The following is a 72089-nucleotide window of genomic DNA, read 5'->3' on the forward strand; positions in this document are numbered from 1 at the left end:
CAACAGCCAGTCAAAAGGATCTATCAGAGCTTTGTCAATCATTATAATCCTTCAGAAGAGCTCTGTCTGTGAAAGAGGCAAATATGAACTGTCCTGGAGCAGGACAGGTACTACCAGCAGAGAGAATAAATGATAATAATGTCCAGTGCAGTGGCAAGGCTTCCTTAGGAGCCCCCTGAGCAATGTCACTACTGAATCCAGGTGTAAGGAAACAAACGGAAAGGTGCAGGCAAGGACTCCAAATCCCACCAAAAGTCTGGAAAGCACCCATGGAAAAACAAGCAGTTTAGCCTTACAGAACAAAGGCTGAGACTAAATATACAACCTTGGTCTATGCATACTGCAGGGGGCAAAGGAAAAAAAATGGAAAAAAGGAAAGATTCAACTTATCCTACAACTCTGCATAAACATCAGTGTTAGTAACATAGAGGAAAGGAATGTATCAATCAGTATGCTAACAAGGCATGTATTAATATGGCAGCAGAGTTAAGGTAGAAAGCAAAAGTAATTAATTTTCAGAGCTAAGGTATTTTCTTCTTTCAGACTAATTTACTTAAAAAAGTATTATGTGAGCACTTTTATAGTGTCCTAAGGTAGGCAAACAGACTTTCCCTACTGTTTATGTATCTAACATGTAAGCACCTGTGAACATTTTTTAAAGACACTAACCAGGTAAAGTTTATAGACATGACTCCAACCAGACACATGTGTAAAGACAAGTTCCCCAGTAAAACAATTAAAGGAAAATAAAATATGGCAACTCAGATTTTTGGCAAACATTTTATATTTTTATACAAAAATCTCAGTAAGAAACCTAGCAGAATATCTGACCGAAACATCTGCCTTACAACAAGTTCAAAAAAAAAAAAAAAAAACCTCACAAAAAAAAGAGAAATAAAGAAAAAAAAAGTAAAATTCCAACCCCCAAAATATTTTTAATTATAAACCAGAATATCAACAAAACACTTAAAATAATCTCAGATTGTTTGGCAATTCATCACATCATAACAAGAGACACATTTGATCATAAGAAAAGTTTAACTTTATATACAACTTCACTTGAACATTTGCTCTTACCAGAGTTAATATACATTAAAAAAAGATTCTGGCAATAATACCAGCTTCTATTTTTAATACCTGTGTATAAAATGTAACATAAAATGCTGAAGCTCTATAGTTAGGAGAAGTGACATTTGATTTCAATGGGTCCCTCTTTGTTGAAAAAGATAAATACTGAAAGAACACGTGTTTAGTTGCAAAATAAAACTTTCATTTTAGGGTGGTATTGGTTGACTGTGAATAAATCTAACCTAGTACTATTTATTTCTTGAAGTTGGTAGTAAATTTCCAAGTGAAAATATAATCTAGTAAGATTACATTTTAAATGCTGTACTTTGCCACAAATGTGAACAGAAAGGAGCCAAGTCCCTTTCACTATGCTTAACTACTTTAATGCATGCGAGAAAAATATTTTACCAACTGTCTGAGCATATTTTAGAGAACTTCAGATTTTAGACAGCCCTGGGGGAGCGGAGGGGAAGTTTCCTACTGACATCTGCATAGAATGTAAAATATATAATTAAAAAACCCTAAGATATATACTAAAGTTTACAGACCAATGCTTTCCGTATAATAAATAAAATGTCCATCATTGATCAGATTCATACACAGAGTAAAATACAACCTATTTTTACAAGTTTATGTACAAAATATTAGTAGGCACATGGGTGCCTTATGGGCTGGAAGCATCTGCATTAGCATGTCACATTGGGAAACTCCAACTTTCCAAGTCAGTGATAAAATATATAACTACTTTGTTTTTCATTCAGATACAAAGTAAACTTATTTTTCATCTGAAATAAATGTACATAATATTCTGTATAAACAATAGTTTATAAAGCTGTTTAAAATGTAACTTAAAAGTACTGCATTGTTTAACTTAGACCTCTGAAACAAGCACGTGCAAATCCCTTTGCTTTAAAAAAAATAGAAGCACAGATGTTTGCTTTCCTTTTGACTCTTCCAAGAACAGTACTGGCTGGTAAAGATTATCGCTTCGCTTTCTTTAGTGGTGTCTCCTCTGCCTTCTGCTGGCCTTTCCTCCGTACCACTGTTGGGCTGTCCTCCCTTTTACGCTTGGCAGACTGCATCTTTAACCTGAAAAACATAATCATTATTTCCACAATGAAGAGTGCTCAGGCATAATTCTATTCAGAGCTGAACTAAACTGTCCATCTCTGATATATTATTATATAAAAGCTTACTGCTAAAACCCACTTCTTAATAAGATATGGAGTACTAATTCTTTATGTTGGAAAGTGCTCCACATGTACAATTTGGGGCTAGGATTCTACTTCTTCCTTCTCTTTCTCTGGAAAGATTTGCGGATTTATAACAGGACATAATGGACTTGATTGCCCTGTCCCCTGTCTCACAAAGAATAGCAGCAGCAGTGTCTCAAGCCCAGCATACAAAAGAGGAAGTAAAGGGCAGACTTCACATACCCTGTGCATTCACACCCATCTATATGCTCACCATATTCCAGCTGTAACTAACTGTAAATGGGCTTAAACTCTTGGCCATTCATAACCACACAAAATAATGGAGCTGAGGTGTACTGTGACAGTCATCAGTGCACAGTGCACAAGTTCTCCAGGTTCAGCCTGAAGACACTGACACATTTCAGAAAGGATGACAGCTACACTTGTTTGGCATACAACACATTTTACAGGTAAACTACAAGATGCAGAGCAACTGTGCATCACATTTGTTACTTATTCCCCTGGGATTCTGCACTATGATCTCAGCTTTACAAATTAAAAAGTATTACAGGAAAGGAGGGAAATATATTCAAAACTTGGTATAAAGGCTCTCAGTTTCTCCTCTTTTTATCAGCTGATCTTAGATCTTTGAAGCATTAGAATCACATCATCATATTTAGCTTTAACCTGAACCACCGATGCTCTTACCCCCCATCCAGGAAAGAATCACAGCTGAAGTTAAAATACTACATAAACAGCATTTTCAGATTCTCCCAAGAGGTTTCCAAGGATATAAGAAAAAAATCTAGTCTTCCAAATGTCAAATAAAGGAAGAAAAAGAAAAAATGTAAACAGAAGAAAATCCTTTAAAAGCTTTTATAATTCACATGAGAACAGAACAAAACTAGTCTGCTGCTCAGAATTTGAAGCAGTATGTTACATATAAGGAAAGGATCACTGTACTGGCTTCCAGAACAAATCCTCAAAGTGAATTCAACTTTAATACTTACTGTGTCAATGGAGGAGATTTATTAATTTTTGTATCACTTGGATATCTTTTTTTAGCTGCTAGTTTCTGTCGTTTTCTAGGAGAAACTGAACTTGGACTGCTGCCTTTAGAAGTTGCACGTGTGGTTGGCTTGCTGGCCTTTTTTCTGTAACACATAAGAATGATGAATTTATATATAACAAAATACTTTTACCAAGTCAATTTCTTCTTGCATTCCAAGTGCAGATAATCATGACTGCACAGTATTTGCAACAAGTAAATCAAAGTTGCCAAAAGAAACAGTGAGAAGACCATATTTGCCTGCTTCAAGACACACTGCGAAGCCAAGCTTGGTATTTTTGTATCAAATGTAGAATCAAAGATTGCTTTACTGACAATATTTGGTATTTACAAAGAAAACCAAAACCAAACCAATCCATTCCAAATCTTGCAATAATTTTTGTACATAAGTGTCTATCTTTAAAAGAACATACTATAGTCTGAATTCACTCATGTAAGCCTTGGTATCCACGAGTTCAGAAACCTGAAAAACTGGTTATTGGTGATTAATTTCATAGCTTAGAAAACAGGTGACTTAAGTCAGAGAAATCCAGCAATGCTGAATATGAAGAAGCATCCTCTTCTACAGACTTATTCCCAGATGCTATTTATAAATTGCATACTGTACGCAGCACCTTAAGGTAGAAATACTTTGTTGCAATCAGAGTCAGAAAGGTAGCACTGGAAATCTGAGACACAACCCCAAATTTATAAAAAATATTGATGTTTCCACAAGCAAGCAGAATAAACCCACAAATACTTAAACCTTTATTACCATTTTAGAGTTAACAATTATGTGAGACTAAAGAAGTCCCTGTGGCTTTACCAAAACTGTTGTTTACTAAGTGGTAGTGGTAAACCTTCACAGTTTTTATGTAAATGAAGACTCACGTAACTACTTACAGATTCAGTTCTGAAATTATCAGTTCCAGAGCACTGTGGCAACTGTGCTTCAAGTACTGCCCATAGGCTAACACATAATATATACAATAAAACATAATATCCTTAAGAGGGAAGTAGATACAGTCAATTGAAAGTAATTCCACCACCAACATAAAAAAAAATGCCTGGACTCCAATTCTCTTCTAAAAGACAGCAACACACATCAAAACTTCCCAAAGCTGCTATGCTTCATTGTTTCCACAATAAGATCAAGAGGATGAGCTCTGCTAGAATTCAGTATGCCTGCAAAAAGGCAGACTGGTGTTAAGGCAGATGAAGAACAGCTTCCTGAAAACAGAACTCTTGCTACCCACACTTGTCTTGCACAGCAAGATTGCTTTCCAAGCTTGAAGATCACCATACTAGAAATAAAGTCCTCCAGTACTGCAGATTCATGTATTTAACTTGGAATGTACTTAAAGAAATAGACAGGGATTAATTATATTTTCACCTTGTTCCAACACCAAATACCAAAAGGTGAATTGTACAGTCAGCTCTGATGTCCCATTTTACCCATCAGAATCAAGTGTCCTTAGACTTAAATTCTGAGATATCACTAGGAAGAGTGGCAATAGGATCAATTCTTACCTTGTTACATATTCAAGTATGCCTTTTGAGACCCTAACAATTTCCCTTAACCTTACCTTTTGTCTCTTCATTCCTTGAAGAGTGGTACTAGAATTATAATGAAAAATATTTGGGAAGCTCTTATCAATTTAAAATAAACAAAGAGAAAAAGGCAAAAAGAGGAAGTCACAACTCTTCCCTGCAACAAACCCCACAACTACCAAAAACGAGGTAAAAAAAAGCTTGTTATTGGAGTGTCCACACAGTTACCTTTGAGCCTCTAATCTTGTGGCTGATCTAGTTGTGGCCCCAGAATGTGTGTCATCATCTTCCTCACCATCCTCTTCCTCACCTTCCTCTTGCTCTTTTAGCTCATCTTCAGAAGACGTCAATTTCCGACGTTTCTTCTCTGGCTCCAGTGTTTCTGTCCATTTAAAATTTAACACATATGCTATAATTTTCCAAAAGGCCTCCAAAAGGATATGAACACTTAATTTAGAAAAGGTATTCTAGTCACAAGTCCCATTTTCAGTAAGTAATTTTCCATTTCCTTCATATTTCAACATTTTTAATTCACACTTGTTTGACTTAATCTTGCTAACACATTCACCACAGTTTACTTACACAGCTCATAGCCAGAATTCATAGAAAATTCATGAGGCTTTATAGAAGCATCTGGGATGTAGCAATTCTGACATGAGATTACAGCAATTTACACATATTTACATAATATTTACACTAGCTGTAACTCAATGATTTTTCCTCAAGAAAGGAAAATTGAATAAAGCTTATCTTGTTGCTATTAGTAAACAGAAAGGCACAGCAGTATTTTCTTATCCTGTTAGGAGCAGCACAGCCTCTCATGCTTTTTTACCCGTTTCCTCTGATTGAACCAGAGAGCGCCTGGGCTTTCTTCCCCTTTTACGCACAACCAGTTCTGCTTTCTCAGCTTCATCTTCCTGAAAAGACAAAATGGAACCATGCAAGTCAAGAACTATTTACTTTACACAGAAGACAGACATTTCTCATCATATACTGCTTGTAAATTTACAAATCACACTTACATTTGTTGTTTCTTTCTTATTAGATATGTCTGTACCTAAAAAGAAAGGAAAGAACAAAACTTGATCCTGAACTTCAAATCTTTTACCAATCAATTTAAAGGGGAGTTCTTTCATACTCTCTCAACTTTGTATAAACATCACAGTTGCCCTAAAAACATTTCAAGTCTCTTTCTAATTTAGAAAATAGCTTTCTTGTACTTTTTTACATACAGAGATTGGGACAATGATTAAATTGTTAAATACTAAGGCTTAATATGACTGACCATATTTATTGCTTTGTTGCATATGCTGTTTTGTTTTAATGGAAAAGCAGAAGATACTTTCCCCTTTAACTACTGTCAACCAATCACAGAATCACAGAAAAATTTGGCTTAGAAGGAGCCTCTGGAGGTCACCTTGTCCAATCTCCTGTTCAAAGCATGGCTAAATTAATTAATCTAATCTTGCACAAGATCTTGTTCAGTCCAATTTTCAAAGTCTCCAAGAACATGGTTCCTTCAGGTGATTTGTTCTAGTGCTTAACTGTGCTCATACCAAGATGACTAAGATGAAGCTCAAAAAGACACTATTTAAAATTTTTCTAGTATGCGAATTACATGACTTCCTCTGTTGAAATACTTCTTACTTCCAACTCAGTAATTTTTACAGGCTAGCCTATACATATTAAAACAGATTTTTAACTCTACATCCCATGTCTCAACTTGGCTTCTCTCCATGGTTACTACTTTTACCCTAACTCTGTGATGAGAGTGATTATTTTACAAAGCTTTTGAACTCTGTCAAATGGAATTATCTCCAACACTGCAAGGATAAAAATCCTTAGCAATAAAAAAGAGAAACCTAAATAAAAGCAAGCTTTTATATATTTTACCCCCTGCCATAAAAACTGCTGTCTAATTTCTAAAAGCTAAATAACAGAGGACACAAACTCTAAACCCCTCACCAATTAGACTGAGAAAACAAACAAAAGAATGACAATGCCAAGGATCTAAAATAGATCTCAAAGAGCAGAAACATATTCTAAAACTCACAAGCTTTTTGGCACTCCTTTGTAAGGTTATGGGGAAAAACTTTTATACAAATGCAAATGAAGTAAACAGAAATATAGTTAAGTGTTTAAAAATAAGTGAAATAAAGCATTGGACTGTCCACTGTATTAAGCTTTACACACAACATAAGCACATACATAATACAATCAGCATGTATTAGTTCTATTGTGTTCAAAAGAGATACTTCATAATTCTGGTTCACTTTGGCAAATCTGTAGCAAAGGGGTTTTTGACTGAAAAATAATCCCATGTAGGTCCATGATATGCCTTTAACAGATAACCCTCTGTAAGATACCAAAATGTAGCATTTTGCCTGAAGATAAGTATAAAAATATTAAGACATAGTATCTAAAATCATACTAATTGTAGAGCAGCAACTGTTGATTAGTGCTAAGTAATTAGTTTCAAGTTCAGTGTTAGTGTTATGGGAGGATGATACTTTCAGAAAACATGTGTCTCTTAATTGCATGTGCTGTAGTGACCAAAAATAAAACTCTGCATCCCACTCCACATGTGCTTCTGTCCCTACTGCAAATCCTTATGCAGAACACCCAGAAAGTACCAGAGTAAGTGAACTGCACAGAGGGATTCAACTTGGCTTCCTTTTCACCACCAGGGGTTCTCAACCCCTTTATGCCCATGAATGCTAATACAGGATGAAAAATTTAACAGCACATTCCCCTTTATATACTCCTCTGAACATTGCTGTGATACCAACAGCCTGTTACCAGGAAAACAGAAATGTTACATAACACACAAACTTTAAGTACACAGTCAGGTGTCTGCTTTTGAATAAAAAGCAAAGCAGAATGCACTTTTATTTCATTTTCACATTCTTGTCTGTTCTCTTGGCAGTTCACAGAAGTCAAGTACCACACAATGAGCTAACCCTCCAGAGACAATTCTGAAGCATATGGATTAAAGCTGACATTTTAACAAATGTGGAGAAAAAAGGAAACAGCCCATATGTTCAGTGCAGCCAGATTAGTCTATCTGTAGAAACCTAAGCTTTTGGGAACTCCAGAAGACTTGTTTTGAAGGTTTGGTTTCTCAGATTTTCTGCATGTTTGTTTGCATTTGTTTGCAAACCATTTTAATCTACTTTTCAGTTCACCTGCTTCTTAAAATGGCTTTTTAAAGTTTTTTTATGAATGGCCTTTATCGCTGGCAAGGGGGGCTATTTACAGACACGAACGAGACGGTGCTGCTGCAGAAAGCACCTCGAGCTGTTTTATTTTTCAGCATCAGTCTCATTACATGATTATGACAATGGGAAGATGCCAGCAGCTCACATTCCAGGTAGCAAACTAAAAAACTTAATGTTACAAGTTACTTTATAAGCTTTTTGACCAATCACACAAAGCAAAAGCATATTGACAGTAGTTCTATCCAAACATCATTAGCACACGTACCTTTGGTTAAAACAATGCTTGCTTATTTCGAACACAAGACCTACTTGTAAGCCTTAAAACACAACACACAGAGCTCCATTATTAAGCTTTAACCTTCCTAATATCTTGCTAGATAAATTTTCTGTAGCTTAGAGATCTATTCAGACAAGCGTTAATACACAGGCCATAATTAAAAAAACACATTTAAACAACCAGTGCAGTTCAGACTCTATACACAAGAGAAATTAGAAAAGGGAAATAGAAAGGAATTTCACTTAATTGTATTTTAGTTTGAAGCACTTAAAATACATTTTTTGAGTTAAGCTAAACAACCGTGTTCCAAAGATCTTACAGCAGTTGTAAAAGAGAAAGAAATATCCCCTCAAGATACCCCTAAGATCTTTAGATACACATCCACAGATACAACAATTAACTGAATAAAATGTGAAATGTAATGTAGTAAGTGTGATGGGTAGTCACTGTATGAAAGAAAACATGCAGAAATGGAAAGCAATCACTAAGAGCCAGTCTGATGGGGCACCTACCTTCCTCTGAAGCTCTGCCATGTACCTAGCCTATTCAATCATTTGGTATATTCTGCAATGCATTATTCAGCACTGAGCAGTGCTGCTGCATCTTTGAACTAAGTTCTTATCAAGCTGCTCTTTTTTGGAACTAAAAACTTGGTAGCAGTTAGGGCCAAGTCTTCTCTTCATCTCTTTCTTCAGATGCTTTCATTCATGAATAACACTGACTGCCAGAGATGGTGTCAGGATGAAGAAGGACCCATGTGAGTTTTGTGAAAACCCTCTTCCATTTCTTCCATCTTTTGTTTTATATGTTGAGGCAGGTATAATTTGCTTACCTGTTTGAGGTGTTTTCCCTCTACTTGCAGAGGTAGGAGACTGCAGCTGAAATTAAAAAAGTGGGTTTTTTAATTTATAAAAAATCAGGAAAATTCAGCATTGCATTACATTATCACAGAAACTTGCTAACATTCAATGTAGAATGGATCTGTAAGTCTAGAAAACATGAACATTAATGAGCACACAAAGTTTGTACTGTAGTTTAAGAGTAGGATGCATTTTTCCATTTTGATAAATAACAAACAAATCAGCCCATAAACAAATCACAGCACTTTCACTAGCCTGACACTAAAGTCATTGCAATAAAAGACACAAAAGATAAAAGCAGTTTCAGTCAAACACATTTTCAAGTATTTAATTATCAACAAAGAAGTTAGTACAGTCACTTTAGAACTACAAGTCACCAGAAATTGTTCATTTACTCAGTATGCAGAAAAATCTATATATAATTACACAATGTCCCTATGACTGTCCAAAAACTTCAGTGCTTTCACCACTGAATGACCACACCAGGATGCCTATGGTTCCTCTAAAGTAGCAATGTGTTCCCACAGCAGCCCTGGGGAAACTGTCATGTCCCTCTGTCTCAGGTGGAGGGCAGGTATCACTCCTCCCTGAGCCAGCCTGCAGCTCACACCAACCCCTCACTCATCACTAGGAAGTACAAGACCTTTATACACTTGAACCAGAACAAGATGATTCTGTTCCAGCACTGAGGGTGCCAAGGTACACCTATTTCTGAGGGTGATTTAAAAATTAACTTTAACCCTTAATGGGACAAAAAAACCACCCCCCCAAAAAAAAAACCCAAACAAAAACCAAGCCACAACACCAAAACAGAAAAACCAAATACCAAAATCCACACCAGTTCAAATTACATTTCATTAAATTAACATTTAAAAAAAAAATCAGTCAGGAAAGACTAGGAATTCTCAAACAGAATTCCAGCCAACCTGTAAGAAGGGACAGGACTCAAAGGGCTGCCTGAAATATGAGGACAGAACAAGCAGAGACAATAATTCCTTTTGTCCATAAACTAGGTAAATTCCCAAGATTTCCAACAGCCATGCCAGCTGGTGCCTCACCAGGCAAGCAGGAAGAAAACCTGTGTTTCAAGACAACTTCATTTTTAAAATCCACCCTTTTCTATGCAATAATGTTGATTCTGAAATAAGAGGCATTCCCTAGACAGAAGCCTTTAACCAGAATAAATCCAACTGGCTGCACTCCACAAACATGCCTGACCCATCACTGCCCTGTGCTGTAATCCAACTGGATTGCAGAAACAATACCAACAGACCACCTTCCTAGTTGTGAATGTCCTTCACAGGGCTTAGGAAACAAAACTACTACTGAGCTTTAGAAAACAGACATGTTTCATGAGCCCCTAGGTTACTCACCAGTATGTCTCTATCTCTCACATGAGGTGTAATACAACTGCTTTACATAATTTTTTATTTTACAGCTATGGAAAGATTCTATGTGCTATTGTTATGATATATTCAGTAGAGGAGAAAACCCCTCATTTTTGAAATAAAGTCAGCCTTGCTCTTCAGGCCAAAATTACTCCCAGCATGAACTAGAAGTCACATATGCATACCACCAAAACTTCACCCTGCACACAGGTACATATTGCTAGCTAGAATAACACTTGAATAACACTTGAGTGAACTAAGTGTGAAGCTGGTAGGTCATTTGCTACATTCTGAAATAACACTGTATTTTGCTTAAAAAGTTCATCTACATTAAGAGACACTATTAATAAAGTTTTGTTTGCTTAGACTGAACTCAAGTATCAAGTTTTCCATAAGATGTTTCTGAAATGCTGTTAACTGTTAAGCAGATAAATGGCTCTTGAAATACTGTGTTTAAATGCACCCAAACAAAATAAAGGCACTTACATTCCCAGTGCTCATATCAGCTTTTGACTCCCCACCTGAGGGAAGAAATATGAGTTCAGAACTTGAATGTCACTATTATCCTTGTTTTCCCACACAGGTATTATAAGCTACTTACCACCAGGCTGTACTGCTTCAAGAGGGTATTTACGAGGCCGTCCCCTTTTGCGTTTCACTACTACAGGCTGATTTTCCTATTAAAAATAAAAGACAAAAATATTTTACTGTAACTGACTTTTGGCATTTGAGCAAAACAATACAAAGACTGCTAACTGAATTCATAATGTGACAGCGGCAGAAGTAGTACTTTTCAGTTAAAAAATAGATGAGGGAAAGTTTAATAGCAAGAGACACTGCCTGTTATGAAATCAACTAATATAAGTGAAAAGAAACAAGACAACTCCTAGTTATACAAAATTCTCAGTGGTTTGACTCAGGCACAAAGCATATCTGAGAATGCAGTGCCTTCTGCTCCCCTAGCCCCAAAATGTCTATCACTTGGTCTCACAAATGCTGCTGGCTTACCCCACACAAGAACCCCAGACTTTACATCCCATGAGCCCCTTTTCCCAGTGCCATATAGCACAGGCTACATCCTGTATGTTGAGCAAGTGCTTCAAACAATTAATATTCTAATTACCCCAATACATAGATTACTGATATTCTTTATACAAACCTTCAGCAAAGAAGGGCCCCTCCTTTTAAGCTTTGAAAGAGAACTTTTAAGTAACAAAGTCAGATGCTCAGATTGCAAAATCCCCAATAAGACTTTCTCTTATACACAAGGAAAGCTTAAATGCCTCATTCAGCATTTACTGAAGTTTAGCAGTATCTCCCCCAGAATGGTTCTTAGAGATTCAAGTCTTGAGTGAACAAATATAAAAACATATTCTTTAAATTTCCTTCTTCCAAATTTGAAGCAAAAAACCCACAAAATGATGAAATCCAACACCTTTCTGAGATCAGTGTCTATTTCTAGAGGCCAGCATTAATTTTAATCTCAAGGGATCAGACATTTGTTTGTAACCCATACTGTAGAGTATCTCAAGTACATGCCTAGGAGATAAAGACTTTAAAAACTGTTGACAGATAGTATTTTTTAAAAGCAAGTTTTATTTGTTAATGACTAAACTGTCCACATCAATTACCAAGTTTTCAGAAAATATGATTTCTATACAATACAACTCTATATAATTGCTTTCTAAACATTTTGTAAGCACTATTAAGCCTAGGAAGGGAGTCAGTCCTACTTCCATATTAAGACATAGATGTTTTATGGTCTGTAAGGTACTACTTTGTGACAGAGCTACATAAGTCCTTGGTACTTTTTGAAGACAATTTTAATATGACTGTCAACAAAACACAAAGTAGTTATGTACCACAGAGACAGTACTGTGAACCTGCACTATCTCAGTGAGTTAACATGCATAAGACCACTCACCTCTGGAGAATTTTCATTTGATTCTGGACTGTGCTTCTTCTTTTCAGACATTTCCTGTTCAAAGTTAAGTTCATCTTCACACATAAGAAAAAAAAGAAAGAAATTGTATATCTTTATTAGGCAAAAGAACTAATAAAAGCCACAACTTCCACACTGAAAACATTATTTCATTCTTTAGCCCAAAATTCCCTAAAAACACCCATCAGAAATCAACACTGTTTGCCTTGTAGCAACAGTGTATTGATCTGCCAAAATGCTTCCCACTAATGCCAGATGAATTAGGGAGGTCTTCTATTTTAAGGTAAGAGCAAAAGCTCACACTTGTGACACAGTATAAAATGGTAGGACAAATACAAGCCCCTATTCCATTTTCTCACATGTTCCATGAAACAGGAAGCTGAGGATACAAGCACCTTACAGAACAGATTCAGACTCGTCAACTTGCTCGCATGAGAAACAAAACTATTAACAGGCCAAACTAACATCAGGGAATATTCTCAGACTGTTCCCACAAAACCAGACTGAAGTAACAAAGCCACATACCACCTTTTATTATTTTTTTTAGTGCAATTAAGTCAATTACAACAGTGCAACTTGCACTCTTTTCTGGTCGTTTACTCTACAGAAACAAACAAAACTGATCTGTTGGTTATGTCATGGATTTTTAGTAGGACAGCCCTTTCTTGTAGTCAGAGGTAGATGTTCTTATCACATAATGCTGATTGTTCTATTTTCCTCACCTACCTGCTTATTTCCCATCAGCTTTCCTAGCCAAGATACATACTAAAGCAATAATGGAGCCAGTGGGTGGTAACAGCAAAAGCATCAAAACTTTTCTCATTGTTAAAGAAACTAAGATTAATGCATTATTTGCTAGCAGTAATAGAGCAGAAATCAACCAGAGAATATATGCAAGTATATTTGCTGGGATCAAGTTCCCACTTTCTCTCAAAAATCATTCAAATGAAAAGAAATGAGCATTCAATATGGGTTCAGAAAATCTGCCATAATGGGCAGTTTAATTACCTTTTTCTTCCACAGTACTTCTAGGAGGTGTTTGTGTTACATCAATTTCTTTGGACACTTCTGCTGCATCACCTGAAATAACTTCCTACATTATTTTGAAACAAGAGAGGAAAGATGCTTTACTACATATTAAAAATTGTGGTCAGTTACACTAAAAACAACACCCCATCCCGATACATGAGCAGTTATTTTACTCATCAAGGTTTTGTACTGTCTCTTAAAAATTTTCATGTTGAGAAGCTTCATCACAAATCAGTGGGTGAGGTAGTCCCAAATATACTGCATATACTCCTAAAAAGAACATCTATCTTGTCCTAATTCCTGTTTTGATTTAGCAGAACTCAGGTAAAGTGCAATATACCCTCTTGAAGAGCTCAGATCAGTACACCCATGCAGACATTGAACTGACTGGAGAGCTGGCATCCAACAATGCTCCATGAGATCCCAAGTTCCCAACTGTTTGCAACCCAGTCCTCTCAGACTTCCACACCTCAGAGTCCACACAGACACTTGCCTTTTTTGTTTTTTAATTGTCTCCCCCACTGAAAAGTATCATCTGATTGTCAGTTCTTTTGTATTCAAGACAATGCAAAAGTAGTTTAATTATGGAAACACCTCCTAAAATAAACTGCTGAAGAAATTATGATTAAGGTTTTAATCTTATTTACAATTGCAGAACATAAGAGTTCTTGAAAATACCTTGATGTTACCAGGTTTCATTTTGGAACACTGACTTTGTTCATCATCTTTTAGCACATCCTGAGCAATCTGCTGGTTGCCTGCAAAAGCAAGTGACAATTGAAGTGTTAAAAAAGTGTCGCCTGCATTTGTCATATTTTCGTGTCACTTTTATACCAGCTCACTATTACTGAGATTGAAAAGTCTGAAAAGCAGCCTCTTACTACCAAAAATATGAACAGAAAGTTATTCCAACCACTCTTTGAAATGGGAAGACAATAACAGAAGAGAATTACATGTTTCTTGTGTGTCACAGGTGTGGTTTGTTTTGTTTGCTTGTTTGTTTTTAAAGATAAGCTCAAAATTGAAATTTGGTAAGTAACACATCAAGAAATAGAGCACCAACCTCAGCTTCAACTCACCCAGAGGCAGGGAAAGCCGTTAATGCTATGTGAGACACTAATGAATACATGACTTCTAATCACTCACTTCATCAGATCACAATTCTTAGAGGAGGAATAAAAGGTCTTATGAAAAAATGCTATTATTAATGGTACTAACTTTTTTCTAAATTGTTCTGATGCTGAAAAGACATAAGAAGTTGAATCCAGAGCTTGAAGAGGTATTACATTGTCAGTCTTGTAATTACTGTATCAACAAAATGCCCAACTTATTTTGATGCTAACTGCATTTAAATGAAATTTAGAAATGATTATGCCATTCAATGGACTATATTCCTTCTCAGTTTTTGCTTCCAGACAAAGAAAAGGCTACACTAAAATTTATTTCTTTCCACCTAAGAAAAGGAAGCATCCATCCCCACAAAGTTTACATTTTCCTAATGATCAGCTTCCTTATCTTTTATTTTAGAAGGATAAAATTAGTAATTATTTTATAGACTGAACAAAAAAATGTTTCTTCACCCATGATTGAGAAAATGACTATAATGCTTTTCTGTGCAGTAATTAAATTTGTTGCAATATTTTTATCAAATATCTTAACTGAAATATTAGAAATTATTTTGGGAGTATAAATTGCTTTGAAGTTTGGAATTTCCCCATCTCTATTATTTTCTCAAAAATACCATTTTATGGTCTAGACACAGTAGAACATGGTTTTGCCACAGAAAAGCTTTGCACAAATTCCTGTACTTCCGTATCACTCACATTTTTTTTCATCCATTGTTTCTGGAGATTTACATTGATTTCCTCTAGATCTATGTTCTTCAGTTATCTGGGTAGCTGAGTTTTCCACCTACACACAAAACACAAAGAAGAATAAACTTAATGGAAAAAAAAAAGTTATCAACACAGAAGGGAGAAACTTTTCCCTACTGGCTTCTTCCATGCACAACGTACATTAAAATGGAAAGCAGCTGTTACAAAGCAATTTATTCCTAGAACTCAAGTAACAATTCCTACTACGAATGGCACGATCAAAAAACTTCAAACCTGCTGTATTTTCAAAATTTTTGACTGATACTTTTATTGAAAAAAGTCTCTACCAAAATCAGAATTAAGCACCCTAGTACATGTGTTAAAAGTACTCCATCACAGTAAATCACAAAGAATATTTCTGGGTTTAAAGAACATTCTTCCTATCACAGGAACAACAGAATCATCTCATTAGCATCAGAAATGTGGCCAACCAGCATTTCAATATAGTAATAAATATATTTACTACCCGAGTTAATTAACCACAAACACAATTTCAGCCTGCTATCTCTATTAAATGCCTTATTTTTGCTCCAAAAGATACACTTTACATTTGCAAGTTTACATTTGCAAGGCAAGAGTTATGCCTCTTATAAAATCTTGCAAAAGACAGCAGACTGCATTAAAATAGGTTTCTAATTGTGATCAAAACCTCCAAGAATAATCCCTATTTTTTTCCTCTAGTCTCATGGAGATCAGTCAAGCTTCTCTTTTCTGCCAGTTAACAGTCTTGAAACAGTCACAGACTATAGAATAACAATGCAAGATTTATTTACTGGCAGATTTGAAAGAATAATTAGATCTCAACCTACACAGCTGCAGAGTCTCAATAAACATAGGCTCTGCATATACAAAAATAATATTTTCCTTTAGAGAATATTTAATGTAAATAGAAGTAAATTCAAGTAAGAGAAAAGCAGCACAGACTTATAGAATAAATTTAAAAAACAAGTACTTACATGAGAAGTTTCTCTTTCCAAAGGAATATTCCTCTGCAGCGCATCTATTAAAAATAATTTTAACACAATTAGAAAAGCTAAGCAAATGCAAAGTATCACAGTATCCTCTACTTCACCTCCCTGAAAGGATTCCAGAGAACCTGAAACTACATAAAACTTACTTTCTATGTCAGAAGTAAAAGACATCCAATCTTCTCTTTAACAATATGCCCACAAAATAAAAGAAGAATATTAATTCCTCAGCACAGGATAACTGAGAATCACCTTATGGTTGAAATATAGGCAATGAAGGGGCTGTCACCTTTCAAATTTATGGTGACTTTGAAATTTCAAATATAGTTCTACCATCTGAATCAGAATTTCATCCATCACAATCTTAGATTCTGGATCATGGGATGAAGTAGAACATGATTAAGCTACATTATAATTCCAGAGAAATAAGTTTGCTTAATTGTACTACTAAAACCTGTAGCTGATAGAATGCACATAAGGAAATTGTCCAGTTGCTAAACTCCACTATACTCAGATTAAGTACAGCCTCAGCCTTCCATATCACAAAAACAGGGAAAATAACTATCAGAGTTGATGAGTGGTCTGGAGTTTTCAAAGAATTTCTTAACTTTCAATACACAGAGAATTACAAAGAAGCTGCTTTATCAAATGTTCTTAAAATCTGATTAATAAAAGCACCAAATTAATACCTTGATTAAAAAAAGCTGCTGAAACATTCCAAGCAACTTTCCCTTAAAAACATAAACCTAAAATCAAACAAAACCACATTTTTTATATAGAATTTTATGTATTTTGTAGCTTGTTTCTTACATCTCCATGTTTTAGCAACGATTCCTCCACAGCTATACTGCTGAGCTGCACATCTTTCAATTTTTAAAGCAGTGTCAAATTAAGAGCTAGTTCCTACCTACTCAAACAGCAATGATTTGTTTACATTCCAAAGAATCTTGGACTACTAAACTACTGTGTCTGCTGTTCATACTCATGACAGGACACACATTTGTCTTTTAAACAACTTCCTTTTACGTATGTTGAGCTGTATGTATATATGCATGCATATATACATATAAGAGAGATTATTGTGGGGGAGAAAAAACCTCTCTACTAATATCTACAAAGCATTAGTCTTCAGTATGTCACATCCAACATGATTTACACAACAAATGGACTTTTGTTAAACATTTTACAAGAAACAGGATTATCTCAGCTAGTTCAATCTGCACATTTAAAATTTTAAGTACTGTCTGTCTGGGTGACTGAGTGATGGGAAGTGGCAGAGTTCTAAAGGCACTTCAAAGAAACCTCACAGTACAGAAAAACCTGTTCAAATTTTAGATCTGCCATTCTGAAGTCTACATTCTTCTAACCAATTCTCAGGGTTTACATTTGCTTTCTTGTGAGCAGAGCATGTCTCTTATCACTCAGCTGCATATACACCACCCTATAACCAGGTATATGAAGAATAAAAAAAGAATTCCAAAGTTTTATACCAATGCTCATATCTCACCTTACTGCTGTTTTTGTTTTCTATGTCTAAAAATTTAGCAGTGAGCTTAACAGTGTGTCCCTTCATAGCATGTAGGCCTTCAGCTGCAACTTTCTGTTAGAGGAAATGCATCCTTAACCTCCCTAGACAATATAAGCAGCAGTAACACTGGCACCTCTTGGGATTCATTTTAGTTCTGCTTGCTAGTCCAACAACTGAGGATTAGCTCTCATCTGGTAGTGCTGTAAACATCTTTGTAACACATCTGGAGCACAAAATCCATCAAGATGGGCACAAAGCAGGCGTTTGTTTCTGCTTTAACAGGAAAGCCAAACAACTGCAATGCATAATCTGGGTTTGGGAAGCATGGATTCTTTTTCAGTTTTGGTCCTACTGAAGATTAGTTTAAGTACATGGAAAAGGAATCACTGAGCACAGATCCAAATTGACTAATTGAGGTTTATAACTAGATGATTACCTACTTATAACTGCTCTTCAAATTTGAATGAATGGCCACAATTATTTTAATCTTTTGGAGATTAAGAAGAAAAGAACAAACAGCAATTTTCTGTCAACTCTTTATGACTTATCCTGTAGTACCTACTATTTTCATATTCTCACAAGGCCTGTCCCAGCACCCTAAAACCAGGATGTTCTAAACCTATAAGGAAGAAAGTCATTCCTTGGGGAAGTTTCTCTATCTTTCCTGGACAAATGTTTTTCTTTTGTGATTTTAAGTAGAATATTAGCAGTCGACTGTTTTTTAAATCTCAAATTTTAAAATCCTTTCCTGTTTTCAGCATATCATGTTGGAAGAAAAGTCTGACCCTCCTTTCCCACAAACCAAATTCAAGGCCCCCTGAACTCCTAAATACAGTTAAAAATTTCTGAAGGCTTTCTTCAACTCCTTTATACACCATATATAACAAATCTGCAACCCTCCCATCATAAGGAACAGTCCCTTCAGCATGAAACTAAGTTGCTATCAAGCACAAAAATCACCTTTTTGCAATTCTTTAGACTGAAGATCCACACATCCTTCTTCACTTCTCGCACTTTCAGGCTGTTGTGATTAAGCACAAAATCAAAAGAAACAAATATTGCAGATATTCAGAACAAGTACGTCTCACTCCACTCCTGCGTGTCACGATGAACATTGTCTTATCATGAATTATAAAAGTCTTCTTCAAAAGCTTTCTAAGACATCAGTACATATATTAAGAAGGAACAGTCAGAGCTAAGTTCAACAGTACAGTATTTAGATTTGACCTTAGAGTCAACATTAGTATCAGAGATTAGCTTAAAATAGCAGATTTCAGGAATTCAAGGTGCAACACCTACTCTGAGCTCCAAATAAAAGCAATAGCCTAGAAATGTTCATCTGTACATGGAAAAAAAGATCTGCTATGTATAACAAGGTACAATGATCTCCCTTCAACTTGTGTTTCGGACAGATTTTTTTGTTTGTTAAAAAAAAAAAAAAAAAAAAGAAGTTGCAGATCAGCTCAAAGTTACCACAGCATAAATAATGCTATATGGAGTTAAGTGTATTAAGTCTGATCTGAACATTGCAAACTCAGCTACAGTTCTACATTATGGCTATACTGACTCCAGAACCATGGTAAACAGTGCTGGTAAACAGTGCAGCTGTTTGCAGGTGCAATCATCAATAATTCCCACCAGACTGCAGTTGACTTCTACTCTCCTGAAGTCCACCCTTTCATAGATGCTTGAATCTCTGATCCATGTTCTCTCTCAAAAACTTATTCTCAGAGCTTTGCAGGATACACGAATGCACTCCTGCATCTGAATGAAGAATTAAACCATGTGGAATCCTGCCTACTAGGGAACACAGCCCAGACACACAGAGCCAGCTTTGGTCTTACACAAGCTATAGGTGACCATGAGCCCAAACACCCTGGATTATGCAGGGTGCCCCACCCTTCTGTGAGAGCAGATAAGGGGCTGTGGTTATCAGAACACAGCAGCAGCAAGTGCTGTTCACACACACACACAAACACACAGATGTGTGACTCTGAAGACTGGCCAGGAAGTGCTGCAACACAATGAACAGCAGTGTAAGTTTGTTTACTGGTTCAAAGGAATAAACCAACATTTGCCAGCTCAAGAGCTGGGGTGTGGGTGACTATTTTGCAGGCACTATCAAGCAACATGCACACAGTATGACCAATTTTCAAAAAAACAAGCTTCAATGTCTTAATCATAGAAGGAGTATGGCTGCAGGAGGGAATTATTCTTAACACAGAATAACATGGACAGCCCACAATTTAAAAGCCAGCTGCTTAGAAAACTACAGCTGAATAATCTGAAAAATTACTCTTTCAAAGTTCTTTAGTTTAAATTTTTAAATCTCCGTTTTTGCTGCCCAAAAATCAAAAGGTACAGGAAGAAACCCTAGGAAGATGTATGAATAAGCAAGAAACAGTGCAGTAAAAATTTTCAAAATAACAAATACCTTGTCAGTTCTCAAGGTACTTTCTAGTTCTTCTGTTGGCTTTGGTAAGGCTGCATTATTGCCTAATGAAATAGAAATATGTTAAAGTGATCAGAACACATTATGCATTTATCTCATGCTACAGTAGAATGATATTTCTGAGTACTGCCTCATGAATATGGCACATAAATTTAAACCCTTCCTGTGGACAACAGAAACAATAGCCAGTCTGTTTACAGCAAACCAGCTCAATAAAACCCAAAGCTGGCATCTGCAAGAACACAAGTACTGCTATGTTCTCCTTAAATACAAAAGGCTTGGAAAACATGTGGTATCAGGATTTACCACAGCTTACTTATGAATTCTGACTTTGGCCTTATTTATGAATTCTAACCTTGGTTTTTACTTCTTGCTTTTCCTTCAAAAATAAACCATCAACAGATTTTTTAGATCAAATTCCAAACAGCAAACTACCTCTGTATTAATAAATGCAGAGCTAAGAGTTAATACTAATGACATATTTTGTTTTAAGTGACAATTAGGTCTAAATCTATCAGCTCTAGAACCATAACCACTGAAAATGTTCAATTTCTACAGAGACTGAAAACTCAGTAGTTCCTGTTAGCATCAACACAGTTTCAGAAAATCATAAACCCACTTCCTATTTCATTCCCCAGGGGAAGAACTGTATGCTTGTAACATCTTAAAAACAGGCCATGGCAACAGCATAGTCACATGAGTTTTACAACATTTTTGGAAACCTATTTCAGAACCCTGTTTAGACAGCTTTTCCTAAACAAAAAGAAATAGTTACAGCATGGTAATTCATCAATGATGCATGCAAATGATTACATGATGGTTGCAATCCACAGAATAAGTACCATTACCATTTATAAAAGCTACATCAATGGACAACAAGGATTGAGGCAAGCACTGAGATAGGAATACTTTACTGTGTAATATTTTACACTTTCATGGCTCATTTGCCTCTTGTATAAACAGCAAATAACATTTTTCAAGAAGCTTACTAAACCAGCATCTTTCCTAGAAAAGTTCCTAAAATTCCAAAATCTGCAAAGACAGCTTTCTCAACCCAAATATCAACAAAACTGGAGAATAAAGCCAGCCTTTAATAAACTGGACCTAAATCCACATTATATATTTTTTTTGAAATTATAGCAAAGACAGACAAGAGAAGGAAAAGATTTAAAAAATAGTACTTGACCAGCATCATTCCACTTCCTGTGGCATAAATAGATTTTTCTACAGTTTAATTTCTCCGAAATTTATAATGAAGTCACAACCTTCACTTCATTACAGCATCTACACAATTCATTAATGTTCAAAAAAACTGGTGCTTCAGCTACTTCAGAGTATGCAAGGTCAAAAATAGTAGGATGTTCATTACAATGTATTTTAGGAACCAGCAACCATGCAGATTCACTTCAAATGCTAGTGTAGAAAAATAGGTCTGGATATAGAGTATGATATCCTTCATGCCATATACTATCATTTTCTATTTAAAATAGACATCTATTGCTCAGTTAAAACACTTATTTAGGATAACTGGTCGATTCCTTTGTAACACAAAGCAGAACCATTTCAAGTGTATTCATAAGACAATACTAAGTGTAATATATGAATCTGAACATGACCACTAAATAGCAACCCAAAAAAATCTGCAGTTATGTTTAAGGATGGCAAATCTCAACCTTCAAAATTGTTATGAAGTTACCTTTCTAAAATGATGAACATATGTCAAAATTACATGCATCTTCTTTCCTAAAAATCTTTTTGAATTTCATAACACATTATTAACAAAACCCATGCGTATCTCCACAATAATTACCCCTTGCAAGTAACTTTATATATTGGCTGACAACTTTAAGTCAAGGTATTTTAGTAATTTCTTGCACTCTAATATTTGTTCTCCAACACAGCTGAGGTAATTGTGCTCAGTTAGTCTTGTTTGCCCAAAACCACATGCTTATTTATTTGTCACCAATTCTTAAGTGTATTAACAGCCATTTTGCAACTAACAAAGAAGTGAGGTATATTTGAACAGTATAAGTTATTCCTAACTATAATGGTAAAATGCATCCATTTATGACAACTTATGAACTGAAGAACTTAAAAAAAAAAAAGAAATCCTCACCTGAATTAAAGGTTGCATTACTTTTCTGAAAAGTAACTTCAGTGCCAGTATCACCTGTTTTGACCAAGTTGGTTTTGTCATCACTGTCATGTAGCTTTTCTACATGCAACGAAGTGAGGTCCCTTTTCTTCCCTAGTTCTGCTTCTATTGTTACTTCACCATGGTTGGTGTTCACAGTCACTTCATTTGCAGAAACTAAGGAAAGAGCCTCTGTCTTAGGCAGGGAAGTCCTTATTTCAGGTGAGTCACTTTCTAAAAGTACATTTGAATTTAATTGATAGTTTACATTCTTTACAGCTTCACTCTCTTTTGCTGCTTCTGAAATCGTACTGGAGAGTTCCGATGTGACGTCCTCGTGCAAAACATCTGCTTGCTCATCATCCCCACCTGCCTCTGGGGAAGGGCTCTCAGCAGTCTCTGTACTAATCTCCACGCAAAGGGCCTCATCTACACTCATGAGGTTCACTGCATTTTCATCTGCTTCTGTGACTTCACTGTCTACTGTGGCCTGAGATGCTGCTGATTCTGTCCTCACCCCACTCTCAGGTGTCTCGTTCTCTCTCCCAATAACAAGCAAAGAATTCTCGTTTTTTTCTGGGCCTGTAGTTGAAAGGATGCATTCAATCTGGTTAGCAGTATCAAAAATTTCCTCACTTTTGTCTTTCACTTCTGTGCTCTCAGCAGGAAGTTGACTTTCTTCTATGACTGTGAAGGTGAAGAGACTATCACATTCTTCCATTGTGCTCAGAGTGATCACTGCCCCCTCCTCCTTATCTTCTACATTTGAAGCAGTGTGTTGATCTTCACTGTCAGTTGCAACTCTTAGCACAGGAGCTCCACATTCTCCCACAATAATCACAGAACCTTTGTTTTTCCCATCTGTATTGAAAGCAGTTGGTCCAAACTGTTCATCTACAGTTGCAGTGGTCTCCACCACCCTACATTCCTCTGATGCATTTGGAGAGAGAATGGCACCTTCATTTCCTGCTACGATGAGCTGACTTTCAGCTTGTGGTGCTGCACTGATCAAGACTATCTCACATTCTTCTGTCATGCTTGTGGTGATCATAGCAGCTTCGTATCTTCCTTCTGTTTCTGAAGCAGTGAGTTTGTTTTCATCTTGCACAGCTACACTAGACATAGGAGCTTCAAAACATTCTGCTGAACTTGTAGAGATCATTAATGTTTCATTCTTTGACTCCGTGTCTGAGATATGTTGAATCACCTCTTCTGTGACTTCACTTGACATTAGGATTACTTGTTCTTCCACAACACTTGTGGAGATCATGGCACACTCATCCTTTTCTTCCTTCCCACTAGCAGTTGGGTGACTTCCATCATCACCGTTATCATCTCCTCCTCTGCTGGATTCACTAGGCATGGGAACCTCATACACCTCCATATCTACGGAAACCATGGTATTCTCATTCATTTCTTCTGTTTTCACTGAGGGGAGCTGACCATCGTATTCAATAGCTGCACTTGACATAGGAGCCTCAAATTCCTCCACAATACTGGTGGAAATCATAGCACACTCATCTTTCTCCTGCTTACTGCTGGAAGTATTCACACACTCTTTAAACTCTGTAGCTGTGCTGGGCATAGGCACTGTGTCTTCAGAGTCTATTAAGATCATAGAGTTTTCCCCACTTTCATTTACTCTTGCAACAGCAAGTGGACCCTCTTCAGCATCTGTGGCTGAATGTAAAGGAGCATCTTCCACTGTGCTGGTAGAGATGACATCACCTTTTACCTTTACTTCTCTGTCAGCAGGAGTAAGAGAAGCTTCATCCTTTGGAACTGCACTACTTATAGAGGCATCAAGTCCTCTGCTGTCAAAGAAAGTCATGGCATTCTCACGTTTATCTTCAGCACCAAACTGTGTCTTATCTTGCATGGCCATAGCACTAGTCATGGGACCCTCACATTCCCCAGCATCTGAGGGAAGCAAGGTACCTTCATGCTTTCCTGTCTGTGCAGCTAAGGCACCCTCATCTGCAGCACTTGCACTGGTCACACTGCTTTCAACAATGCCTTTATCACTTCTGCAGTCTGTGCCACAATTAGCTTCTTTCTCTGCATTTGTCATGCTGTCAACAGTAAGCTTATTTGTATCTGTGCCAGCCACTCCTGACTCAGCTTCCATTTGTTCAGCAACTATGCAGATAATGGAACTTTCACCTTCTTCTGCACTGATACAAATTAGTGCACTTTCACTTTCCACTCCTGTACAAGTAGAAGCGTGCTCATTTTCTTCATTTCCTCTTCCTGTACTGCTCACGATGTCCTCACCTTCTTCGTCCTCTTCTTTTGAGCCTGTACTAGTCACAAAACCTTCATCATCACACAGACCTACACTGACTGTAGTGATACTGGCTTCTTCCTTTGCCCTTGTACTGTCCATTAAACTTTCACATTTTTCAGTTTCTAAACAAACTACAAATCCCTCATTGCTGTCTTCTATCCCTGTGCAGACTGCTGAAATTTCAGCATCATCTTCTGGGGTTATGCCTGTGCTGGTCACTGCACTTTCACCATTTACAATATCCTCAGATTTGTCACCGCTAGTTCCAGCTGTGGCACTGTTGTCTGTGACCACTGCAACACATGCACCAGTTACAGTGCCTTCTCCTTGGGTATCCGTACCAGTCACAGAACAGACAATGAAGTTATGACCTCTTTCTTCTGCACCTGTGCAAGTCACAGTACTTTCATGTTCTTTTACTTGGCCAGCTGTAACATTGCCCCTAAATTCACCTGAATTATCACCACTGGTTGATCCTTCACCTGTTTCTGTCCCTGCACTAGTTACAGCTCCATCGCTCTCCATTTCACCTAAGCAGGACACAGAGCTTTCCAATTTGCCTGTATCTACACAAGTTGAGGTCTTTGGCTTTTCTTCAGAGCCTGCACTAGTCACAGCATCATCTTTTTCTTCTGTCCCAGCACTATTTACACTGTCTTCAATTTCTACTCCACTTGGGTTCACTAAATCCTTACCACCTTCTTCTGCATCAACCATGGTACAGTCACCATTTGCTTCTCCTTCTGTACTTGTTAGGAAGCTTTCACTTTCTGCTAATCCTTCAGTGACAACACTGCCACCACCTTCTTCAGCTGCTGCAACAGTACAGTCACCAATATCTGCTCCTGTGACAGAACTGCAGCCCTCACTACGTTTTACCCACATGCCTGTTGTGAAACCTTCATCAGCTTCTATGCTTGTGCAGATTACTGTCACCTCACTTTCTTCTGAGCAAGTGGTTGTAGCATCACTGTCCTTTCCAGAATGTGATGTACCCTCAGCTCCTTCTCCTCCTGTACTAGTTGCCATTGCAGTGCTCTCAGTGATCTTTTCTGTGCTAGTTCCTATTGCACTGGCAGGAGTTTTTTGTAGGCTGCTATACAACAAACTAAGTTTACTACTTCCTGCACTGGTACCTACAGCATTGCTTTCATTTTTGTCCATGCCAACCACATTAGTCCCTTCTTGCCCATTGGCTATAACAGAGCCTTTGAAACTTTCCTCAGGAACTCCTTCAGGCACTAAAACAGAGGAAGACTGGATCATATTATCAGTGTTATGCACCTTATTCTTTTCCACACTATCCATTATTGTGCTTCTTTCTCCTTTTGTGGAAGGATCTATATTCAAGCACTCTCTTCCTTTTCTTCTTGTAAGTTCTTTTGTTGTTACATCTCCATGATCTTCAGTTTTGCCAGACATCAAGTTTCCCTCTTTTCTTTTTAACTTCCTTTTTTGAGAGCCATCTGACTTTGCTGCTTCACTGTAATCTTCTTGCCTACGCAGCCCAGCTGTACTGTCTTCCATTGCCTGTCCATCAGGCCGGGACACCTCATTCACTTTTTCCGTACTGTTTGCCACGATGGCGTTATCAACATCTTTCATGACAGAGCTTGGCACCCCACGATCTTGCTCCATGTATACAACCTGTGCTGTATCATTCTTCATAAGGAAAGCATCTTCCAATAAGGAAGTCCCATCTGAATTGTGGCATTCTTTAGACAAGGTACCTAAAGAATCTGTAGAATCTGACATATCCATATCCATGGACTTTGCATCAGCAGCATCTTCTCTTGAAGAATTAATTGCTAAAGGAACATCATCTGAATTAGAATTTATCACAGTTTTTAAATTCTTTGGTCTTCTGCTGTCTTTTGAAGCCTGATCCTTACTGGATGCATTCTTTAAGGTTCTACCACTTGATTCATACACAATACTTGTCTTATAAGCCCCTTGTTTACTGGGACCTTGAGCCATGGAAGCTTTTTTGGACAAAGAGTCTAAGGCACCAACTTGTTTATTAGAAGTATCTTGTTCAACAGTTTTTCCAGCTGCAGGCAGAAACTGTGATTCACAAGCTGCAGGATCTGCCAAGCTGTGTTTTAACTCCTTATTTGAAATAGAACGAGATCCTTTCTGTTTTACTGCACACTTGGCATCTGTGGCTTGGAGAGAGTTTTGAATGTTTTTCCCATCAATGTTAGATGCTTCGTGTGCTTTTGCTTTTTTCAAATCAAGTTCAATCAGCTCTTCTTCATGACCAGCATGTGAGTCATCATTATTCATAGTTGCCTTTTGAAGGGCTGGAACCTGGCTGCTTTCAGTTGTGCTAGCTGATTGTTTTTCCTCCTTAAGTAAATCTTGGTTTGATATACTGCCTTTCCTATTTTCACAGGAGACTTTCTTGCTTTGTTTTTTATCCACTGCCATTGTGACATTAGATAATCTTTCATGCCCACTATCCATTTCTTTAGTATCTTTATCTTCTAATTTGATGCTCTCTTCCTTCTTCTTTATTTCCTTGTGGCTGTGCTTTAAGTTTCTGCTTTTATGACCTTCAGCAGAGAACCTTCTTTCTAGTTTGGAATTACTTAAGTCTTTATCACCTCTGTATTTCTCTTTTACAGCTCCTTTTTCTCCAGAATGTACCTTAACTCTGTGACTAAAGTCTTTTTGTGATCCCTGAGTTGACTGTGGGCCACTTGAAAGCTGAAACTCAGCACCACTCTCCTCCAAACCTTTATCTTCATTCCTGGATTTGTGCTGTTTATCCGAATCATTGTCTTCCATGCTCTTATCTTTGTCTAGCTTCTGTCCAGTGTCTTGTTTTGTTAATTCCTGTAATTCTGTTTCAGATGCTTTGAACTGTTTACTATGACTCTTGGACTTGGACTTTAACAAAATCTTGTCTTCTGCAAGGCTCTTAGATCTTCGTCTATCTTTATGAACACCATCTTCAAGTTTTACATTACTATCAGAGTTAGTTGATTCTATTTCATGTTTATCTTCTGAGTAGCTTTCACTCCTCCTGTGTGATGCTGAACCAGGTTGTTTTGAGGCACTTAGGGAATCCTTCTGTGGCTTAGAATCACTCAAGGACCTTTTGGTCTTGCATTCTGCTCTTGGTTTGTCTGTTAAGAGATGTCTGTCTTTTCTGTTTTCCTTCCGCAGCAATTCTTCAGCTTTTAAGGTTGATTCAGAAGGGTTTTTTCCATCTTTCCCTGTTACTGACACTTTCCGTTCACTTCGGTGTTTGCTTTTTCTTTCACATTTGTCATCTGAGGAAACCTTTATTTGTTGATTATGTTTCTGGCCACCATCCTCTCCTTTCAAACTTCGCTCAAATGAATGAAGTTCACCATCTTCACCTGATTTGTGAATACCATCTCCTTTATATTTGTGCCTTAAAGGAAGTTTATCTTCTAAAGCAGTTCTTTCCTTTTCATTTTTATCTCTGTAAGACTTGGCTTCTTTTTTGGCAGAATTTCTCATATGTTGAATTTCTGTGTCAGTATCTTTTTTGGGGTGTTTTTCATTCTTAGATATGGATTTCTGCTTCTGTGGTTCTTCAGTATTGACTTCTGCTTTATCCAATTGTTTTTTTGGATCCCTTGTTTCACTGTCCTGCTGAGCTCCTTCAGCCTGAAGAGAAGAGGAAGTTTTTCTTTTGTGTTCTTTTTCTGCTTTAGAATCACTTTTGCTTTCCTCAGCTGAATGCCCCCATTCCGAAAGTCTTCTAAGTTGTTTACAGATTTCATTTTTTCCATGATTGTGCTTCAATTCTTTGGAAGAATTTTTTTCACAGGTCTACAAAAGAGATTTTTTTAATATATATAAGTACACATAACACAGTTCCTTCACTTACATGCCTGAACAGAAACGGCAAGCACAAATTCTTGAAAAAAACCTTAATACACTAGGGAATACACTTAACATTATAATAAAAATTCATTTTAGCCAGGAAATGAAAATTGCCATTTTCCTTTCAGATATCTGCTATAGTGGAAAAATTGAAAGCAGAAGAAGTTATCCTTAAGCTGTCTGAACTTTATTATTTTTTCTTCATAAGGTAATTTTAGAAAAATGACTTTAAAAGGTTTTTGAATAGACAACCACAGTTTCAAGTACTCGGTAAAGCTACCTTAAATAGCTATTATGCTGTCTGGTAAAACAAAACTGTAACTAAAAATCTGAAATTAAACAACATACTAAAACTTAAAAATGATACATCTAGACTTCTACTTGAAGTCCTACTCCCACCTTTTTTAGTTTAAACAATTTTATTCATAAAAATTCTCACCATAAAAATTTTCTTTCCTTTTGTGGTGGAGCACAGTCAGTCTTCCTTTAACTTTCCAGTGAGAAGTTAAAACAGATGAAGCTCAAGTCTTTCTTATATAAAAGATACTGCTCTTTTTAAAAACCCAGCCTGCTTCACAGATTAGGGCTCAAACTGCATCTCAGATTCTACTACAACATGCATCAGCACTGAATACACAGACCACATTTCAGTGGCTCTTGCAAGTCAGAAAATATTACTACAGTGATGTCAGATCACTAATACAATGGAAGGAACAGGCAGGGAAAAACTTATAAGCGAGAACGAATGCAATTATATGCAGTTTGGTGTGGACATATGAAAGAGTACCATCAGAATTAAAAGGAAGATTGTAACATTTATACTTAAGAGACACCTACCTCATTTGTCTTTTGCATCTCTTTAGAATCATCTTCAGTTGGCTCATTTTTCTTTCTGCAACTATCTTCAGCATGCCTGAAACAGGTATTTGGACAATTTAACAAGAACAATTGGTACCAGCCTAACACTGCTTTGCAAACTTTCTGCTTTCAAAACTGAATGCAAGAGAGAAATGCCCACTAAAAATACAGAAATAGAGCATGATCACCAAACTTCTGACTAACCAATGCACCCAGGCTTTTTCCTCTTGTAAAATTATATATATCAGCTTCAAAAACACCCTGAATACCAGTGCTTTTAAGCAGTATTAGGATGACATTACAACTGTTGCTGTCCCTGTAAAATGGGTAAAAGTTCTCCTTGCCCCATATCTACTTATATGTAGACAGTTATGTACAGTTATATACAGTTATCTATCATGTAGATATGTACATGAAACATCTACCTAAAGAAGAAGCCAACTTGACTTGCCTATTAGATACACAAACATGTAAAAGTTCTCCAGTCTCATGCCTTTATTATCTTTATTACTTTATTATTATTCTGTGAAAAACCACAAAGATTGCTACTGCAGTCTGAGCTGCAACATATTTAATCAGCTGTAATTTTTCTGCCAGAATTTCATGTTTATTAGTAACAATATGATGCAAATATTTTAAGAAGAAAACTGTTTAAATGGATAAGGCCAAGTACAAAGTTGAAAAGAACCTTTCCAATCTGCAAAAATGAATATTCAAAACATTAAGTCCTTTTGAGCAAATGCATAAATACCTTGAATCTCTTTTTCTTTTTCTGCTCAGGGCCACTTTTTTTTCCAAAAATTTCTGTTCTTTAAGCACATCCTTAATGCTGGTACCAGTTGCTTTTGACTCCAGACTTTTTGATGAAGGTTCTTCGAATTGCAAGCCACTTTTTCCTAAAATAATACACAAATAGTGAAATACATACACATCATTATATTAGAGTTTCAGCTATGAAGATGACAGAAAGCAGTACAGAGAGTACTAAGGCATAGCAGAGAATTGCAGTTAGGCGTTAATTAAGCTTAAGTAGTGCAATGGATATATGAAAAAGTGAAGAAGAAATTCTGTATTAATTCTTTGCATTATAATTTTTTCTGTTACATCACTGTTGAGATGTTGGGTTATTAAGGGAAGGAGATGACTACAGCACTATATGACCATTATTCAAAGCTGAATGTTTTATTCTATGGAGGGTAAGTGAGAGCAGGGTGGTGTGGGCTACACAAAGCTTTTCTACTCATACCTTTAGCATTCTGATTTCCAGTTTTTAGGGATTTTGTCTTTTCTGCAGCCTTCTGTTTACGTTTTTCTTCAAGTCTCTCTCTGTTAATTCGTCTTCTGAGGAGTCTCTCTTCTTTTTCTTTGGCCTAGAGATACAAAACCAAGGAAAACAATTTATCATTAGGTCAAAGAGCATTCTTTGACTACAAATATAAGTATAAACCTCATAGAAAACAGAACATTGTAGCTTACAGAAAACTAAAACAAATACACCTTCGAAATCATATAAAAGTTAATGGAATCCTCTAATATTTTTGTGAAGTTAAATTAGCTGAGTTCCAGAATCTCCTTGTTGCTCAACACTGCAGACTGAAGCTATGCAACCTTCTCAAAGAACATATGTTTTATCTGTATGTATGTACAATATATACATTTTAATTGTAAGTATAAATATATGTATCTGGCCAACAGAGAAAATCTAAAACAACTGCTGCTCCCTCTTCTGTCTGCTGGCTCTTCTGCCACAGAACAGAGAGCACATGCTTAAATCTGTTTCCATTCTCAGCGACTGCAGACTTGCTACAAACTACTGATTTCATGGTCAGCAAGGACTACATTTGTAAAGAGCTGGGGTAATGAAGCAGCCTGCAGTACTCTACACAAGCCTGATCTACCAAAAAGCCCTGCTGAAGGCAGGCTGAAGGTAGATATGGGCTACTTTTTTCATTCAAATCGTCACAGTATTTTGGGGGCGGGAAGGAGATAGAAAACTCTGTCATCGCTTTCACTGCCAGAAGCCATCAAACTATAACCAGCAAAGTGCTGTGCTGGAAAGCAGATCATGCTATATTGATGGAAACCTGAAGAAAGGGCAGCTGTAGTATAAGGGTAAAAAAAAAAAAATCCCTGAAGGGAGAAGAAAGTGAAGACTCCCCCTCACACAAACCACCACCAAACCAGCAGTGGAATTTCCGCTCCTAAACTAAAAGTTTTGGGGCAGGAACGTGAGCAGAAGCACGCCCGCACTCACAATGGACTGCCGGCGCTGCTCCACGGTTCGCTCGTCGTCAGAGTCACTGAAGTACTTGGAGTACAGGAACGGCTTGCGCACGTACGCGTGGCGCACAGGCTTGGCTCTGCCGTCGCTCAGCTCCTGCGGCTTCGTCTTACTCTGACTGCTTTTCTCCTCTTCATCTAAACACAGGTTGGTCAGTGTAGAGATATATTGATAAATTAGGCCAGTGCTTTCAATGTAAATTTTAAGAAGGCAAAGCTACTCAAAACCTATCAACATTATTTACTCTAACACCATAAACAGGTAAATTAAATCCTTTGAGTATCAAACTATCACTAGATTATGAAAAAATCAAAAGTGCATTGATGTGTTTGTGTACATCATTCAGCCAAAAAATTGCACAACACAAGCCCAGTAATAAACCACAACACAACAACTTACCCCTCTTGCCTCTAATCCCACTGCCCCTTTACATATAATATTTAGTAGCTAGCTATGCATGAGAAGTCAATATAATTTCTGCTATGTATTAAATTCTAGTTCTCCCCACACCAAAAATATCAGTACAGTATTTCAGCACAAAAAACTGCTTGGCTTACTGAAATACATACACAAAACATATTGTTGGTTACACACATCTAAGTATTAATCAAGTAAAAATAAAGAAATCTATTCCAGTTTTATCATTATTAGATATAGTGCAATACTGTACAAATTATTTGTATTCATCAAACATACTTAAGGCTTGCCTTCATTTCATAAATATTTAGTCGTAACTGAGCACAATCTGTCATGTTTCAAAGTAAAACCAAAGCCATAGAATACACAAGTGACTCAGTGCTTCTAAATTATATTTTTAGAATATAATTTAGAAGCAGAAAAGGTAAGCTGTGAGCATACTAGAGAGAACTCATTCAGGTACTAAGGCATTCTGCATTATAAAGTGGAAAGTTTTATTAATTACAGAAAACAGTCTGAAGTCTGTACTACACAGGGAGAACACAAAAAGGCAACACAGTCAGTGAAACAACTTGGTGTTTCTGAACTTTTAAAGCTAGATCCATTCCTGTTCTTTTTACTGTGGCCAAACTCCTGAATCCTAATGCTCTAAACCCAATCTGATCTACAAAGTCAGCTACAACCACTACCATGGGATCACAAAGCACTCCAGTGTTATTCCAAGTTCATGGCAGATGGGAGGGGAAGAAAGCCACAGAACAGTGACATTCACCATTAAGTGCTTTTGTCACCAATGTAATACTGTAGCATAAAAAGATTTACAATGTTTAGAATATACTATATGAATAAAAACATTCTAAAAGTAAACCTACTACTCATCTTTTGCAACTGCACAAATATTATCCAGTTCACATTCAAAGCCTCTCTCAGAGGTAGGTACAATATTGCAAATCCTCAAATTTACAACATGGTAACAACAACAAGAGCATTACATACTCCTTATTGCCAGTTAACAATGTAATTATTTTACCACCTGATGTGATCTCCCCCTCTTCAGTACTGTCAGAAATTACAGGCTCCTCTTCACTCTCCTCTTCAAACGAAGAAAGATCACTGGTGTGGACAGAGCTGACCGTGATGTCACTGAGTACATCCATATCTGAATCTATTAACATGTTTTCTTGCAAAGCAAAAAGTAAAAACAAAGAGCTGTAAGGCAGCACACTGAGTCTGTTAAACTTTTCCTACCAAAACATCAATTTTGTCACTGAAAACAAAACTATGTTAAAATTAGAAATAAGAAAACAAAATTATAACACTGTAATGAAATAACCAGGCTAACTCTGGTTTATTCAAAACAAAAATCACTCTGAAGGAGAACGATAAACTTTAAATGAGGACTGAAAATGCTGAGGACTTGTCAGATTAAAATGACCAATCACACACCGGAGAAATCAAAGGTCATCTGACTCCTAATTCAGCTACCTCAGTTAAGAGAGATAGATCAAATCCAATTGTCATAAGCAGACCACTTTGCCAGAACTAGCATAAAACTTACATTCCAAACATACTGATTCAACTCCTGAATTAACTTAAAAACCTCACTCCTTATCCATATTTTGAGGAAGATCATTGCCCACACCATACCTTCTTTAGCACTTTCAGTTGTTTTATGTTTATTGCTATTTTTTTCTGGAACAAAGTGTTTCACTGGCTCCGACTCTTTTGCTTGCTTTTCTTCTTTTGACTTTGTAGTATCATCGCTTTTCTTTGAATGATCAGATTTCTTGTCAAGCTTTTCCTTCTTTTCTTTTCTTCTTTCACTTTTTTCACTGCTCTCTGATTTCTTGTCAGATTTATCCAATAATTTACTCTTCACATCTTCACTTTCCTGTGGAATATCTTTACTTGTAAACGTATTAGCATCCTTAGCTGAATTTTTTGTTTCTTCACTTTGGCAGAGAAGCTCATTTAAATCTTCACACTTTGCAAGTGTTTCAGCCCCTTCTCCAGAAAGGTCACAAATTGCTTTCTCTTTGTCTGGCAAGTCCTCTGCATTTCTCTCTTTATCAGTGCTACCATCCACACTCTGCTGAGATGAGAGTTTTTTTGCAATTCTGTCATTGTTCTTGGGATTGGAGGTCTCTGTTGAAGCCCTGGCAGCACTTGCTTCTTGATTAAGAGAAGTTATTGTTTCCAAAATGGACATTGCATCACTAGCTACGTTAGCACTTGGAGTTGTAGCAGAGACACCTTGAATAGTAAGAAAGAACAGAGTTTTACTTCACCCTAGTTTCCATAATTCTGTTCTGATAGAAAGTTAAACATGTGAAAAGAAACAGAATACATATACCTACAAAATACCTACACCACAATATACCTACACCACATATACCTAACAAAAATATTTGACTAATTTTGCCTTAAGAGATTTTGGCTAACAAAAAAAAAAAAAAAAAAAAAAAAAAAGAACCGAACAAAAATCTCCAAGACATTGCATTCCTGCAGCAAGCACCGTACAATTACTAGAGATCCATTTTGCTCTGTGGCACACCACTGTTCCTGAGCTCTGCCTAGAGAAAATGAGGATTGGCAATGGGAGTGACACCTGAGCACAGCCCTTGTTCAACTTCACCAGCATCCTAAGCAGGATGACAACTGTGGCTAAAATACTATGTATATCATATATATTCTATGTATATATATGTATATACACTGCAAGAGAAAGTCAGTAGCTCACACCTCTAATATCTCCATAAATTTCATGGAAAATTGACTCAGCATATTGACTATACAAAACAGGACTATCAGAAATACCTTATCACTTTTCTATCATTTTAGAACCAGCTCTGAAGATGGACAACTAAGCATTAACTAGACTAGCACTGAGAACTGCAGCTGGCTTGTTAACCCATTTTAAAGGAATTGGGCCTCAGAGGAAAAAGACTTGGATTTAAATAAAGGTTACAAATAGACAGATGGCTGTGGAGCCTCTTAGAACAGGAAAGAATAGACAATTACCTGCAGGAGTGTTTAGAAGTTGATTCAGGTAATTTAGGACCATAGCCATCCAAATTTTATGACACACAGCAACTGCAAAGGTAACTGTCTCTTAAAGAATTCTTTCATCTCTACTGACAGACAAAAAGTTGCATCATTCTTCTCTTACAGTCTATGTCTTATCTGATCCTCTAATACTGAGACCAACTTTTCTCCCCACAATAAACTGATCCCTCATAATCTCAAGCAGAAGTGAAAGAGTGACATGGTCATAACAGCATGACATCTCTTGTGCTTTCTACCTTTACACATAGAGTAAGAGACAAGTGTTCTGGCATGCTGCCTGGAGCTCAGCTTGCTAATACTGATTCTAGCAATGTTATGGTAGCAGAAAACCTAGTCAATGATTCTGCTCTCCTAAACCCCATTCTTTTGTTAATAGACTGCTCAGAGAAATAGCAGAATACCTTGTACTGTAACAGAAGCATCTGCTTTCTCCTCACTTGGAGACGTACTGGGGCCTGCCTCCTCTTTGTGATTCAAGGTGGCTAAAAATTCATGGACAGCTTTTTCCACCTGAGGTCTGAATGTGTGGTTGATCTTTGGGTCCACAACCTGAGAAATAATTCTGTCAATTCCCGATTCCAACATACCAGACCTGGAACAAAGTTACATAAGTTAGTATGAAAAATTAGTTTTTAAGAACATATTAATGAAATATTATCATTTAGATGTGCTCCAATGAGGCACTAATATTTTCTGAGCCTTTCCACAGCTATGCATTTAGCCTGTGCCTTACCTGTAAGAAAAAATGTGCTAGAGAAACAAAACAATCCAAGCACACAGAATTAATACAACAACCAGCCTGTTGTTACATCATTAGTGGTTACACTTACAAGTGTTATCTAACTGCAAAAAACATATTTTGGAAGAAAATTTAGAAGAAACCTTGTATTACCAATTACCATAGCAAAAAAGAGATGAATTATAGCCGGCATGAGGCATAAATAACTACAAAACCACTGGTCACTACCCTAAGTTACTTTCTGCCTAGTATTAGGCAGCACGTTCTGCAGCTTTATAGAACACATCTACCTTCAGTAAAATAACACAGAAAAGAAAACCCACAGCTATAAAGCTTATCTCTTTAGACCCCTGTAGTCCTCTATGGAACATATGCTACCTCTTGCTGTCATTGCTTCTTTAACAAGAATGGTTGCTCCCCTCCCTACAAACCAAACAGCCCTCAGTACAAGTTACCAATGGTACCACCACAGCACAAGTCATTAAGTTTGTTCCCAAATCCGTGGTTTAACCCAATTTAATGGCCAAACTCATGGTACTTTGACAAAATTTCCTGATGTTTCTTGTGAGTCTTAAAATTTGAGAAGAAAGACTGGAGGAAGCTTCATGAAATAACGTCATACAGGTTAAAGTGTCTGACATAATTTTAACATAACACCAGTTCTTAAACCTCTTCTCTGTCTAGCCAGATTTAAACCCATTTTTCTATTTTGTGACTTTAGCTTTATACTTTGCAGAGTTTAGTCCGTGGAATGTTTCTCCTTAGATCTAAAAATGATAATTGCAATTTTATTAACACCTCCCCTAAAAGCAAAAGTAATGTTGCCTTTAGCTAGGGGGTTACAACTCAAATCAAAATCGAGGTTTCCTCCCCTGCATAAACTTGGACATCTGCAGTCTCATTCTAACTAATACTGATGGCGAGTTACTACCTCCAGCAGTATTACATTTTAAACACTGAGAGCGGAAAACAACCCAACTTCCTCAGAAGTGTCTGAAGAAAGCAACCCACTTTACATTGACCCAGACCCTTTGTCACCTATCACAGCACACGGGCATGTTCAGAGAAATCCCAGAGCTGTCACTTACTTGAGAACCTGCTGTCTAATGTTATTTCTCAGCTGGTTCTTGTTGAGATGAGGACTCCAGGTATGAGTTGCCAAGTGGTTGGAAACAAAGTTGTCAACGCGCTGTCTCAAATTCTGGTAGGCAGGCTGGAAAGCAACAGCAGAGATGTTGGACTGGGAGGATCATGAGAGTGGCTGGTTATCCTCCGGGAGGCCAGGCTGGTACAGCGGGAGCCCCGTCGGACCCCCCGGTTCTGTGCAGGCGTAGCCGCTGCCCTGTGGCGGTGGCAGCGCGTTAAACGCTGCCCGCCGGATCCTGCGCGAACCGGGTGTGTGTGACCGTGCGTGCACGGCCGGCCAGCCGCGCTCCCCGCCAAACACGGGGCTCCGGCTCTCCCCCGGCCGCGAGCGGAGCCGGAGCCCCACGCGGGCCCAGCGGCCGCTCCGCCCCGCCGAGCGCGCTGCCCCGGGCCGGGCCCGTCCCCGACCTGCCAGAGCCCGAAGCGCTGGGACCCCCCCGAGCCTCCGGTCCCGCCCGCCCGCACCTTGGTGTCCACGTCGGCCAAGCAGTCGCGGCGGAACTGGTCGAAGAGCCCCTGGCTCTTGAGGTGGTTAACGATCATGGAGACCAGCTCGGGCTCGGCCGCGCCGCCCCCCGCGCCGGCCCCGGCCCCCGGCAGCGGCGGCGGCTGCTGAGGGGGCGGCGGCGGGGGCGGCGGGGGCTGGGGGTTGGTGGCCATGGGGGCGGCGGGGCGGCGGCTGCTGCCGGCGGTGCCGGCCGGGCCCCGGGACGGGGCTGCTCAGCGAGCAGCGGCGGCGCTGACCCCGGAAGCGGAAGGGGACGGCGGGAGGAAGCGGCGCGGGGGGAGGCGGAGGCGCCGCCGCCGAGAGCGGCGCCATCGGCGCGGGACGAGCACTGGCGGGGCCGCGCGCAGCCGCCGCGGGCCCTGCACAGGGGCGGAGGGGGCGGAGCCGCTCGCGGCCCCCGGGCCGGTGCGACCCCGATCCGCCGGGCTGAGGGGGGAGAGGAGCGGCCGCGGCGCCGCTCGGCCTCCTCCCGCCGCGCCCACGGCCCCCCGCGTGGCGCGGCCGCCGCCGGGCGCTGCGGGCACCGCGGGCGCGCCCCTCTCCCCGGCCGCCCCGCGCCGCTGCCGCACTCCCGGCGGCGAGCCGCGGCCCCGCCCTGCGGCCCGCCCCTTCCTGCGCCCGCCGCCATCACGGTGCGGGCGGCGCCGCGCGCTTCCTCCCTCAGGGGCGGGGCGGGGCCGGCGCGGGGCGGGGCGGGGCCTCGCGGGGTCACCGGCGGCGGATCGGGATCATCGGGACCGGGATCATCCCCGCTCGGGACGCCGGGGAGCTGTTCCTGGCAGATAACGGGCACTGCCTCCTCTCCCGCCCCGTCCGGCCTCAGGGGCCGCTGTCGCCGTGTCCCTGGAGAAGGCGGCTGGAAGATGATACTTTAAATATTTGAATTTAAGCTTGTCACCTTTACACATCAGGGTATTCTCACGTGCTCTTGTAAAAGAAATGTTTTCCACCCATTTCTTGTGTCCTGGTTACCTTCTTAGCCATTGTTTTTCATGTTTCAGTGTTACGGTCACAACTGTCCAATGTGCTGAGGCAAGGAATATTAGATAGGATATTAGATATATATTCCAATATATTTCTAATGTTAGATATTAGAAAACATGTTTCTCACTGTTTGGGTGGTCAGGCATTGCAGTGGGGTTCCCAGCAAGGTAGTGGAGCCACGGTCCCTGGAATTGTTTGAGGCATCTGGACCTGGTGCTGTGTGATTCAATTTAACATTTAGCCCTTGCTTTATGTCTCTACGAACTGGTTATGACTAAAGTTACTTTTGCATTCTCTTTTAGGACAGTCTAACTTTTAAATATTTTTGATATATATTTAATACAGGAAGTCTCAGGAAGTTTCCTAATGTCTTCCAAATGAAGTAGACAGCAGATGTAGTTCCAGATGCAGTTGCTAAACTTCAAGCAATATTTAAATTGCTGAGGAATTAGTAAGATATGAGACAAACAGAAATGAGGTGTATATGGTATTGTGGGAATAAATTGTTACATGGCTGCAGGCTGGACAAGTATATGAAAGTACAAGTCACAAAATTCAGGGAAGGTGCTTGTGGCTCAGAATCCCTTCTCTGTAGGGGACTGGGAAGGTATTTTTTTCTTTCTGGCTCTACACTTGCTTTTTGTCCCTGAATATGAGAACTTCTCCAAGGCTGGGCAGACCCATTTCAGCCATTGCTGTCACGTCAGCAAGCCATGCAACTTGATTTCAGATTAACATATTTTTGATTTCAGATTAACAGCAAGCCATGCAACTTGTGATTTCAGATTAACATATTTTTGTCTCATGTTTTGTCTCATTTTTGTCTAACTGGGGGCACAAATGGCATGATTTTCACCTGAAGCAGAAATAGGAATAAAATACTATGATGAATTTGGAAACACTGTTACTTGTAGTAGCATGAATAAAAATAAAGCACTGGCAATAGCTCACTCTTTCTTTTTTAGACAATGTTGCAGAAATGCTATTCTGTGGATGCCTACCACAAGCATCAGATTCAGAGTGGCCAACGTGCCCAGCTGATTCTGAGTGTTCATAGACTTAAACTCTCTTGAGGTCAGTTCATACTATAATTGATAAAAGTAGTAACTTAGCTTGACAGGTTAGTTGATGTTTTCTGGTTTCTGTTTTTCAGTGAAACACTTTGTGTAGTTTTTTCCTCAAAAACTTTGTTCATTCTGTTTATGCTGATAATGAATCTAAGTTTATAAAGTATCTGAAATCCAGGTGACAGCTGAATTAAGAAACTAAAAAAAGAAGGTAAAAGTCCTTCACTTTGCATGGGAGTCAAGGATTAATCTGAACAAATTTGGTAGTGGTAGGAGATGCCCTTCCTCTGTGATGAACTCTGTTGCAAAATTCTGTGCTCTGCAAAGATAAAGTACTGCTGTCAGTACTGAGCATACAAAGGTGATGTTCCTCTTTAACCACTGTCATCTTTTACAGACAAGGGTACACAGAAAGGGGAGCTCTTTAGTAACATTTTGAGTTCTGTAGTAAAAATCATGACTTTTCAACAGGAATAACTGAAATGCCTGAGGAGATTCTTGGATAGTAAAAGCTCTAAAGCTGCCCAACAGGAACAAGAGATCTGTCATGGATGAATTGCTCACTTCTTCTTCTACATATGTGATAACATGTCTGTGCCTGGCACCATCTGTGTTACCATCCATCCCTGAGGTTTATTATCTTTTAGTGTGTAGCTTATTGGTATGTTTATTATGGCATGATAAACCCCAGAACTGTGGATGCTGAATTGATTTGTTGTATGAATGTGTATTGCCTGATGCATATTTCATTTTTGTTTCTCCCTGTGCATAAACAGTATACTGGTATAATTGTCTCTAGTTAGAGAAAACCTCAGATTTTCTGGTGCTTACTGTTATGGAATTTTTCTTAAAAAAATGGCAAAATTATGCCTTGGAGCAGCACTAGTAATCACAATCTAGTGCACTGTGTTTTGGAGCAGCAGAGAAATGGTGCCAGCATTGCTGAGGTTTTATGCTTCATCAATAACAGCATATGTGGCCTCAGCTGAGCTGCAGCATGAAACGCTGTAGTTGCAAGACCGAAATGCAGCCAAGGCACGGACTGTACCTTCAGCTGTGATGTGACTGCAGTGACGTCCATATCCGTACATGGGAATAGCTGCAGTAGATAAAATGTTATTGGACTGCCATAAATGGAGGATATGATTCTGTCATCCTTTTTTTTTGGTATGTAAATAAGAGCATTTAGATAAACTGTTGTTTAATGGTGCATGCTTGAAGTACTCTTTTTGGCTTTGTAACCATGTTTCTCTCCAGGTGTCAGTCATGTTTTTGTTTGTTCAAACCGGTATATATTTTTCTTGTTTGACTGGCAAGTAGATCCTGTGTAAAATGTGAAGCTTGTGGTATAAGTGAAGCTTGTGGCTTTAGTGAATTATCTGTAGAACAGCTAATGTATTTTGCTTCAATGGGAGGCTGCCTGTCCTAAGTGTTTTCCACAGGCAAGCCTTTGGCAAGTGCAGAAATGAAAACAGTGACTAGACAACACATTTTAAAGAGATGAAAGGAAATCTTTTATTTGGAATAGGCTGTCATGACCTTGCACTGACACTTCTAAGACTTTTTGGTCACTTCTAAAGAGGTTCCTTGAGCAAAACTAAAACTACCATGAGACCCTGGTTCTCCAAGTAGGGAGAGCAGGGTAATTGTTGTCAGTGATGCTTAAGCTCAGCAGAGATGGACATTTGGTGGCTTCTCAAATTGGCAAGTTAAATAGATAGACTGAAGAGCTTTGTAAAAATACTAAAGTTTCATGTTCATTACCTAATATAACCGGTGGTGTTTGCTGGGAAGATTGTCTGGTTATAATTTGAGAAAAAGTTGAGAAGTCTTCTAACTCACATTTCATCAACCTGCATTTTTTAATACTTTTTATTGATATCCAGAGACATTAACTAATTTTATTTTATGCAGCTTAACATGGTAGAAGCATTTAAAAAGTTACAGATCTGCGTATAACTTTATCTGAAAAGTTAGGATTATTTTTTCCTATTTCAGAACTTCAGTGTGACACCAAACTCTCACATAATGCTTTTTAAAGTACATTATTTTGAAGGTACAGCTATGCCTCTTCTCAATTTTTCTTATTTTATGTCTCTGTCAATGCCAAGAAATTGAGTTTCTGGACGCCCAGGTTTTGTGAGATGAATAGAGCCTGTTTAGAGGGTGACATTTGAGAGCAAAAAAATATTACTGTCACAAATTACTTTAATACACAGTGTTACATGATTTTTTGTGGGTGTTTTTGTTGTTGTTGTTGTTGTTGTAACCAAGAAAGGAATCTTCAGGGGCAGATGGAACCTTGACCTGCCTGTGAGAGGAAAGCCCATCTGTGTGGCCGTGGCTGTGACTGGTGATACGAGGTTGTGTTGTTCACTTTCATGGCAATGAGAGAAGGGACAGGCACATTACAGCTTTCTTACCTCTTCACAAGCAAACAATGACTAATGGATGTAATATTGTTTGGATTGTTATTGGCATCTAGGGAGTCAGACATCTAATTCCTGCTAATGTGATTGATGATCTCAGCATATCTTTTTTTTTCTTTTTTTTCCCTTGCCTTTTCTTTTCCTTTTTTGAAATGTAGGTTCCTGCATGCTGGAGAAATACCACTTTATTTCTCCATTCTGGAGAAAAATGTTAGAAGGAGTTACTGTTCTCCTTTTAATAGAGTTTTTACTTTGGTGTTTGTTTTTGACTGGAAAATACATGTTTTTGCTATTTGTGTACAGGGGGACAGAGAAAATTTAATGGAAGCTTGTTCTCCAGAGAGCACAAGAGATTATACATTCTTTCTACACTCTTTCACTTTTGCCTAAATGTAATTTTAATGGTAAGGTAAAATGGTACAGCTTAAACATGAAAGCAGAGTGAGTGGATACACAAAAGCATGACACATTTTATATCAGCATTCTTTGCTGACTACAGCAAGGTGAAATCAAGGTGGAGTCATTGCTAAAATGGAATGCATGAAGCTTAAAGTAGAGCTGATGGACTGAATTTTGCTTTAATTTATACCTGGTGTAGTTCCATTGAAGTCAGCAGGGAGATGGATCAAAGCGGGACTTTGCTACTAAATAATAGGGTGCTCAAAATTGCTCATGCCATCATTTCTGCAACCTTGGTTGTAATCCTCAAGCAAAAATGAGAGTTATTGTATCTAGTGCAAAAATAGTACTTTCTGTGGAAAAATTTTAAAGTGTTATTTAGGAAAATAGCAAAAATAAAAAATAATAATTTGGGCTTTTGTCTTGTTCTCTTCTCTTGGGGGTGCCGAAGGTCTGGAGGAATAGGAGTGGTGAGTCACATTTTAACAGCATTCTTTTAGGAGAGGTGGGGTGGAGGCAGGGAAGGAGGTGGGTCATTTTGTTGCTGTTGACTGCCTCCATGCTTGGTTCCTGGTACTGCTGAGCACGAAGAGAACGCTGTCTGAGGTCTCTGGAAAGGTGGGTGTGTGGAACGGGCCAATGTGAAGGTGCTGTAGGAAAACACCACCCTGCTGGCTCTGGCTGCAAATTGAGGCAGTGGCTCAGGTGCAGTCAGGGTGCACCCATTGCCAGTCTGCTGCAGATCCCACTGGATAGCCCAGCACAGGCCGGGCATCCTTGCTTGTCTCTCTGTCATGGGGGCAGAGAGAAAGGAGTGTGTTGCCCACCTGAGGCTGACACCAGTGTAAATCCAGGTGGAGTGTCTGAATGGGACTTGAGATTTACTGCCTTCCCAGAGGAGTGCCCCCCAGCTATTGCACTTCAAGGACAACCCTTGGGACTTGTTCTAAGAATGTGGAAAACATGAGGAAAAAAAATCTTCAGTGAAACAGCAGAAATAATAATGCTTGCTCAAAATCTTTCCTCCTCACCTATTGATTTGCACAAAGATGATATGAATTTAATGTCTTTAAGATTTGTGCTTTTTTGCCAGGTTTCATTAAAATTGGCCAACCGTTTCAAAAGTTATGGGGCAGGGGTTGGAGAAAGACTGACAAATAGTGAAATAATTGTTTCCTGGGGAAAAAAAAATAATTGAAGCCTGGATCGACTGTGATATATTGTGTGTGGAGATAACCAGCTCTGAATCTATTCAGAGACCAGCTGCTTTCTGAATAGGAACTGATATAGGAGTCAGACAAGGGGAAACAATCCCAGACTCACGCTGGGGAGTGTGAGAAATGCAATGTTTCCTATTTAATTTGTTTAACCAGAGGAGAATGGAAAGTCAAGAAAAAGTATTAACAGTATTACCAATGCTAAGCCCCAACATTCACACATCCCAATTTTGATTGTACAGTAGGAAGAGAGCATTTTTAAAATTTATTCTCCTGAATGTCTTGGGATTTTAGCTTTTATTTGCTCTTAGCAAGGTTTTAAACCTTCCTGAAATGGAGAAGTGTCGTGTTTGCTTCAGCAATGGGATTAGTAAAAATACATTTTTGCTCAGTAAAAAGGAGCTAGTGAGGCTGTAAAGGAAGAAGACAACTTTGCAAGAGCCTTTTTTTCCTGTTTTATGGGTATGCTGGCTGGAAGGGAGATGGGTGGCTGAAACAGCTCTGCTGTCACAGAGCTGCTGGATCCAGCTGGCTTGACTGTAGCCCCTTCTGTGAGGAGAGGCAGGAGTGCTCTGTGTGCAGCTTTTTCTGTGCCTTGGATATCACAAACAGGTCTTTTATAGATTTTGTCCTGTCAAGTTTATTGCTGTGTGTTAGTGATCATCACCTGACTGGCTTTGTTAATGTCATAGAGCTTGTTTAGTAAAAGGAATTCTTAAGAGAGCAGCATTGCACTTCAGTAGATTTATTTTGGAGTTAGAAATGTCGGTGCTTTGGTAGAGGGAGGGGAATGCTTCTGCATGCTGCAGGGGGACAAGATGGTTTTTGGCTTGCTGAAAACATGTGTGCCAGGTTCAGAGGCTGGTAGCTGAGGTGTCTAACCTGAGAAACAAGGACAACTCCCCCTGGACCTCAGACTGTTCTGCTGCCCTCAGGTGATACACACAGTGGGATGTTTTGCAGTGTTTATCGCTGATAACAAAATATTCTAGTCCTGCCAGGGCAGCTGGCATCAAAGGAAATGATCTAAAGTGGTGACAGTTTTCTCATTCTGGGTGTTGAGAATAGATGACAATTTGTTTCTTTGACTCTCCATAAGTCTGAATTCCTTTCCCAGGACTGTTTGATTTCTCTTGTGAGAAAACAGTCTGAAATTTTCCAGAGTTTTGATTGTATTTACTTCTGTCCATTAATGAAAAAAGCACTAGCTTCCAACTCTTCCTCCACGGAGACAGAATGAGCAATTGCCCACATTAGACAAGAATACTTTAGTCTTCCTTTCTTGATTTCTAAAGTAAAAAGGAGCAAGAACATGAAGTTGTGTAGCCATTGAGAAAGCTAAAGAGGAAAGGAGCTTCTTAGGACTGCTGCCTCCAAATCAGTCTGTTAGATTGTTCCAAAATTTGCCTATTCATATGAATAGGCAAATAGGATATAGAACAACTCTCTATATCCTGGTTTTGTGCCTCTCCTGTTATGAGCTTGGAAGGCATGTTTTTCAACTTTGTTTACTGAGTGATTGTTAATATCAGTTTTATTTAAGAACTGATACAAAGATCTCCCTGGCAAAATTTGGATTTTATTTTATATTTTATTTTATTTTATTTTATTTTATTTTATTTTATTTTATAATGTCTTTCTGTAAATTCTTGTTTTAGCCAAAATTGTGATTTACCTCTTGTTGAAGTGTCTGAAGAGACAAGATTATAAAAATATGATCACTCCCCATAAACTAAAATCCTATGCACCATAACAGAACTTTACAAGCCTGCAATAAAGTATCTCGAAAGAGAAAGGGAGTCAGGAGAAAGATACATGAACTTTCAGAACTCAATAAAAGCTGGTAACAGTGAAAGTTTGTGAAATCTACCATTCCTGAAAAACATCTGTAGCACTAGATTATGCCTTGACTTTTCCTGACACGATTTCATTAGTTGTGGTGGTATAGTATTGCATGTAAATCAGAGTGGGATTTTACCTTTATGTAGCAGAGGAGGGAAGGACAGATTTGCCATATGCCAAATTTCTCACTTTGCCTGAGGGAAGGATTAAAACAATTTATTAGACAAGTAATCCAAAACTCTTGGACAGGTGAAAGTATTTCTAGATTCTCCTGGGATTGTATATTATAGATTACCCCTCTGCTATTAAACCAGGCAGAGTGAATAGGGAAGGAAAGGCATCCAATATCTGTTTCCTCTATAAAGCTCATCTCAAGATTCTCATCCTGTCACAAAATAGCAAAGATAGCCTGCTGTCTAAGAATTTCATTTAACCAACATTCCTTCCTTCCTTCCTTCCTTCCTTCCTTCCTTCCTTCCTTCCTTCCTTCCTTCCTTCCTTCCTTCCTTCCTCCCTCCCTCCCTCCCTCCCTCCCTCCCCACACCCTATATTTTTAAATTCCTGTTTAACTGCAGCTAGAACTTGCTTCTCACAATTACATTCTGTTGAGATACTGCTCTGTGTGTACTTGCAATGCTATTTAAGATGTCTATTTGCACTAGCATATGAGCAAGCTAGGAAAAGGTAAATAGTGTATTAAATGAACAGGGATTTTGCTAATTTAAAAATATTAATTTTATGCATTTTGGGGTCCTTTTGCTCCTGGGCAGACAAAGGAAACCTAAGTTATGGATACCAAAATTATTCCATTATTCATCTAGGCTTATTCTATTCTTCATATGAGCTCCCCAAAGACACATTTGTATAAACAGCAGCATCCTAATTAAAATTGCTAGGGAGTCATGATCTATTTAAAGTCTCAAAGCACAATTTTACTTTTAGCCTTCATATTGTAAGAGTGTAAAAGAGCAAAGTTTCTCTTGGAGGTTTAAACATAATGAGGTGAAAATTTTCTTTAAGTATTTGCTATTTGGCTGCATGCTGCTCTTATCTCCACTAACATGCACCTGATTTCCTTTTCTATCTTGCCTTTGTTCATTTGTAAATCTCCAGCGGTCTTTCATGTTTTTTAAAGGACTGCAAAACTCATTAAAACTTTCCAATTGTTTATTTCCTTGTGCTTTCTCATTTAACCCTCTTTTCACAGCTCCTGCAGTTTGACTTAAAGTAACAAACTTTAGACAGTTCAGGCATACTACTGTCTCCACAAAAGTATTTGCAGGTCTATTTATTGCCAATATTTATTTCTTCTGCTGATGTACAGGCTTAGTTCTGTTGATGGTTTTTTTTTTTTCAATCTAGTGTCTTTATTTCCCAAACAAGGACCATATAATTCCATTTCCTCCAATCAATAACAATAGTCTCCACATTTTTTTTGAAGGATGACAGTTCTCTTAGTTTTTTCTCCTTGTGTCTTCTCCAAGATGCTTGTCAAAGTCTTCCATTGAGGACACCTGTGTAACTCAATAGCTACATATATTTGAACCTTTCTTCAGTGAAAGAAGTTCTCCAACATTTATACAAAGGGGCACATTCCCTCCAATATCCAGAAACTTAAATTTGTTGTTGAGGAAAATGTTCCCATGTTCTCTGTAAGAAGAGATAGGCAGTAATCCAATGAGATCCTCCAACTTTCCTCAGCCCTAAATTCACCTTTACAACAAATCACTCTGTGTGTTGGTGTGTGACTTACACATTTTGGCAAGAGTCTGAAGCAGGCAGAATTCTTATGCCCTCATCAACAACACATATAATAGCCAGTTTGGGATTTGTGTGCCACTTGCTGCAAAATGGCAACTCTGAGACAAACGTCGACAGCTTCTTTAGTGGGTGATAATCTGCTGGCTAGGAAGGAGGGCAGGAGGGTGCAAGAGAGTAGTTGACTGAATGGCCAATACATACCTGTACAAAATAATGTACTTACAAAGTAAGTAACTTGCTTAGAAGGCATGAATACAAGTTAGCAGTGAGACACCAGCAGGTTCAGTATATGTGCTTGTGCCTGCAGCACAGAAAAGCTCTTTTCACTTTGAGCATTATTGCAGCAACATTTTTTTCACAATAATAAATTATTTTCTGGCAATTTGGGAGCTCCTGGTTTTGCTTAACATACAGTTTTGAATAAAATAGACTAGACTAGAATAGAATACTGCAGTTGGAAGGGACCAACAAAAAACCTCTTCTGCAATTGTCTTACCAGTTCAGGGCTGAACAAAAGTTTTCAAACATGTTGTTTAGGGCACTGTCCAAAGGCTGTTTAAACCCTGACAAGCTTTTGGCACTGACCACCACTCTGGGAAGCCTGTTCCAGTGTTTGGTCACCCTCCTGGTAAAGAAATACTGGCTAATGTCCAGTCTGAACCTCCCTTGGCCCAGCTTTGAGCCATTCCCACATGTCCTGTCATTGGATACCAGGGAGAAGAGACTGGCATCTCCCCCTCCATCTCCCCTCCTCAGGAAGCTGCAGATAGCAATGAGGTGACCCTTCAGCCTCCTTTTCTCCAAACTAGACAAGCCCTGAGTCCTCAGCCACTCCTCTCAGGACATTCCTTCCAGCCCTGTCACCAGATTTGTTACCCTCCTCTGGATGCATTCAGAGACCTGAACATCCTTGAATTGTGGGGCCCAGCACAGCACAGAGCACTCAGGTGAGGCCACCCCAGGGCTGAGCACAGCAGGGCAGTGACCTGTGTTACCCAGCAGGACAGTGACCAGTTGTGTTACCCAGCAGGACAGTGACCTGTGTTACCCAGCAGGACAGTGACCAGTTGTGTTACCCAGCAGGACAGTGACCTGTGTTACCCAGCAGGACAGTGACCTGTTGTGTTACCCAGCAGGACAGTGACCAGTTGTGTTACCCAGCAGAACAGTGACCAGTTTTGCCTGGCTGGCTGTGCTGTGTTTGATGCACCCCAGGGTGGGGTTTGCCCCAGGGCCACTGCTGGCTCACACTGAGATGCTGTTGGCCAGGAGCACCCCCAGACCCTTCCTGCAGGGCAGCTCTCCAGCTGCTCCAGAGCTGGGGAGGAAAGGAAGGGACTCCTTAGGACAGCTGGAGTTCACCATGGTTCCTGAACTGGGGTTTAATGCAGAGCTTGGATGCTGGTGACATGGTCCTAGTCCACACAAGGTCTTTTGGGGCAATATGAAAGTAATCTCTCTGCAGTGCTTTAACTTTGTGTGGTTTGGCTCTGTTCTCAGAGCCAAATGAGGCCAGGACCAGTGTCCAGTGGCCTCTTGCAGCTGCCCCTGAGCATATCAGGCTGTGTTTTCAGGTTGGAAAAATGTGACATTTTGCTTTCAATTCAACCCTGAATGAAAAAATCCAAAGTCGGGATGGGGGAGAAAGGGAAAATAAAAAAGAAAACAGAATACCAAAATTTATATTTTAGGGTTTATATTTTACAAATTTCTAGTAGTGTGTACAATGGATGTCTTGGAATAGACTGTTTTGTTTTAACAAGAAAACAAAGTAAGTATTTCCTTGAGTATTTATTCTCTCTTGACAGTATGGAAAGGAATTAGCATATCATAATGCCTGGTTCCCCTGTTAAAGTGTGAGGCACTGCTCTGATGTAGCTTGATTTCCTCCGGATTATCCATTTGTGATTATCTTTGGTATTTGAGAGCTCTGGTTTGAAGCTTGCCTCTGTGGTTGAAGCATTTATAAGGTTCCTATACATAATTTCGCCCGACCCTGGATGTCTCTGCGAGTCCCGGCGCTGCCCTGGGTTCGGCCAGGAGGTGGCAATCTCTACTTTCGGTGAGAACTTTGGAAAGTTGTGCCCCCCCAGCCCCAGCTCTGTTCAAAGAGCTGCCTCTGCTCTGACCGGCGGCGGGGCCAGATCTCATTCCAAATCTCTCTTAACATTTGAACGCTTACTTAGTCATCGAAGTATTTCTAAAAGCAGAACTTAGAAAGCCTGTTGCTTTATAAGTCATAGTTGTTCCTTTCCCATTCCCAGCTCTCAGTTACAGACAGAAACTCCCACAATTCAAAACTCAGCCATATAAATCGAGTTGTGCGTATCATGTCTTTTACTGTGAACCACAGACATTAATTAATATGCCACTACTCAGACCTCATAAACTTCATGGTCAAACATCCAGACTTAATGTTACTTATTAATATTTTAAATTAATCCTGTAAACAGGTAATGGAATGAGAAAAAAAGAAGCAGGTATTTCCCATGCCTGTTGTTAAGTGTTTGCCTCACTTATTAGGTCCAAGCAATGTAATGTCCTTTCCTTGAGGAACAATTGGCCAGTAACTGTACCCAAGGTCAGCAAGTCCTTGAGCTCTCTGCTGTGTAAGTGCAGTGTTGCAAAGCAGCTCTGAGGTTCTTTCAGTACTGATATTCCCTCTCCCTGCCCCATTCTGAGAACTCTTTTGCATACCAGCAGTCATAGTTTCATATGAAAATTATTGAATACTGATTTTTTCTTTTTTTGCTTTAACTTTGTGGAATATTTGAATTTCTCTTTGAAATTGGGAGAGACATATGTGTAAGTCTTTTCACAAAAGGTATTTTGATCTTAGCCTTTCTGCCTGAAATACATAAGCTAAAATACTGTGATTGCTTGTCTATTGGCAGTATCAAGAAAAAATAGGTTTTTCATTGTTTAACTGCCATTTGCTCTGGACTATTAATATCTAGAATTTGCTATTTAAATACAGTCTGTATTCTGGCAGCTCGAGGAAATTTGATGAGGATTATTAGGAAATTGTGTTACAGTAAAGTTAAATAATTATGCTTAAGGGATGCAGTCTACCTGAACAAATGAACCTGCACAGATTCATTCTGTCTGGTGGTCAAAAGCAGAGTATATAACATTATTTTTGTTCAGTTAAAGACTGAGGTGAGAGCTTTATGCAGTTTGTAGTTACAGCAGCAGATAAGGAAAAAAAGTGCAGTTCATGACATTTTTTAGTGTAACTTCTGAAAGAGAGTTGCTTTTTTTAAGAGCCTCACCTGCTTTGTTTATGACCTGTCTCATTGCTCCACCTACAGTTGTGCTGCTGGTGATGAGTAATGAGCATCTGCTGGCAGCCTGGGAAGCACTGCTGGCTTTCACCACAGGCAGGCAGCTGCAGGTTTCATGCAGGAGCAGGGTCACCCATATTTAGGGAGAAATAAGAATATCCTGTTAGCCCTTGGCAGCCTGCAAATGCACTGGGTGTTGTGCTGTCCTTGAGTTCTCATAGCTGTGCTGGGAGCTGCCTTGCAATTTCAGTATTGTTCCTTGGGTAGTTGCTTCAGGGTCTTGGATGCCATGGTGACAACTCCTGTCAAGACAGGTAAGTAGGAAGGGTTGCTGACTTAAAACCAGTGGGATATTCAGCCCTGGCATAACTGCTGTTCTGAGGCACCACTTGAACAACATGTATTTTAAATACACATTTTGGCTAGAGTGGTTCTACAGTCTCTGTCCTCGGAGGTTTTCAAGACCCAAGTAGCTAAATCCCTGGTCTGATCTCACAGCTGACCCAGCTTTGATCAGGAGGTTGGTCTGAAGCCTGCTGGAGGTCCCTTCCAGCCTGAGTTGTTGTGCTCATGCACATGGACCTGTGCAATGCCTCAAGCCTTGAACCTGGCCAAGCCCTGCTGTGCTCTGAGTCCTGGCCCTAAGACATCTGCAATGCCAGTCATTTCCAAGTTGTGCTTCAGACAACACTTAACCTTCAGTTGTTCTGGGAGCTGTTATCCCATATTACTGTAGGGAAAACCATGAAATAGGTGACCCTGGCTGAAGCTCCAGGGAGACCTCCATGAGGGCTGAGATTGGGATTTGGTAATGCAGCTGGAGAAGGAACCATTTTTCCACTCCAAATTCATTTCTTGTTTTGTACTAGGCTGAAATCTGGACATTTCAAAGACGAGATAGAGAAAGATTTTTTTTTCTTTTATTCGGATCCAAGAATAACCAATAACTGAGAGGTGTACTGGTAGGACATATAATAGACAAGGTTACCATTTCTGGGCCAATGAGAAACACCATGGATTTTTTACCTGTAGATATTCTGGATTTGCCTAGTCTTTTTCTAGTCATTACCAGAAGCTTTTGTAGTTTCTACAAACTTACTCGGCTGTCTCCATCCTCCCCCCTTAAAAAAATTATCTATCTATCTATCTATCTATCTATCTATCTATCTATCTATCTATCCCTGTTACATTTTTCCCTTGCTGTTAATCTGGCTTTTTATTAGAACACACCTTTTGTTCAATTCCATAACCTTATCCAGCTGGGAAACACCAACTCCTAATTGTGAGCTGAAAGCATTAGACAACATAGTTTCATTTGCAAATGGCATTGTTTGAACTGAGTGGCCAATGCAGGTGGAAATTACAGTTCACTTGAACTAGAAACTATGGATATCAGTGAATGAAATCCAGACTCCACAAAGTCTAGCAGAATCTGCATTCAGTTGAGTTAACAATCCTTAAACTCAAGTCTTGTTCTATTTGTAGTTCCTTACAGACATTTAGTGCTGTAATCATTTCCTCTGAGAGTAAAAGACAAAACATCCCTCTTCTTATTGGAGCAATTTGCCTGTAATGCAAAGCAGAACTATTCCAAAACAACTGTCTTTGACTTTTATGTTTTATTTTTTTCTTCTTAATTTTGTATTTGCCTTTTAAATGTCATCCTCGGTACAAGAAATTGTCTTCCAAAAATTTAATAATCATCATTCTCATCATCATCATCCTTTCATCATCTTTTTTTCCAGCAATTTTTTCAGACACATATTCTGTCTAAGCAGTAGATTGGATTAAAAATCTAAGTCACAGCAGTGTTTCACTTTTGAGACAGTGTCAGGCTCCACAAAGACGTTTCAGAGTGTTGTGAGCTCCAACTAAACACACAGTAAATGGCCACAGGTTTTTCTCTGGTGTTGGGACCTAATAAAGGCAAGTGAGGTATAATAAAAGAGGCTCACAAATAATAGATTGTGCTGCACTTCTCTCATGTCACCCCTCGATAAAAGCAAAGTTTTGGTATGGTCTTGAAGTGAGAGCTGCTGGAGTAGAGGCTACCTGAAGGAACTGAAAGGCATAGACTGTGACAAAAGTCATCAGTACTGGAGAAAAAAGTACCAGAGAGATAATAAAATATTGTTCATAGGGCCATTCCTGTTTCTTCCCTTCCTCAATGAAACATAGGGAACCATGCTGGTTGGCTGGTGCTGGGCTAGAAAGATCTAGGCATGCTACTTGAATGGATCATGAATCCAGTTTTCTAATATGACAAATCTGTAAAAACCCCCACATTTTTGTATTAAAGGTGCTTCCAGGTAAGACAGGGAATCCTGCAAAAGAGTTAAATCCTGAAAAGGAATATGATTGTTCTGTGTAGTACATGGTCATAACAGTTCTGTGACTGGTTCAAAACACTGCTGTAGTTTCCCTTTAGGAGTAATGCCATTGAGAACTCAAGCCCCATGTTTTTGCAGAAAACTTAATGGAGCCTGTGAAAAGGAGACAGATTTGCTCCATGACTTACTAGATATTCTTTTTTTAGAGCATATTCAGAAAACTTTGCAAGATGAGCCTTGCAGAGTTTCATGAAAATTTCTGTCCCACTGGAGAAGAGCAGCTTGGATAAGCATGAGGTTCATTAACTTTTGGGTGACCTTTTCACAGTAGATACATGGCTGTTGCAGAAGCAGGTAATGAAATGCTGATAATTTTGCAGAAAACATTCCATAAATGTGGCTAGAGGCAGCAATATGAAATCTGAAGAAATAGGCTTCCTGCTTCTAAATTGGAGTTAAAAATGAAGCTGAATTCAAAGACAAATCAAATTGTGCAAGATTATTAATATGATTTAAAGAGAACCAGTGTTGTTGGAGGTTTTGTTTTGTTCTTAGCATGGAGACATGGTATTTTCATTAAATGGATGAATAATAAACAGATTAACCTGTCAGGGAGGAAAATGGCATACTATGCTCAAATTCTGCAGCTATTTTGGGGAAGTTGACAAATGTGTGAGTGGAGATTAGGCTGCTTTTCTTTTAACTCTTTCTTTTTCCTCCAGAAAATGCATGTAGCTGCAAGTAGAAAAGATGAGGCAGGTGCCTGCAGAAGGGTAGGTTAACTGTGGATATATATATATATTTTTCTTTTAGTGGGAGCATTTGCTTTTAAATAGGAGATTGTGTATTGAGTAACCAGGGATTCTAGGACCACAGGAACAGAGCATTCTGTGCTATGGCACATCTGATTGTGTCCTCCTTGGGAAAGTGTGCTCAGGTCTGATCTTTTGGGGCTTACCTAAAAGATTATCAGTGCACCAAAAGGATTAGTTTTGTCAAAAACTTAAAAATCCAAAGGAATGTCTCTTAGTTTATGTGATCAGAAAATGAGCACAAATGAACCAGAAATCATTAAAATACACCAAATCTGCTGCAAACTGTATTTTTTAAATTAGAGGGATTATTACAAGTTGAGGAAGTGAGACCTTCAGGCCACTTTTTGTTTGTGGTGGGACTGGGAGAGGGCTGAGAAATTCCAGTCTGACTCATGAACATTTTTGTACACAGCTTCTCAGGAGTTCAAGCAAAGAAATAGCTTTGTCATCTTCTGGTCCTACAACAAGAAGTTTTGAAGAGCTATCCTCCACCAGCAAAATTCCATTAAAGGCATCATAAGTACATGTAAAGAGTTAGTGGGTTTCAAGTTTTAGAATTCAGAGGCCTGCTGTAACATTTGGTGAAGAGATTCACAGGTCCTTGGGGAATAGATCTTTCTCTCTAAATTCCACAGAATTATCATAATGAAAGCTTAGTACTTCCACTGCTGTAAAATGAAATACCTACAGCCTGGCTATAATAAAATTGTAGTAATCAAAATATTGATATTTCTGCTTTTTAAAGTTAGTCTATTATATATAGCTGATATCACAGTTCTAAAATATAGACAATAATCAGATGTGGGACTGAGCCCACCCTGACCTCTGTAGAGAATTGGGTTGAATCTCTGTGGATCAGCCTCCTCAGCAGATGTTTTCAAGCATGAAAACAATGCTTTTAAGATGGGAAGGAGAGGAAAGGGGATTATGGAAATCCCAGTGAGCTATCCTAGCTTTCACATTAGTTATTTGCTTTACTTTTCTAGAGTGTTTCTGAGGAGAAAATGGCTCAGAAGCATTGCAGGTGTCATCTTTTGTGACCAGAGCATTATCCGTAACTTCAATTAATTTAAGAATGAGTTATATAGTGATAATTGGCCTTTTATAACATTTTATCTGACTTGCTACTCTTCCAGGAACATTTTGGGTTGAATTGGCTGCAAAGAGTTAGTAGACTTACAGGGGGGAGCTTGAAGCTTCCACTACCTCCTTCACAAGCATTTTTCTTCTTATATTGAAGACTCATAAATTTTATAACCTCCTAATTCAGAGTTCTAAACTGCCATGTCCGAATACTGGAAACAAACTGAACTACATCCAGTGCCTGTGCAAATGTGCTCAGCCACAATTTATGTTATTAGAATTTTCTTTGTGACGTACACAAGGGCAAGTCTATGTAGATGAATTCAACAAGGCTGAGTCTCTCTGCCCTCACAGGTGAGCCATGCAGCAGTGTTAGTAGCTTGTCCATTGGTTGCAGTGCTTTAAGCTTGGTCAGGATGCTCTGAAGATCAGAGATATTTCATGTTCACACAATTCACAGCTTTGTGAGGGAATTCTGGGGACTGGAAGGTAAACAGGGGCCAAGCCTTTACTTTGGGCTGTGTTTGTACTGTGTGTTGAACCTCGGCTTGGGCTCCGGACATTGGTCTAGCACCAATATTGAGGCACTGGTACTACATCCTCAGCTGGGAAGGTACCCATAAAACATATGATGCAGATGTAGCTTTTAATATGGTAGAAAACTAGCTCTATACTGATTGTTGGTGCATATTTGTAGATCTGAAATTTTTTGTTTGCATTTTGTTTCTTTTTCTTTCTTTACGACAAAAAAATTATAGCCAAGGAGAGTATTTAATGAAACTGAGCTGAATTCTGACTCTATTGAGTTATTTGCCAGATTAGATCTCAGGGCAAGGATTTTGTCTCTAGTGCAACAATAGGTACATGTTTAACTTTTTCTTATTGCCTTGGTTGTTTTATAAAATAATTCCTAGTTACTACCAGAATGAAATTCTTTAAGAATACTCATTGTTAAACATCATCCTTAAATTTAGGAGAAAGACGCATAGGAGATGTTAATATGATGAGTACTATAAGCATATTTTATAAATGCCTTGTGATGACATCAAATGTCATTTGTGCATGGTGGCAGATACTTCTTTATTTTTAGGATATACCTGGATTTGATTACAGAACCCTTAATATGCCAGAGCAGGAAAATGGAATTGAACTGGAAGTATAGATGAGTAAATAGAGAATAGAAACTCATCTAATACTGTGATGTCCTAATGGACAGTAGGTGACTAAAGCAGTAGGTGACTGTAAAAAATACAAATCCTGTTTAGAAAAGGATTGTGGACCTCTGCCATGTGTAAAGGGGTATATGTGTGTCTTACAGTATTTGATTTAGCAAAGAATGGAGCAAATTTTCTTTTTGCCATCCATTACTCATTTTAGGAACTGAGAGAATAAAGTTCATTTTCCTTTTGGAAGTTGCTTCTTTGCAGCTGAAAATCCACCCTATGGCTCCCTCTTTGTTTCTGTTGCCCTCTGATTCTTATGCTCCAGATTGCAGTCTAGTTGCCTGGCTGAAACTGGAATTAGTCTTCTAACCACAAATAATGTCAGAGAGAATGAGGTTTCACAGTGTAGTAAACTTACACAGGGAGTGCCAGATGGCTTTTACAGTCCAGTTTGGCCCATGAGCGTTTGCTCGTGTGAGTGCATGTGTGCATTTAAAAAAAACAAAACCAAAATCTAGTAGCTGCTGGTAACTGGACCATCTGGTAGCTGTTCCATCCAGTATAATGTAATTTACTTTTTTGCTTTTCAGGCAGGTCTGTTTTTAAATGGCTTATTTTAATCACCAGAAAGCACATATGTGCCAGTCAGTCGTCTAGTAGTTCCCAGCACTCTTCCCTCTATACAGCCTCCTTCTGTCAGCTGAGGTTTTCCCCAAGATGCCACTCACACTGATATCAACTTTGTCTTTTCCCTTAGGCATCTTCCAGCTTTGCATATGCAGTGCATTTTTTTTTTCCAGCAGAAAGCAGTTTCTGTCTCTATCATTTCCTCTTTGTAAGGACAAAGTCTATTCTTCCTAAATACTCCTATCTCTCTCAGTCTTACCATTGTTCACTCTCACTCTCTCTTAGGATGAGGTCTGATCTCACCTGACCCCAATGAATGCTTAAAAAATTTAAACTATGAAACCCAAGTCTCTTATAGCCTTTCCCCTGTGTAGCTGAACTGGTTGCAAAGCTGTGCAAGTCCCCAAAGCAGGTGCAAGGAAAATCATGCTTAACAGCCTTTATCAGTGGGGAGAAACATTTCAGTAAGAGGATCAGGAGGGAGGCGTAAATGGCCATTGGCTAGATAGCCTGTTCTGGGTCACCCTGGAGCAAGCTGAGCACCTTCAGAAGGTGCTATTATTTAACTATTTATGCCCTTATTTAATGGATTGAATGGGATCCAGGCTGAGGAAAACAGCTGCTAAACTCAGTGTGCTTTACTGCTTGAACTGTTTTCTCTAGCTTCTTCCCATGTCCTATGTGCATTTAGTGTCCATGAGATAGTGTTATTACACACTTTGTTCTGTTAGAAAAAGCTTTCAAAATGGGGGTTCTGCTATTAATAATTATGTTAGTTTCTCCCAAATATATGTAGGGAAAAGGACTGAAATTAGCTACCTGCTGTATGTGTGCAGATGCTTTAGCCCTTTCTCATCTTTTAAAAGCACGACAGATTTCAGATTCTGCTTACCGTTTAAAAATCCACGGCTGTAGGAAATTTTGTTAATGTGGTAATCTGTGCTATCTTTTCCTTTCTGTCTCACTGTAATTTGTATTAGTGAAGTGCAGTGAAGGGCTTTTAAAGAGGGCTGTACCTTTGGTGCACCCTCGCCCTGCAGCATCCCCGCAGTCTCGGTGCTGGGCTGTGTGATGCAGAGGTTGGAATGCGCAGTGTTGCTCCTAAGATTTAACAACTCTGCATTACAGCTCACCCACAGGCTTGTGTGAACTACATCTGCCACCCCAGTATATCTTCCTTAAACTAAACGTGATTTCTAACCGTGAGTGGGGTGGATGGTGAGTTGAAGTAGAAAAACAAGAATATAGAATCCTTCATTTTTAGGCAATCTCTGTAGGACAGCAGGTAATAATAATCTGAATTTGCTACTCTGCCAATGTTTTCTCTGTTGTAATTGATGTAGTTTCATTTTAATATATTAAATAAATTCTTTAGCTTAGTTGAGTGGTGAAACTATGCCATTTTGACATTTGTTCACATGAAATGTGTTTCATAATATGCATTTTTAGTTTGTGTTTCCTCTGAAAAGCTAGCATAACTGTGTATTCTGGCACTGCAAGCAAAAGTAAACTACATGGTTGCAGTTCCACGTTTTATTTAAAACTGTATAATATTATATCTTTTCGTGTGACGACAAAGTTCTTGTTGAATGAATTCATGATTAGATAATCATGACTTGAAAAACATATCCTAAGATAGAGGTGTATGAAGTCAGTGTTATAAAGAGAATTCTTAGCAACAATCCTCACTGTCATTAAAGAACCATGGCATTACTATGAAATAGGAATGCTTTCTTTTCTTACTTCTCACAGCATTGTCCAAGACAGTCAGCTGTGATCAAGAAATTGGATTGGCAAGGTATTTTATCTATCACATTGTACTGCTGTTGAGGCTGAAAATTATAGCTGATTGATTTACAGACAGGATTCATAGATATTTTCATTTGTGAAAAATGGTATATCAGTAACTCCAAGAAAAATACACATGGACTGGTGCATTTACTGGGATCTGGAAAAAATCTATGGACACAGGTCCATTGCTTTGTACAGGTGTGAGCTCTTGTCTAGCAACTGCACAAGTGCCTCCCTTTCATCAGAAATTTGTTCCAGTGTTAGAAGAGAATTCCAGTGGTGTGAGAAGCCACCAGTTTAAAAATGTGCTTCTACTGGTTATGTGGTATTCATGAGCAAATTACCAATGGTGTGTGGCCTTAATATATTGTCAATAATAAGACATAAAATCAAATTTTCAACATCCACTTTAATGGAGAGGACTGAAAGGGAAAAAATGAAGTTTTGACTGCCTCTTTTTGCAAAACATGCAGAAAAAAAAGAGTCCACTACAAATCTTAAATACATTCTCAGAAAAACTTTCAGCTCTCAAATGAAATAAAAGGTCTTAAAGTAATAATCACATCTATATTTGTTCATCAAATATAAAAATTTTCCAGAACCTGAAGAAGAAAACAGTATTTGGCAGATATATCTGTGCTTCCTTGCTGCTGTTTTTGTTCATTGCATACAGGAACCCCAGAATAAAAGAAGCTCTGTGTAGCAGGATGTTATCTCTGATAAATATATAGGAAGTGTGGAGAGGGTTGGCACTCTGACCATTCCAGCACATTGCAGAAAACAACATGAACCCACACAACACAATATCTTTTCTCTTCCTCAAACCAACCTGCAGAAGTCCAAATAAAATTCAAGGCTTTGGACCTCATGTTTCTGACCTCTGATGGCTGGGGTTCAGTTTTCACACAGTTAACAAAAGCTTTGTGATAAAGACAAGGTTTCTATGTCGCCAGTGGAACAGAACTTCCTACAGATAAAGGTGATGCTGTCTGTGTTGAGAACAGAGGTTTCTTGGCAGCCTGTCTAAGATTAGACCAAGCACCCACAGCAGATGAGGATAATCCCAAACCTACTGTCTTCTTCCTCAAGTGCAAGTCTTTGTACCTGTCTAAGAGGCATGGTCAGATGTACAGATGATGTATAAACTCCTACCAAAACCAAACACTGAACACATACACATGTATGTGTATGTGGTATTTCAGGGGGTGTGTGACTACTGTCTATTTCACCCAGGACCTCAGCTAGAACAGTTGGAACAACACTGGGCCAGCCCAGCTGTAAATAAGACTGGAGGGACATAACAAAGAACACTGTCAGTAATAAAGAGCATAAGAAAAATTGCTAAGGGTAGGAGACTGTAAAGAATTGGCTGTACTTAAAAAAAGAAAATAAGAGAGTGATGCAGTCTAGAAAAGAATACAGAGCAAACAAGGCAGAAAACTCAGCTCCATTTCTCAGTTTCTTTTCCCACAACAGAGCAAACAGTACTTTTGAAGAATACTTATTGAGTATAATAAGGACAGGTCCAACAGAATGCTCAGAAATACCAGTATGACTGGGGTATAAAAAGAAGTAAGTGTGGGTAGATTAATAAAGACTGAACAGTGTGAGACATGAGTGGATGTGACACCTGAAACTGCCTCTTTCTGTAATAACACTCACTAGGTAAATTTTGTTTTATTTTGCATAGCGGAATGTTGCTGGTGGCAGTATACCTGCTTTCTCCTGCAGGCATAGCAGATTCCTTTTCTTTCTTCTCAAACCTCCCACCTCTCAGACACTTCATGCAGAATCCTGTTTTCCCACTGAGCTCCCATGTTTGCTCCAGGTGTCCAGACTTGGCTTTCCTCCCTCAAGACTGCACACCCATGCCTCTCTGCTCTTAAGTTTCTTTCAGCCTGTCTCCCACTCTGCAACCCCAGTGCTTCTGCTTTCCCTCACCCATGCTGTACAATACCCCTTTCCCTCCATCCCCAAGCTGGGATCTCCCTGCTTTCCCTGAGCCTTCTCCTTGGGGTGTGAACCCCTGCAGGTCATGCAGAAACCCAGGGCACTGCTTGTGTCTGCAGATACATGGGCAAAACAATAAACTGCTGAAGAAGGAGCTAGAAAGCTGCACATATTACCTGGTCTCCAGAGCTGCCCCCATGCTGGCTCTTGGCACCACCATGGGATAGTGATGATTTTAAATTATTTTGTATTTCCAGAGGAGTTTCTGTCACAACACAGATGACTAACCTGTTGTTAGCCATCTCATAGAAGAGCTTTCACATTCAGATGATAAAAATACTGGAACAATTTATGACATTTCTGTAATGAGGTATCATTCTCTTTCATGTCCTAAGGCAGTTTGAAAGAGGCAGACTATCAGTTATCTTCTGAGAAAATCCTACAGATAGTAGTTCAGGAATTTGTGTAACCATTTTACACAGTCTTCTGAGATTTTTTCTGCTGAATCCCTCTATGCAGCTTCATGAGGACCATGCATTGCCTAGTTTTCTCCTTTCTGTTGGTTTTTAATCAACAGAAAGAAATTTTAAAAAAAGGCTAGCCAAAAGAAATGTAAAAGGAATATTCCTTTATCCCTTTTTATTTCTTTATCCCTTTTGAAATTTCTTAGTTAGAATTATGCAAGCAAGGGTTGATCTACTCCAGCAGACACATCCCTATTTCATCCTTTCTGTGTATGGTTAGAACAAGAGGAGCTGAAATCAAGCATTTCTTCCAGTGAATTACGAAGAATGTCAGTTCTGAGCCAGCAGGCTATAAAAATGAGCAAAATGATATAAGAACCTATTAGAGGTAGCAAGAGATAATGATGATAATGTCCATAATGTACTGTTTCTGCCACTTCATTCTGCATTAAAGACTATTGTTGAGAATGATCTGCCTCACCAGGTTCCTGTCTGTCCCGCTCCTTGCCTGGCTGCAGAGACTTGCCCAGCTCAGTGTTCTGCTCACTGGCCAGACACAGTAAATCAGAACCACTCCACTGAGCCCACAGCAGCATGTGCTGCAGCTAGATGGTACAAAACTATATTTTTTCATGCAGCATCTGCCAGACAAAAGTTCCAAGAGATGAACTGATACTGGGACCAGTCCAGGTACCAGCCTACAGCACTGTTTCCTGGTTGCATCCCCACAAGAGAAAATGTTATCTTAAAACTGCAATGGCAGCAGATAAACCTATTTTGTTTATTTTCTTAAGCCCTAGAACCAATTGTATTCCTATCTGATTGTTTCAAAGTCAGTATTTTCTAAGGGGCTGACTTCCATAGCAGCTGGGCTTCTCTATTTCTCCTGGGCAAGGATGTGTGTGTATGTGCCATGTAGCATGCACACATGGTTATTGCTAATAAGAGAGATTTTACACCTGTGTGTAGAGCACAGTAACACTGTGATCCAAGTATGTGTGCAGAATGTTCAGCAAAGACACTGGGTATAAGCCACAAAGCCAAAAAGCGTTGAGCTCCCTGTGCAGATGTGCAGACACTGTAAAGTCAATCCATGCAGCAGAAATTTGCATTCATCCAGGATTTCCACTTAGCTACAACTACCTAGGAACCTGAATTTCCTAGGAACTTTTGATTATTATTTTCCTTTTTTATTTCTTTTTATTTTTTTCCCCTAGGCAAGTGGCACTTCTATTCGTTAATGGTTAGGCATCTCTGTACAGCTCCCCAAGGTATCACCAGCTCCTCCAAATAATCAAGAAAAGGGCAGAAATAAGGGAGAAAGTCTCCCACTGCTGCCCAATTTTCCTCAAAAGGAAAACATTGGTAGTAACTGAAAAACTCATTCTGTTGACTAACCTGGTATGAAATTCCTATAGGTTCTGTTAGGTAAAAGTCTGCTAGGAAAGTGTTTTGGTTGACACTAACATGGAGGTTATCTGAGATCAAGAACTCACTGTGCCTATGAAATTGGCTGGATTACAGAGTTCCACAAATACTTCAGCTCTCTAAGATGCCGTGAAAGTCCTAACTTGTTTTACTAAGGTAAATTTGAATTACAGAAGACAGTTCCAGGAGAAGTTTTTTTAATTTGCTCACAATAGACTGTTTTTCAGCCTATATTTTATGTTTCTTTTATGTCAGACATCCATTAGTTTTACCTTGCATGCTAATAAAGCAATGCAAGTTATTGAATACCTGTTTTGCAGCAATATAGCTATTCCAGTAGCATTTTCTTTAGCAAGAATATCTAAGTGAAAATAATGATTTTTGATGGTGCATGTCTCTTCTCTCTTCTACTCTGTGTTAAGCAGGTAGCTCCATGCCTAAGCTCATAAATCCTGCAGAAACTTGAGGCCATTCAAAAGAGACCTCTGACAACCAGAGAATAAGTGCACTTGGTTAGTAGCCTAGTTTTCCTCTAGTCCACCTATATGCTCAGTAAAAATATGATTTGCAAAATACTATTCCTTTTCTGCAGGCTCCCCAAAGCATCAGGGTATCCCAGTGTTGAAGACTTAATCATGGCAAACCAAGTGCTGCTGAGAGGTATCTCAACACTGGAATGTTAAATGCTACCATGTTATATACCATGGTCAGTAGTTGAAGGCAGCTTGTGCTTATTTCTAGTTTGAGCATAATTTAATCTCATTGTTCTGAAAAGTAACCTCAGTTAAGACCTTATCTTTAGAAGAGAGTAAAGCAGAATGGGAAAAGAGCTTCTTTTAATTGCTGACCTGGACAATTCCAGTTGAAGAGAAAAGAGAAAAGTTTGACCAAATATGACCAGATTTTTAAAATGTATTTCTCTCATTTAAGTGAAATTTCAATGAATATTTATTTTTGACACAGTTATTTCAAATCCAGCCCCATATGTGTACAAAATCTACTGTAATATATTAAATTAAAGAAAAAATGTAATTAGCATTAAAATGTATTTGACATTGGTATCCAGTCTGAAAGATAGTGAGAAAGAACTTGTTCATGTTTCTTTCTGGTGTTATTTGTTTCATAAGGGCCATTAAAACTATCATTAAGGTATGTATCATTAAATTCTGGATTTATGCCTCCTAATTGTCTGGCTAAAAGGGTCCTCACCTAATCTATGAATACAGGCTGTGTTTATATTGCAATATGTAGTACTGCAATACACCCCATGTTGTATGTATGTATGTAAACACTCCAGCTACAATCCATCTATATCTGAGGGTAAACCCAGAATTCTTCCTGCCCCCTGCATGTCCTGGCTGTTCCTGCAGGGAAACCTCAGCCTGTGTTCAGGAAGGGAGAGCCCCAGGATTTCTCTGGGCTGATGGCAAAGTGACCTGGACTGCCTGACACCATGGATTGCACTGTGCTGCTGAACAGACATATCCCAAATCCCTAGGAGAGACTCCTCCAGACAGTGAACTGTCTGACCTAAGGTGTGTGTCCAAGAAACATGGAATAAGTTGTTCCTTGCAAGTGTCTCTCCTTGTGTTAGCAACATCTCCTTGAATAGGCATTGAATTTTCAGGCAGTAGAAATTAGAGAAGGTGAAGCCCATCCTGACTGACTGTGTTTGTTCAGTGGCACACTGAAAGCATGAAAGAAACAAGAGTGAAATATGTGACTCTGCTAAGGTTTTATTTTCATTGCCAGTGACTCACCTCTGGGTATCCAGGCAGGGGCTGGATGGTCCTGCTCTGAGAAATGGGCTGTGTAAGCATCAGGGATTTGAGTGCATTTCTCTTGACAGCCCCTGTGAATGACCCAAAGGGTGTGCTCTGCTGTGTTTGGGATACATATTTCCAGGATATGTGCCTCTTGTGGGGCTGAACCATGGAGACAAAGGGACCTTGCTGTGCCATTCCTGCTGGGAATTAGGCGTGAGTTCAGTGCTGAGCTCTTCATTTCCGAGCACAGCTTTTCACCTAGAAGCAAAATAGAGCATGCCCTGGGGACTTTACTATTTGTTTGCAGCTGAAATACCTCAGGACCAGATAAAAGCTTTGAAAATCTGTATTTTGGATGTGTTCTCAGGGGCTGAAGCCCTCAGGTGCTTTCTGGGAAGCTCCTGCAAGTGCAGCTATTCTCAGTCTCTTGTGTTTCTGCTCCATCCCTGCGTAGTACCTGGCATTATTATCTTCTCCCAGATCAGACCTGCAGAAACTTGTTGGAGTCCTTATAATAACCTCTTTATATCTTTTTGTCACCTGAAAATGAGTACTGACACTGCCTTTCACTGCTTGCAATCTGAAGCAATAAATCAAGTGCACTGTCACACACACAAATCCTCTTGGTTTTGTCACTGTCTGGCTTTTAATTCAACTCAGACTGGATATTATTTCTGGTTTTAGACCAAGTACAGCAATTAGATGCTTGCCACACTGCTAATAATTTAAGACTTAAAAGTATCAATCACTGTTACTGCAGATAAATGTTACCCAGTATGACCAATGCATGAATGACAACCTTTTAGGGTGGAGAGAAGCTACAAGATAGAAAATAGTATGTTTTATCACAGGAGAGGCCAGCTACTAAAGGATGTGCTGCCACACATCAGTGTCTAAAACTACTGTTGGTTACAGGGGATGATCTGATAAAACATGGATATTAAAAATGCCCTCAGTTGCTGTCCTGCTGGGTAAAGGCATTTCAAAAATCTAATCGCTGTATTTGCGATGTGACAGGACTTCTGGTACTCTGCTTCACTGTGCTGTTCTGCTAGTGCTTGGGAAAGGTGGTGTCATGGTTTGACACTGGCACAATGCCAGTGCCCCCATGAGAATACCCTCTCCCTGGTTTCTGCTGTGAGATGTGAGCAGGAATAAGCAAAGCAGGCTCCCACTTAGGAAAAAAAAAATTAACTAAACTACAAGGGAAAGGAAAAAAAAAAAAAAACACACAAGGAAAATGAAAACTTCACAAATACATCTCCTCCTCCTCCCCACCAAATTCCCAATACAATACATCCCCCAAATCATCGACTCTCAGTCCGGCACCACCCTTCAGAACCCTCAATCCTCAGTTCATCAAGAGGAGAAGGAGTCCTTCTTGTGCCAATGGTGACCTCTTCCTTTCATGTCCAGCGCTCTCACCACTGAACACGGACCAGAGCTGCTTCTAGGGTCGACTTTTAAGGATGCTTCATCCCACTCCAAAAAGGCACAGTCTCAACTTTGGGACATCTGTCCCCCCCATATTTTTCACCCCCTGGGGCCGAGGGGTACCCACACCAAACCCTCTTGGTCCTGAGGCATTGCCTCCCCCTAGAATGCAGTCCCTGTATCACAAAGTGGCTCTGTCCATGGCTACACAAAGAGAGTCCAGCATAAGCTACTCCCTCATCTCTTCCACCTGAGTTCTTCTCTATTTCTCTCGTGGCCCATTTCCTCTTATCTCATCTCTATCTCTCTTCTCATTCAGCTCCAGGAGGATTAGCATTTGTAAGGTTTCCATCATCCAAGAAAAGGGTTAAAAATCTGAGGCTCTGTCTGTCCAGAACTCCCATGGCTGCCCAGCCAGGCACCTTCTTGCTGCCCCCCTTCTTCTTGGCTGGCCAAGCACAGGCACAGGCTCTCTCTCTGTCTCTCCTGGTGGGGAGGAGGTGGCTGCCCGATGCCTATCAGTGCTCCTCCACCCTTCCATCCTGCAGGGGCCTTCCCCTCCCTTCTGTCCAGGGCCCGGCCTACCTCACCCGGCCCCATGGCTGCCCCTGTGCCTACCTCACCCGGCCCCATGGCTGCCCCTGGGCCTACCTCACCCGGCCCCATGGCTGCCCCTGGGCCTACCTCACCCGGCCCCATGGCTGCCCCTGCTCCGCCCAGCCCGCAGCCGGGCAGGGCAGCTCTGAACCTTTCCCTGACCGGAACCCAAGAGAGCCTCCCAAGAAAGAGCCCTGCTTCAACCCCGTGTTCTCAGAAACAGATCCAATGTCCCAATGGCCACATTAAGTGCCAATATTAAAATCTGAGCATCCATTAGCCTAACCACAGCATCCCAGAAAACATATTTCCTGTGAAACCACCACAGGTGGCAAGAAAAAAGCCATGGTGTCTTCAGCTATTCTGGACTAAATCCTGCAGCAGTGAGGGCTGGTGCTGCTTCCCCCAGTGTGGCACTGAGCAGCTGCAGTGTTCCCAACATGTAATATCCTACTGAAGGGAGGCAATAGCTGAAGAAGAATGCAACATATGTATGTGTGTTTTCTTTGTTCAGTTGAGTCACAGCCTGGATGTGGCAGTGTTTCTGGTAGGGGCTGGAGACTTCTTTCATGCATCCCTTTCTATCAAACATCTGTGGAACAAGATTAATACATTTAGCTGCTCTTCAGTTTTTCTTTTTCTTTTTTTTAAGAAACTAATCCTTTCAATATGACTTCTGATAGAATCACATTGCCTAATTTCCCATATTTTAAGTGACCTTTTCCTCTGCTTCTTTCTAAATGAAATTACTGCAAATTCATTATTCATAGAATCAAGGCACAAAGACCCAGTTGTAGAAAGTCAGGAGGTTACTTTCTTTGAAAATCTTTTGAAATCCTCAGACTTAGCTCATATATAACAATATTTCATGATGGTGTCAGCAACTTTGTTCTAGCAGAGTCCAGTGTGAGCTAACTTAGGAAGATTGAGAACCTATTATGGGTGTGTATTTGTGACTAACTTTCCTTTGTTAGTTCTTGATTAAAGTTTCTGGAAGCTGCACAGACTAGATAATCAACAAATATGCAAATCCTTGGCCATAAAAAATGCTAGCTTGCTGGTGTGTCCACAGGTTTTGCAGTGACCCCCTTTTTCTGGTGAACATAATTCTAGAGCTCAATTACTTTGTATCTGTGAAGAAAATCCAAATAGTGATTTCAAATGATGAATTATTATAGCTTTCATCTAGATATAAAGGTGTTAATATTCTTTAGGTTTATTGGTATTTTCAGAGAGTAATATTCTTCAGGTTCAAACAAATATATTCAAAGCTGCTTGTTTCATACAGCACACTGTATTGGAAAAGGAAATATCACTGGTTTCAGGATTTAGCTGAGAAGTTTGGTTCACATGAACAGCCACAGTCTTTGCATGAATAGGCCAGTTTGCTTTCTTTTAATTTGTTTTCATCTCTTAGGAAATACTGGGCATGTGACTCAGACTAGTGTGATGTTTCCAGTCTTCTAATAAGATAACATATGTCCATGCAGATATGTCTGAAGTTTGTGTGAAGCTTTTCTTGGAGAGTTTTGATGCAAGAGTGCAAGAAATTCCTCTAGATTTATGTCCAGCACTGCAAGAAAATGGTCTTTATTCACTTTTGCACTCGCAAAGTTAGGACTGTCTCATATTTGATTGGGTGTTTTTTCACTTTCCAAGAAGAAAAAAAGCTGATTTAGATTATCCACAATGTGTGTGAGAGATCTAACCCTGAACTGGGTGAAGAAGTGGCACCATTGCATGGACACTTCAGAATCCACTACAGTGAATTTTCTGTCTAGCAGGTCTGAATCAAGTTTGGGGATGTTTGACAATGAATAAAACCAGTTGATCTTAAATTCAGTACCAGCTTGATATTTTTCACTTAGTTCTGTTACATCGTGGTGATTTGGCCCTGGCTGGATGCTGGATGGCCACCAAAGCCACTCTATCCCTGCCCTCCTCAAGTGGACAGGGTGGAGAAAATATAGTGAAAGGTTTAGAAGTTGAGATAAGGGCAGGGAGAGATCATTCAGCAATTACCATCACTTCCATGGGGTGCAGCTGCCTCACCAGGGCTGCACCAGGGCTGTACGGGAACTCCTGCTCTGGCACCTGGAGCACCTCCTGCCACTCCCGTTGCACTGACCGTGGTGTCTGCTGTTCCTCTCACATGTTCTCACTCCTCTCTTCTCTGGCTGCCATTACTTGCACAGAATAACTTAATTTTCTTCTTAAAAGTGTTATCCCAGAGGTTCTATCCCCATCTCTGACTGGCTGGGCCTTGGCCAGTGGTGGGTCCATCTTAGAGCCAGCTCGCATCGACTCTGCTGGACATGGGGAAATCTTATAGCAGCTCCACAAGGATGGCCCCCCCTTCCATTACCAGAAACTTGCCCCACAAACCCAATGCATACATACATATAAGTGAAGGTAACAGGATATTTGCAATTTGTAACAAAACCACACAATTAATTTTTTTATTTGTTGCTCAACATGGTGGTACTGTGATAACTGTCACTCTTCTTATTTGTAACATAAACAAAACCAGTAATATTATAATACAAAAATAATTAAAACTGTTTTTATGTGCCAAAGAAGTGACTGCTCATTTTTAATAAGCCATCTGTTTCATTTAGAAATTGGCTGTTTATAAATTTCCTTTAGTCAGCAAAATATTGTCTTCTTCCAGTAATATTGAGAAAACCCCACAGGATCCAACTAATAAACTGTATTCTCTTTTCACTGTGAAAAGAGAAAGAAACAACATAGATTTTAAAAGAAGATACAGTGTGAGGCACAATATTTGTGGCCAGATGAAGGCATTGGGAATTGGAGGGAGGTGGGTGTGGGAAGGGCAGTACCTGTCCAGCCTCATGGACAAAGCTCACCAGCGCCATGCTGGTGGGAAGCATGGTTGGGAAAAAAGGAGGAGGGAATTGAACTGGTTACAGTGATGGTTTGTATCTCCCAAGGTACTTCAGAGGGAGTTCCAGGGCACCAAGAGCTCACAGAATGAGGTAAAAATCAATGCTACACTCAGTACTGAAATTGCTGCGAAATTTTCTTGTTCTCATGCCATTTTGGAGGGCAGGGGAGACACAGCAGAAGATTGTATTACAGTGATTTTCCATGAGAGTTTTACTGGACAAAGGACACTGATGGTGTGTTTGGGAGGCTCCTGGTTAATGAAGTTTGCAGCACAAATAAGAGAGTATATACAAGAGAGGAATATGATGTAAAGGGCAGGACCACAAGGGCTGGGAAGCAAAGAAGGGCTCCAAATATGTCCAGTTCTTTTCAAAGGGAAGTTGAGAGATGGGCTTGAAGGAAGGGTGCTTAAGGTATAACAAAGGTGCCACAGGGTTTTTCACCAAGGCTCATGCTGAGGATTTTCCAGTCTAGCTGAGAAAGGCATAGCAAGATGGCTGCTAACTGAAGTTAAATAAAATGAATTCTGAATGAAGATGTGGTTTTTTAGAAGAGAGAAAATGAATAATTTATTAGGGAATGTGGTAAATTTGGCATGCCTTCATGTGTTTATGGCAAAAGCAAAGTACATCTTTTAGGAGAATATTTAATCAAGCACTCAAAAGAAGTTATACAACTTGTTTGTGCAATGGGTTTTGCTGTGTGGTTGTGATTATTTTTCTTTGGTTTTGGAGCCAATGAATATATGAAGTTCCCTATTTATTTTCTTTCACAGAAAGAGAATAAAAACCCCTGCATTGTCCCAGCATATTCATTGCTACTGCTGTTCTGCATTAAGAAATGCCTATAACAAAATCTCATTATTTAGAGTGTCTGACAGTTGCCTGCAGTGGTCAGACTTTATTCACTTTCAGTACGGATTTGCCTGAAAATATTTAGTTTGGGACTGGTTGGGGGTGGCAATTGTTTGCTCTTGAAAGTTAATATCATTCTTTATGGTTGTTCTGTGCATGCTTTCTGCATGCTCAGGGTCTGCCATTTTGGGGGCACAGGGGGTGCCCTCGTACCTCAAGCCCTGTGCTGTGCATTTCCTCCTGTGAGAGCCCCGGGATGCACCTGAGGTCTGCTTCTCCTACTGTTTGTAGCACAAAGGGTGCTGGTATGGCCAGTCCATGCCCTGCTCTCACAGGGGACCCCTGACCTGCAGGGCATGGCCACTCAGCTACTCCCTTGCTGGGCTTCTGAGGTCTGGGTCTTCTGGCCACAATCAAGTGACAAGATATTCATAACATTTTAAAAGGTGCAGTGGTCGCATAACAGAACATGTAATTCCAGTCCTCCTATAAAACTACCCAAGATGCAGCAAAACTTATGGAAAGTAGATTAATCTGTTAACTTTTATAGGTTTTGGAAGTAATTTCAATAAAATCCACTTGGTTTCTTTATTATACTAGAATTTTCCCTAAAGAAATTGGTATTTTATTATGATGTTTGTCTTGGACTTTCAAGAATTGCAGTTTTAATGTACCCAATTACTTTTGTTATTAAAAAAGTCAGAAAGCAAACTGATTAAGATGTTAGAGTTTTTTGACTGTACTTTCCAAACAATTCCACTTGGTTAGCATAAATATTTGGATCCAAATTTTTCTGGCAGCCAACAGACTTGTAATTGGGTTAAAAATAAGAAGGGAATTAATTTTTTAAAAAAAGAACTAAATCATTTACTCATGCCTCTGTACATTTTGTGCCATAATATAGTCTGATTTAAAGTTTTCTTTTTTTTTCCAAGAGGTTTTGATAAAACTCGTATGGTAGGTGACACCTTGTTCTGCAGTGGGAAAAGTGGCAATCAAGATAAAAATTCCCTTACTGCAATACTTCTTGAAGTCAGGCAGTACCAAAAGTAGGATTTTGAATTTTATCTTAATTTAGAGGTATGCTGTAACAGATACATTAATTTAAATACTTTCCACAATGCAGTTGATTTCTTTCTTGCATGTGTGTCTTAATAAATCATGCCTGCCAATGTAGTCCATTAAATGAGATGCATAATGTGGCCAATTTATGGTTCTCCTAGGAACTGGGTGGAATTTTGGCCCTATGGAAGTCAGTGGGAATTGTGCCACTGGCTGCAGCAGGTCCAGTCTTTTCCCAGCACATTCATTCATTCATTTTTGAATGTGCGTGTCTAGTGTGCTGATTTCCAGCCTTAATGTTTGGTTTTGCACTTACATTGGAAAAGAACATTTTAAATCCTATCAGGAAAAAAGCCAATGCATGTTCTTAAACCTTTGGTATTATTTCCTTTGGAAGAACTAGACAGAGAATAATATGTATTTTTTTCTTTATCTGATGGCAATATGCTGTACTGAAATGAAAAACATTTCAACCTGAATTCAATTTTATGTTTTCATACGTATGTGTTTGTGAGTGTGTGTATCCTACTGACGTTATTTCCTATTGACTTAAGATACAGTTAAATATGGGTGACAGGCATGATAGGACTTTCTTTGAAAACCTTTGCCAATTAGAAATTGAAGGCTGGTAAGAAAATCTCTCCCTTCTTCAGTTCCTTTTTGATATCTGGAAATTCACAGCAGATGGCCCCGGTTCTCTCATTTGCACCATTCTGGCTTCACTGATTTAGGTCGTAGTAAATCCTGATTATCCAGCTATGAAAGTGGGATCAGGACCAGCATTTTGGCAACTGGCTCTGACTATAAAAAGAACTCAGTACAAAGGAACAGTTTGTGGCTCTAATAAAACCTGTGGGATTTTTGCTGTTTACTTCACTGGAATCTGGATGTCACCAAAATGTGGTGTTCTAAGTCACCTCTGTTAATATTCTGGTAATGAATGATGGATGAGATATCCCAGGGAAACAAAAAATGAAAAAAGATATCACTTGCCAGTTATAGGGCAACCTGATGTAATTAGTGTTTGCAACCTTTGCAAAAGTGGGTTTTGTTTGTGTGATTTTTCACTTCTGTGAGGAGGGAGCAGTGAAATCTATGCCCAACGTACCATAGGCAAAGACCTGATCTGACAAAATAGA

General features: G+C 39.2%; 1 protein-coding gene across 4 annotated transcripts; it reads right to left on the reverse strand.

Moving 5' to 3' along the window:
* Positions 1-764: 764 nt before the first annotated feature.
* On the reverse strand, positions 765-37845 carry BOD1L1 (biorientation of chromosomes in cell division 1 like 1). 4 transcript variants are annotated; one of them, XM_071447346.1, is made up of 25 exons: positions 37651-37845; positions 37128-37252; positions 35702-35892; positions 33882-34487; positions 33268-33414; positions 31791-31954; positions 30783-30906; positions 30288-30432; positions 29516-29591; positions 22513-28624; positions 20379-20440; positions 18905-18965; positions 16405-16448; positions 15398-15485; positions 14253-14332; positions 13554-13638; positions 12528-12601; positions 11205-11280; positions 11090-11124; positions 9188-9233; positions 5883-5917; positions 5693-5777; positions 5089-5242; positions 3272-3415; positions 765-2157 (listed from the first exon to the last, which is right to left on the reverse strand). In XM_071447346.1, the coding sequence occupies exons 1-25, from the start codon at positions 37843-37845 to the stop codon at positions 2049-2051; spliced, it is 9063 nt and encodes a 3020-aa protein (XP_071303447.1). In that variant the 3' UTR covers positions 765-2048. The 4 variants fall into 4 exon arrangements, 2 of the variants coding, with proteins under 2 accessions (XP_071303447.1, XP_071303448.1); XM_071447347.1 differs by lacking the exons at positions 18905-18965; positions 20379-20440; XR_011682297.1 differs by lacking the exons at positions 765-2157; positions 3272-3415; positions 5883-5917 and having other exon boundaries at positions 5171-5242.
* Between the last annotated feature and the right edge of the window lie 34244 nt (positions 37846-72089).

This window comes from Agelaius tricolor, unplaced genomic scaffold, assembly GCF_023055355.1.
Source record: "Agelaius tricolor isolate 1412-34295 unplaced genomic scaffold, bAgeTri1.0.p SCAF_24, whole genome shotgun sequence".
NCBI classification, from domain to species: domain Eukaryota; kingdom Metazoa; phylum Chordata; class Aves; order Passeriformes; family Icteridae; genus Agelaius; species Agelaius tricolor.

Excerpts from the sequence above, each read along its gene's own strand:
- BOD1L1 (XM_071447346.1), bottom strand. The coding sequence starts at position 37,845 with ATGGCCACCAACCCCCAGCCCCCGCCGCCCCCGCCGCCGCCCCCTCAG. Across the intron at positions 15,486-16,404 it reads TGGAAAGAGAAACTTCTCAT|GTGGAAAACTCAGCTACCCA; the intron begins GTAAGTACTTGT and ends TTTTGTGTGTAG. Across the intron at positions 11,281-12,527 it reads CAAATGAAAATTCTCCAGAG|GAAAATCAGCCTGTAGTAGT; the intron begins GTGAGTGGTCTT and ends TATTTTTAATAG.